General features: G+C 45.0%; 5 protein-coding genes across 6 annotated transcripts in view; 3 read left to right on the top strand and 2 right to left on the bottom strand.

Moving 5' to 3' along the window:
• LOC118793528 (GTPase IMAP family member 8-like) overlaps positions 1 to 8,082 on the bottom strand; it is an 11,131-nt gene extending 3,049 nt beyond the window's left edge. The window contains exons 1-4 of the mRNA XM_036551748.1: positions 8,037 to 8,082; positions 7,032 to 7,754; positions 5,127 to 5,303; positions 1 to 596 (exon numbers count right to left, since the gene is read on the bottom strand). The exon at positions 1 to 596 is cut by the window's left edge and continues 268 nt beyond it. Of these exons, the coding sequence (XP_036407641.1) occupies positions 1 to 596; positions 5,127 to 5,303; positions 7,032 to 7,754; positions 8,037 to 8,082 (1,542 nt within the window). The remainder of the gene's footprint in view (positions 597 to 5,126; positions 5,304 to 7,031; positions 7,755 to 8,036) is intronic.
• A 10,786-nt stretch (positions 8,083 to 18,868) lies between these two features.
• On the top strand, positions 18,869 to 38,522 carry LOC118793417 (large neutral amino acids transporter small subunit 2-like). Its single transcript, XM_036551589.1, has 11 exons — positions 18,869 to 20,316; positions 24,469 to 24,673; positions 27,196 to 27,347; positions 31,355 to 31,480; positions 33,725 to 33,878; positions 34,238 to 34,361; positions 34,847 to 34,950; positions 35,503 to 35,599; positions 36,296 to 36,445; positions 36,820 to 36,997; positions 37,280 to 38,522. Exons 1-11 carry the CDS (start codon positions 20,184 to 20,186, stop codon positions 37,438 to 37,440), a joined length of 1,584 nt encoding a protein of 527 aa, XP_036407482.1. The 5' UTR covers positions 18,869 to 20,183; the 3' UTR covers positions 37,441 to 38,522.
• Positions 38,523 to 41,510: 2,988 nt separating this feature from the next.
• LOC118793316 (NEDD8-like) lies at positions 41,511 to 43,120 on the bottom strand. Its single transcript, XM_036551444.1, has 4 exons — positions 42,946 to 43,120; positions 42,475 to 42,522; positions 42,101 to 42,183; positions 41,511 to 41,973 (listed from the first exon to the last, which is right to left on the bottom strand). Exons 1-4 carry the CDS (start codon positions 42,961 to 42,963, stop codon positions 41,856 to 41,858), a joined length of 267 nt encoding a protein of 88 aa, XP_036407337.1. The 5' UTR covers positions 42,964 to 43,120; the 3' UTR covers positions 41,511 to 41,855.
• Positions 43,121 to 43,613: 493 nt separating this feature from the next.
• gmpr2 (guanosine monophosphate reductase 2) lies at positions 43,614 to 48,288 on the top strand. Of its 2 annotated transcripts, none has more exons than XM_036551536.1 (10): positions 43,614 to 43,991; positions 44,268 to 44,384; positions 44,959 to 45,078; positions 45,409 to 45,492; positions 46,128 to 46,301; positions 46,451 to 46,532; positions 46,909 to 47,015; positions 47,444 to 47,486; positions 47,651 to 47,810; positions 47,981 to 48,288. In XM_036551536.1, exons 2-10 carry the CDS (start codon positions 44,298 to 44,300, stop codon positions 48,168 to 48,170), a joined length of 1,047 nt encoding a protein of 348 aa, XP_036407429.1. In that variant the 5' UTR covers positions 43,614 to 43,991; positions 44,268 to 44,297; the 3' UTR covers positions 48,171 to 48,288. The 2 variants fall into 2 exon arrangements, with proteins under 2 accessions (XP_036407429.1, XP_036407428.1); XM_036551535.1 differs by having other exon boundaries at positions 44,264 to 44,384.
• Positions 48,289 to 51,183: 2,895 nt separating this feature from the next.
• On the top strand, positions 51,184 to 65,773 carry LOC118793527 (butyrophilin subfamily 1 member A1-like). Its single transcript, XM_036551747.1, has 6 exons — positions 51,184 to 51,189; positions 51,425 to 51,776; positions 52,707 to 52,988; positions 53,454 to 53,579; positions 53,891 to 53,911; positions 65,161 to 65,773. The coding sequence occupies exons 1-6, from the start codon at positions 51,184 to 51,186 to the stop codon at positions 65,709 to 65,711; spliced, it is 1,338 nt and encodes a 445-aa protein (XP_036407640.1). The 3' UTR covers positions 65,712 to 65,773.
• Positions 65,774 to 70,718: the final 4,945 nt, after the last annotated feature.

The raw sequence follows: 70,718 nt of genomic DNA, 5'->3' as shown, positions 1-70,718 counted from the left end.
TTCCTCCACATCTCCTTCCAACCACTGGGAGAGGTCAATATTTTTGTATGTGATTCCATATCTTGCCCTCTCCTCTATCTTCTCCAGGAGTTCTGCAACCTGGGAGTGATTCTCCATGTCCTTGTTGTTCAGAACATGATATCTGTTCCCACATTTTTCAACAAGCCACTGGAGGGCTTGTCCTTCAGTTTTAAAGTGCTGCTCAATGGTTGTATTTCCCAGGAAGTCTCCAAAAGTGAAGAGCACTATAGTGTGTGTCCAGACTGTCTCACCAAAAATCATCATATATTCATTTATTGCTTTCCTGTTGATGGGAAAAGAGAGAGGGACAACCAGGAGGAATGCATGGGGTCCTGGTGGACAGAGCTTCACACTTTTCATCGTTTTGCATTTCAGCCACTGTGGAATTGTTTTGAAGTTGTAGTAGACCCATCCTGGCGTGTCGACCACAGTGACCAGCCCTCCATGTACCTCCCGCTGTCCTTTTACACATTCCCTGATCACTTTCTGCGTGTCAAACACCTCTCTGCCCAGGATGGTGTTTCCTGCTGAGCTCTTCCCGACATTTCTGCCCCCCAGCAGCACAACTCTCAGCTCTGAGAGAGTGTGAGTGCCACCTATCAGTGAAAAGAACAATACCTTCATCGCTCATTGTGACAGACAAATGCAAAATTATGGGATTAACAGAATCCTATGAGCAATATCGAGTTACTTATTTGAAGTTAATGAAATGAAATTTACTCCGTGCATCATAGTAATAATGATCACACTGTGTTAACGCTGTGGCCTTTTCTTACTCACCAGGACTGAAGCTTGTAGAGAGAGCAGCCATGTCAGTCACCCAGGTGACAGGTGGATGTGAGTGTTTCAAGGTTTCACACTACTGCGTTGGTGTTACGAAGGAGGGAAAAAGGAGTATTGGGAAGGAGAGCCTTCACCACCTCCCCCTAGAGGCTAAGTGTTAATTGTCAATCAAGTGTTAATTGTGTTCACCTGTGTTATTTTGTTTGAGGAACCAGCCTATTTGCTAACGAGTCACACCTGAGTAATGAAGACTGATTAAATACAGGTGTGGCTGGAGAGCAGGAGCGAAGGCTCACTTTGTCCCTGCTTTAGATTGGTGTAGGCTGGTTTCTTCATCTTTGTTGTTTGGTTTTAAAAATAAATTGTTTTAACCTTTGGTTTTTTTCTGATCATTTATGGGAGAAGCACCAGCCAGCTTCTCTACAAGTATCAAGGATGGAAACCATCCTTTTTGCTTAAAATGTCATGGTTTATCAGATATCACTGTGTCTATGCCAGTGAGACAGAGCAGAATGCAGCTGGAAATGCAAGCCATGTTGCCTATGATACCCTGGGGTCAGAGATCCTTCTCAGCAGAGTCTGAATGTATGGGGTAAAAGAAAAAGAGGGAGAAGAGAGTGTGGGCTTTAATAAGGAATGAAAGCATTTTTATAAACAGGTTTCTTGAGACACTGTTCCTATTTGCATTTGCATTCCATCCATGACAATATGCCCTGGTATGCCACAGGAAAAAGGATTTTTGGTATATCATTTTAGTAGCATTGCTCATTGAGTGCTGTAGCTATTATAACACACTGTGAATCATTGATGGTGGCACTTTATGTCTCTAGCTAAGTAGTTAACTTAAACACAAAATTTAGCAAGTTTCATTGATTATATGAAATAAAAAGTCTCGCCCTACAGCACCCTCTAGCCATGCCAGTGATTCTTGGTATAGGTTATGATGATAGTTGACTCATGATGGTATTCATGATATTTAGAAATCTGTAGGTTTTGTGTCTTTGTTTTCATCTAGAAGACATATTCCGCCAGAATACTTTTCCCTAACCAGTAAATTTTTAAATGATGATCAAGACATTTTTTTTTTTGCTTTATGGTGCTATAAATTACTATCCTTTCATCAGATGATGTATTTGTATACAATGTGTTTTATTTGTATATATGTGTTTTCCGTGACTCAAGAGCCCCCTCTAGTTTTTCTTTTTATAACATTCTTTTTGAGATAAAGCAATTAAATGAGCACTCCATTTTACAGTGGAAATCCCATAAAATCTAGTAAAACCCATGTAAAAATGGGAGCAGGGACAGTACAGAATCCATGAGCTGTCAGTTGGCAGGAATGTCTGAACAACAGATATTTTAATAACATATTTCACCGTGTTATTGATAATGACTTCTTCAGGTATGGGAAGTGCAGCAACAGCACAATAGCAATGTGAAGTGCATGTATTGTGGAATAAGTACTTTTCAGAATAACAATAACATGTATGTATGTTTCTTCAATTGTGTGCAATTTTGAAAATGAACCCCTAAAAATATCTAGATTTTATCTAGCTCGAAATATTTAATTCATGTAAACCTAAGGTAAAAAGGCACAATTACAAAAAGTATAAACAAATTAATTAAAGTTTGAGACACAAGCCCCTCTCTTTCTCGACACGCGACCGTCTAGTGCAGCGTTTCCCAAACCTCTCCTGCAGTACCTCCTGTCCTGCATGTTTTAGATCTCTCCCTGATCCAACACAGCTGATTCAAATGATCAACTCGTTATGACCCCCTGGAGCTGCTTAATAACAAACTGATCATTTAAATCTGCTCTGTTGGGACAGGAAGAGATCTAAAACATGTAGGACAAGGGGTCCTCCAGGAGAGGCTTGGGAAACGCTGCTCTAGTGGATCTTCTGCTATTGAACACTCCCTAATATTAACCCCAAATGGTGGTAAGGCACTTGACTTCGCTACATTAATAAAATACTAAATTTCTAATCAGGGGAAAACAGTAACCAAGAGCGCGCTGCCGATCGCCCCTGTGAAATAAACAAAAAGGACGCGCAACTTGAATCGAAACCAAAAGTTGAAAGGAATAATTTAAAAAAAAAAAAAAGAACGCAAAGAAGCGATAAGACACTCACCCCAAAGTACAAGCAAACCCACCCTACATGGCCAGCTTATGTCCATAAAGAATAAAAATGAAGGGACAGCTTACCCCATCTAAATCTTTTCAACCTGAAAATAGTCTCTTCATATGGAATCACCGTCTGTGCTGCGCATGAAACAGAGCAAAGACAACGATTTAAGGAGACCTACAGACAGACAATGCTTTAAAGCTGATATGCCATCTACAACCCTTTTAACTTACCGATCTGAAACATGAGAAGACCTACTTAAAATGTCCGAAGAATGACTTATTTCCAAAGAAATAAGGACAGGGAGACGATGTGGTTTTGTTTCGCGCTGCTTGGCATCCCCTCCGCACAAACGCCTTAAGAAAAAGTCTTAAGTAGTAATGACGTCTATCCCTGTGTTAAAATTAAACCAGGTGACTAAGAGGAAGGGCTCCCAAGTGTGATTATATATATTATATTAGATTATATATATATATATATATATATATAAAATCAATCACACATAGGCCTACATATGCCCCCCAAAAATTAAAATAAAATTATACTTTAAAAAATCAAGAAGTGAAATCCTGAAATGTCGACAATTAAGAAGTATTTCCCCCCCCCCCCCCCCCCCCCCCCCCCCCCGTACCAGGTTAGTTGAGGAGCATTGCACTGAGCTCCGAGGTATATTCAGTGCCTTTGAGACGTCCTTGAATCCTTCCCCAGATTTTTCAGATGCAGGTTTCAAATCTTGCCTTTGGAATAACAGAGTTCTGAACAACTTGCTTTAAACTGAACAAAACAGTGCTGTGCTGAATTCCAGGTTGAGGTTCTGAGATTTCAGCTTAACGCCTTTTCACAAATGTGTTGAAATTGATTTGAGTGAGTGTAACTAATTTCAATAACACTTAAACTATCACTAACACATTAGCCCAAATCTCACATTATAGAACATATAATGTATAGAAAATTACACAGAAAACTTACCGATGGTGAAGCACAAGACCACACAAGCTCCATCTTGTTTCTGTTTGGATCAGGATGCATATGTCACACACACCCACATATTTTTGACTTGTTTCATTTTGTTTTTCTGGCACGACTGCACACACTGCCACACGGCAGAGGCAGGTTCCTCCTGGGGGAAACTGTAAATATGATGCCCTCAGAGATTTGGGAGAAGAGCGATTGTCAGTGGAACCAGTTTTAAAACAGATGAGGGGAGGAATGGTTTGTTCCATTGAAATGCGAAAGATCATTGTTCGGTAATAAGCAGAAAACAATATGGCCTAACCAGGATGGGTTTTGAGGGCCTGGTTTTTGTAGTGTTGCTGTTTATTCTCTGGACCCTAGCACCATTTTCAGTCAACCATCCACTGCATCACATTCACCACCAACAAGGAGCTGGAGAATAAAGTTGTGGTAGATTGCTCATGTGTTACGCTTGTGTGAAGTGTTTAGTGAGACATTTGGAAGTTTCAAACTGTGAAAACTAGCCATACTGTATACTGCACAGCCCAGCCCGCTGTTTGTGCATGACTCCTCTTGTGCTTCATTGTGCGGAGAAGTAAAGTAAACCCTTTTGAAAGGTATGGTGGTTGACTTCCTTTGTTCCATCTTCCTTACTGTTAATATTGAAGGGAAACCATTCAGTATCTCTGCTTAAGATCCCTGGCCTAATGTTTGTTGCACATGTTAGCTGCAGTGCGGGTCAGCCTCACTGGTCGTCAACCATATAGCGTATCCTAATTGGACATATGTCATGTTTTTAGTAGAATGGTAACCCCATACATGTTTTTCAGATCTCTCCAGTCTGTCTCTCTCCTCATCTCTTAGTCTCAAAGCTGCTCTGTGCTCCTGTGTGGCTGCAGTAGACTGTGCTGTTAACTCGCTGAGCCGCTGGAGGGTCTCTCTGTGTCTCTCTGCCTCCTCTCTGGCCTCCTCCTCGTAGGTCGTTCTGAGCCTCTCCATGACAGTGCTGACCTGTCCCACCATCTCCCTCAGCTCCTGCAGTGCCTCTCTGTGTCTCGCTGGTTTGTGTGAGGCAGGGCTGGGACAGAGCTCCCTGTGTGTCTCATTCTCTGTGCAGTGTCTCTCCTCCTGCTCTCCCCTCTCCGCTGCTCCTCCCAGCTCCTCTCGGTCCTCCTGTGCTCTCTGCAGCCCATGCTCAGCCGCCCCCCTCTCTTCCAGCGATCTGAGCTGCTCCTCCTTCACCCCCACAGTTTTGATGGGACAGTGGGCCTCCGGCCTCCAGCCTCCCTCCCAGCCCCGGCCTCTCCTCTGTGGGCCCCTGCAGGTGGGTGTCTGTCTGTCCCAGCAGGGACGCGTTACTCTGAGCTCCGGTCTCCTCCACCTTTTCCTTCTCTGGGGAGAGTGGACTCTCTGGGGAGACTGGACAAAGAGAGAGATACAATCAGCTGAAAGGAGTCAGCTTTCCGCAGCACACATAAAGGAGGAGTCAGGACTGATATCAAGGGAGACAGATTTTACCAAAATATATAACCATGTGACCTGTGTTACCTACACTGCTTCATAAAGAACAATGGATACTGTTACTGATAATGGTGCAACTAAATAAGTTATTTCATTAATAAACATACTGCTCCTGATAAATGTTCATTAATAAAGATATTTAAAGACAGTAAGTGATGGCATTATGTAGGATGCATGTGATGTGTTAGCCCCCCCTATACCGTTGTCTGAAAAGGTTCCTGCTGATTTATTCTTTATTTGGTCATCCTCACTCTGCGCTTGCATCTATAGCAAAGCGCCTGATTGGCTGTTTTCCTCTAAATCGCACACACCTCTGCAGCGAGGTGGGGAAAGGCATGAGCGTGCCAAAAAGCTGTGTTACACAACCCTGTTACACAACCAATGATTCTCACTGAAATCCCTATATGCTGTGGATACGCAGGTTGTGTGTTGCAGTTTTTTCTCTTAAAACTTCATTGATTTTGCTATAATAATAAAAAAATGAGTGTGATACACTGGAAGGATTCAAAAATGAGAGTGTTTCAATATTTAAAGCAGTTATCCAGACTGTGTGCACCCCTAGTTTTTGGCATTATGGTCAGGAGAGGAGGTAAGCAGGTGAGAGGTGAGGAAGACCATGGAAAAGCATTGTTCCCAGATTTCTGCCCCTCTGAAAGTAAATCTCCTGCTTTGAGCAGCAAGTCTGGCTTCTCTGAGGTGCATCTGTGGGTACAAAATGCTCTTTCTGAGGCTTAAAGGAGCTTGAAAGAGTACTGTAGGAGGTGGTGTTTCAGTGAAAGCAAAAACATCTGTACCATAACATTGTGGGGAGAAACCAACTGCTCACACTGACACTGTAAAGTTCAGAGATCTTGTTGTTAACATAACTTGTGTTATTAATTTTATTTAAAGAGTGATAATGTAGTTCTGTTGTGGGTGAGGCATCCAGGTACAATACAACTATATATCTGATGTCATATATTTATGATTGAAGTTTCACGTGAAGATTTGGGATGGGAACTTTCAGCCAATCCCTGTGCAGCTACTAGAACTGGAGCAAACTGGTCCCACGTGTAAATTCCCACCTTGCACTTCTTTTCCATGCTGTTCACAGCCTTCCTCCACCCCGCCCCCTCTCTCCTCCCTCTTTATGAGATCCGCGCAGGGGCATCGGCAGCCTGAGCCCACGGCCAGGCACAACACGATTCCTTCACCCCTTCATCGGACCTCCAACAAAATGTGCATTCCACTACGCACCCTTAAATCACAGTCTGTGCACTCTCATTGTATGGAAATTCATATCTGCTCAATGCATATATAAGGTTTGAACATACAGCCCTGATGTTAATCTGTGTTAAAGTTTGACACAGCATTACTATATGCATTATTGTCATTTCGCAGATGCTCTTATCCCCAGATACTTACATTTATACATATTTATATATTCAAATTTTATCCATTTATACAGATGGATATTTACAGAGGCAATTATGGGTTAAGTACCTTCTCCAAGGGTACAGCAGCAGCGCCCCAGCAGGAACTCCAACCAGCAACCTTTTCATTAAGAGCCCTGCTCCTTACCACTACACCACATGCTGTCCACACAAAATAACACCTAATACACATAAATCAGGTGTTCTCACTCACCAGGTAGACTCTGTGCTCCTCCTGTGTGCAGGGCTTTGCTCTGCTGCTGGGTCTGTCCCAGCTCAGTGTGCAGCTGAGGGGAGCGGTAGCAGCCGGCCCGGCTTCCCATCATACTTTGCACCTTCTGCAGCAGCTGCGTCACCTGGGCCCGATCCCCCCTTCTGCTGTTGTTGAAGACGTGGTACCTGTTCTCACACCTGTCGAGCAGCTTCCGCAAGGCCCCGCCTGTGTGGGAGATGTGCTGCTCTATGCTGGAGAGGCCCAGCCGGTCCCCGCAGGTGAACAGCACCAGGGTGTGCCTCCAGACCGTCGGCCCCAGGAAGCCCATGTACTCCTCCACTCTGCTCCAAATGATGTCCCCGCCCACGGGGAAGACCAGCAGGAAAGCGTGAGGACCGGGGGGGCACAGGGACACGCTGCGCACCGTCTCTGATCTAATCCAGCCCGGGGGGGGCTTCCGTGTGAAGTAGTCACACCCCGGGGTGTCCACCACGGCGACTGACCAGCCCCCGCTGACCTCACCCTGCCCCCACACGCAGGTGCTGACCACCGCATCGGTCTGAAACTCTGTTCTGCCCAGGATGGTGTTTCCCGCCGAGCTCTTCCCTGAGTTTCTGCCCCCCAGCAGCACCAGCCTGAGCTCAGACACACGGACACCCTCACCTATCGAGCCTCCGCTCTCCTCTCCCTGACCTACTGATCCCTGTCTCTCCTCTCCCTGACCTGCTGATCCCTGTCTCTCCTCTTTCTGACCTGCTGATCCCTGTCTCTCCTCTTTCTGACCTGCTGATACCTGTCTCTCCTCTCCCTGACCTGCTGATCCCTGTCTCTCCTCTTTCTGACCTGCTGATCCCTGTCTCTCCTCTTTATGACCTGCTGATACCTGTCTCTCCTCTTTCTGACCTGCTGATCCCTGTCTCTCCTCTTTCTGACCTGCTGATCCCTGTCTCTCCTCTCCCTGACCTACTGATCTCTGTCTCTCCTCTTTTTCTGCTGTCATCACACTGTCCTTCTGCCAGAAAAGCAGACGGTTCCCCTTGCGAGCAGCCATTACTGACAGTCATACCTCCCTCGTCCTCAGCTCCAGGAAGTACAACCTGCTTTCGGTTTTTCACGGTGAGGAACGTGAAATATCTCACTCAACCAGTACATGCATGTTAATGAAGCTAAAGAGGAACAACAACAACATCAACCAAACAAAACAAGAACACAAGAAGAAACCTGTGGAACACCTGGTAATTGTGGAGAGCAGAAAGACTGAACCTTTTGCATTTGCATTTTGCATTTGAGCTGATGGGGTTGTGTCACAGTTCAGATATGTTGCAGTGCACATTCACAAATTCGGGCTTCCTTAATGTAAAATATTAGCAATAGCAGTTATTGTTGTTTGATGAGGCTGTTGGTGTATGCTGTATCACAGAGAGAGATCAGACTCCCTGCAATATGACTTCAATTATGACAAATATATTGGCATATTAATTTGGTATTAATTTGTACTATTAATTAAGGTTTAAAAAGCCTTTTTATTCAAGAATGAGCACTACTGAGCAGTGTTATTGATTGTAGGATAGTCCTCTATCTTGCAAGAAAACGTCTCTATTCACTAAGAGATAAATAGGTCATCTACACCTGTTGACAAACCCCACCTGTGGTACAGGCCTGACACTTGCAGGCTGCAATGACAGGCTTTGACCACCAGATGGGAGTGTAGATGAAGGAGTGCTAGAGAGGTGCAGCTGGGATAAATGCTGGTAACGCTGCTTATTCAAGTCTGTATTATTAGTAAGGTTTTCTATCTGTCTAGTGTAAAGCTCACAAAGGATTCCAAGGACAAAGAGAAAGAGAGAGAGAGAGAGAGAGAGAGACGCATTCACACCACACACACACACTTCTGTATTTGTTGTTTGTTTGTTTTAATGTATGTAGAAATGCTTTGGCAATACAAATGGAGTTTTTGTCATGCCAATAAAGCTCATTTGAATTTGAATTTGAGTGTGTGTCTGTGTGTGTGACAGAGAAAAAGACAGAAAGAGATAGCGTGTGTGTGTCTGTGTAAAGACATTCCGTGTATGTGTGTCTGTGTGTGAGAGAGAGAAGGAAGGAGACTGAAGGTGTTGAGTTCTCACTGTAAGCTTCAGCTCCTCGAGAAAAATCTAATGCTGTATGATCTCTGGGCGAGGAAAAGTCTGCTGGCTGCAGGGAGAGATGTGATATGTGGTCTGGGTGCATGTTTTCAGAATCTGTTTTCGTCTGTTTGTGTCCAGAAAATTATTTTTAGCACAGGTTGTAAGTGCAGCTGCATGAATACTTCGTAACTGTTTACTGAGGCACATACTGACAAACACGAACAAACTCACGCTCTCACACACCGATACACATACTAACCGTCACTACCTGCAAACTCACGCTCTCACACACCGATACACATACTAACCGTCACTACTTGCCGTCTCACACATATACCCACAGGCATTTAAATAGTCAACTACTAGCAATTGCACATGCAAGCTTTTTACAACTGCTTTGAGTGATCACTGACGTTTGAGTCATTATTATGCAAAACTCTTAACACAAAGAGTAGAACTGAGCTGCAAAATTCCAGCCTTAAGGCAGGGCGACACACTCACCCTCTGAAGACAGAACTCTTAATCACCACCTCTGGAAATACTACCATCTCATTTAAGGACAGTGGGCAAGTGCTAACTGCCAGTGTCGCAAACTGCTCAATCAGAGTAACACTTGTTTACAGCTGTGCCTCCTTTCTGCTAATGCCCCTGCCCATGCGACAGTGCAAGGCAACACAGCTGATAACCACAGCACAAATACAGCACCACAGCGCAACCACAGCAGCACAGCACAACCACAGCACCACAGCACAACTACAGCACCACAGCGCAACTACAGCACCACAGCACAACTACAGCACCACAGCGCAACCACAGCACCACAGCGCAACTACAGCACCACAGCACAACTACAGCACCACAGCACAACTACAGCACAACTACAGCACCACAGCACAACTACAGCACCACAGCGCAACTACAGCACCACAGCGCAACCACAGCAGCACAGCACAACTACAGCACCACAGCACAACTACAGCGCAAATACAGCACCACAGCACAAATACAGCACCACAGCACAAATACAGCACCACAGTACAAATACAGCACCACAGCACAAATACAGCGCAAATACAGCACCACAGCACAAATACAGCGCAAATACAGCACCACAGTACAAATACAGCACCACAGCGCAACTACAGCACCACAGCACAAATACAGCACCACAGCACAACTACAGTGCAACTACAGCACAACTACAGCACCACAGCGCAAATACAGCACCACAGCACAACTACAGCACCACAGCACAAATACAGCACAAATACAGCACCACAGCACAACTACAGCACCACAGCACAACTACAGCACAACTACAGCACCACAGCACAAATACAGCACAAATACAGCACCACAGCACAACTACAGCACCACAGCACAACTACAGCACAAATACAGCACCACAGTGCAAATACAGCGCAAATACAGCACCACAGCACAACTACAGCACCACAGCACAACTACAGCACAAATACAGCACCACAGTGCAAATACAGCACAACTACAGCACCACAGCACAAATACAGCACAACAGCACAACTACAGAGAAGGCAGAGAGCCTGGAGCAGTCTGTGGCAACAGGAAGCAGATGACTGAAGATGATGTTGGATTTACTTGGGGGTGTAACTATTACACAGTGATTATTCAGTGTCTAATCAGTGGATATTAATATGAAGCAGGTATTCTATTTTGATTGCATTATTAAAAGTGCATTGGAAGCCAGCGCTTGCGTTGTGCGCTGGTTTTTGGTTCTGCTCTGTCTCTGTGCCGCAGGTGATTACTGCTTTGCTGTAGCACAGCCTCCGGAATTATGTGCTCAAAGTTCAAAACAATTCATGCAAAACTCCGCTGCAAAAACACCAGGGCTGGAGACCTTTAAACGCATTTCAAACCACTGCATGTAAGACACAAAAATCACTAAACGGCATGTTCACTGTCAAATCTGTTTTCTTATGTTACAAGATGTTTTTTCTATCGCCTTTTGCCTACAGTGACCACTGTTTCTAAATGATTGAATTTACATTGTGAAAATCCACCAGGCTGTGAATATGCGTATTGTGTGCCACCAGTGCATGTAGCTGGATATGGGTGTGGTAGAGATGAAGAGCAGGACAGGGACACTGTCAAAGAATGGGATGGAGAAGGTCAAAGAGCAAGATGACAGGGCCGGAGTTAATGATGGGGACAAGATGAAGGGGGACAAAGGGGGTCGTGTTCACGTACACATGCAGAAGTCCAGCTCCTCACATGACTTTTCCTATGGGCTGGCTTCAACCTCGCCGAGCCAAAGAGGCGTGGCTGCAGCATCATTGGCCAGTGTATGTGTCATTGTCATTCTCTATATCTCCCCCCCTTTTCTCAGTTCTGAGGGGTTTTTTCTGCTTGGAGATGGAAGGTTACGTTCCTGAGTTAAATGATAAACATTGAATTAACTGTTTGCTCTAAAAACCAATAAGTCATGTTACTTTGTTTCAACCAATGTTTTCATGGCATATCAACAAGAAATATGGTTTTAGTTCAAATATGTTTTCTAACATTAATGTGCTACAAAGAAAATGAAATGTGTGGCTTTGAAGATCTGAAAAGCCTGCATTGCTTTTTGTGTTGAGTGGTTTGGAATTTGTGCCAGTGGTTTCTTTCGAATAAATTGTCAAAAACTGTTTTGTGCTTTAGCAAAGTGTTTTGAATATTTAGCAAAGTGTTTTGAATATTTTGTCAAAGCAACTGTAAACCACTGTGACCACAGCATGCATTTTAAAGGATTAAATAAACAGCAGTTTTTGAAAGGAATCAAATCATACACCATGCAACCAATGACAAAAATTCACGCACAAATGACAAATGGTCCCTTTTCTGCAAACAGTTACAAATCACCCTGGGGAAATAAGCGGAGCTGTAGGGAGAATATCCAAGAAGAGAGACTATATTTACCCACTGCAATGTCAGAGACACAGAATCCACACACACATTCCAGTGTTCACACACACACATACACACACACTCACATGCCTGCACATGCTCTCACACACACGTGCACACACATGCCTGAGCATACACTCATACACAGACACAAACACTGAAATACTGGCACACACACACACACACACACACATACACACACACACACACACACACACACATACACGCACACACACACACACACACACACACACATACACGCACACACACACACACATGCACATGCATGCTCACACACACACTAGCACGTATACTCAAAATACGGACAGAGACCCATTCGTATGTCAGTAAATCACACATTGAGAAGTCCCTACCCAAACCCTCCTCCCCTCCTGCTGCCTCTTCCTCAGGTACTGCAATTTGTCAGTTTGCTGACTAAAGAAATTCCCACAGAGGTGCAAAAGTCACATACTATAGGGAGAGAATGAGGGACATGGGGAGAAGAACTGTAAGAAAGACAGAAATCCACCTACAAATAATTTTCTCATTTATATTTTAATTTTTTGAGTGTTGAAACACAGCCATTCTAATATATGAAAGTAGGCCCTATTATTATTTAATTATTGAATATTTATATACTTTTTACACTTCCCGCGTATGATTTTACTTATAGTATTCTTTGAATATTTATCATATTTTTCATATTGCATGTTGTTAATGTATTGCTCTCTGATTATTATGCTTTTGAAATGATGTACTCTGTGACCTGCTTAACTGACCTCTGCTCATACTAATATAGGATGTTTGAAGTGGACTGAGCTGAGAGGCTGGGGGGTGTGAGGAGGGCAGCAAGAACTGGATTCAGCCAGACCTCCATAAAAACAGCCACGCAAAACATGCTGTCCTGGGAGGGGCTCTGCTGGCAGGAGGCTGACATGAGGAAAGAGATCAGCAGGGGAACACACGGGATTCAAGAGTGCGTTACACCGGAGCCGAGAGTGTGTCGCACTGAGACGCACTGGAGCCAAGAGTGTGTCGCACTGAGACGCACTGGAGCCGAGAGTGTGTCGCACTGAGACGCACTGGAGCCAAGAGTGTGTGACACTGAAACACGCCGAAACCAAGAGTGTGTCGCACTAAGACGCGCCGGTACCAAGAGTGTGTTGCACTGAGACGCACTGGAGCCGAGAGTGTGTGACACTGAAACTCACCGGTACCAAGAGTGTGTTGCACTGAGACGCACTGGAGCCGAGAGTGTTTCACACTACAACACACTAGAACCAAAAGTGCGTCACAATGAAACACATTAGAGCTAAAAGTGTGTTGAAATACATTGAAATGCATTCAGACTGAGAGTGTGTCACACTGAAACGCACTGAGGCCAAGACTGTGTCACAATGAAACACACTGAGGCCAAGACTGTGTCGCAATGAAACACACTAGAACCAAGAGTGTGTCGCAATGAAACACACTAGAACCAAGAGTGTGTCGCAGTGAAACGCACTGGAGGGTAACCCTGTGGTCTGACACACTGATGCCGGTGTTGTGTTCCTCTCTTCAGATGATCAGGACTGTGAAGAGAACCTACTGTACTTCAGTCTGTTTACCCTCACAGATGAGTACAGTTTGACGTAAATAATTTGTCCCTACTCCTAGTAGTCAGAGAGGGAGGACGTGATTCACTGGCAGACGTACAGATGGACAGGCAGATAAACAGACAGAAATGTGCGCTGGATAAATCTGCTTCTCCAGCTCGGCTGCGAGCCTGCACACATTGTTCTGCTCCAGGACCCAGGATGTCTTGCACAGTAAACACATGTCTCAGATTACACACACAACACTGCGTGTACACCCCCTCTCTGTACCTCTCTTTTCCTCTTTCTCTTGCTCTCACTTCTCCATCTCCCCACCTTTCTTTTAGCAGAATCATTCACACACACAAACACTTTCCTCTTCTGCTTCTGCCTGTATTCCTTCTTCCTCCGGTTACCCCTATCTCTCGCTTTCTCTGAACAAACACTCCCCCTCCTTCCCCAGGCTTATTTTGCTTTTCCTTCTTCCTGCCCACCCCCTCTCATAACCAGCCAGCCCCCCCCCCCCCCCGACCCCCACCCCGTTTCAGAGCCGTGATGGTGGTCGCACTCCCTTCTCCTGTTACAGAAAGTGAAGTTTAACTTTCAACAACAGTAATGAAGCTGCACATGTTGCAAAATCTCAGACACAGAGCTCATGTCAACAAGCATGCTTCAGCAAGGGAGGGGGAGAGAGATAGAGAGAGAGAGAGGGAGAGAGAGAGAGAGAGAGAGAGAGAGAGATAGAGAGAGAGAGAGAGAGAGAGATAGAGAGATAGAGAGAGAGAGGGAGAGAGAGAGGGAGAGAGAGAAAGTGAGAGAAAGAAAGAGAGAGAGAGAGAGAGAGAGAGAGAGGGATATATGCATGTGTAAAATTTATGCCAATAAAAGTATTCTGAATTTTTTTAAGAGAGAGAAAAAAAAAGGAGACGAGAGAGGGAGGGAGGTGAAAGAGATTAGAGAAGAGAGGGAGATTAGAGAAAGAGAGGGAAAGAGAGAGAGAGAAAACCAGAGACAAGGAACACTGAGAATGACATTTGCGCATGAAGGATACATTTAACCCTGAGTTTCCCTCTATAGAGAAATGGTGAAACGCATAAATTTATGCACAGAATACGGTTTTTACCTTTCTCAGGCTTTCACCCACCTATCGTTAGTGTCTTTCTGAAAGGGAGGACAGTGCAGTAGATGATACATGCATCAGTACAAAGATGGTTCGAAACCCCCCAGCATCAGTACAAAGAGGGTTCAAACCTCGGGACAGAAAGGCTGGATCTACTGCTGGGGTTCCAGCTCCGCACAATCCCGCTGGATCTGGTCATTCAGCAGCAGGATGGGACCAGACTCTGGGTTATAAGCCTGGGCATCCTCAATGCATCCTCATTGGTCACTATCAGGTATACCTGGCCCATTCTGCATCACAGCCTTTCTTGCAGACACCTGACTTTCAGAGAGCAGTTTCCGTGGGTGTACCTAACCCCAGGTCCCTTCCAGAAGAGCCAGAGGTGAAGTGTCCCTAACTCTGACCCTGCATGCCGGCCGTCCGTCAGTACAGTGTCAGTGTTTGTGAATCTGTCAGCATTTTTTAGAGCTGTGTGTAAGGTGGCAGCTAGCTCCGCTCCTGGCGCGGGTCGAGGAATGCCTGCAGTGTAATGTAAACACTTTAAAAACACGGCCACATGGAAGAGTGGGTGAAAACAGTCACACTGGACCAGGGCAGAAAGGTGATTGGTTCTCATCAGAAGAGGGAGTACACTGATTGGCTGTCACGCTTGCCTGGAGAAGGGTAACCCTACCCTGTCCTAACAGGGTATAACCTTTCACCCTCCCGCCAGGTTCGCAACCTTATCCTTATCCTGCTCTACAGGTTATAACCTTACACCTTTCCAACAGGTTATGACCCTTTACCCCTCTGAAGAGTGAGAACCCTACGCTTCACTGACAGGACAGAGCCCTGAGTTTTAATAGCAGTGAGCCCTGTGTGGATTTGATTTGATAGGATCATCCTTCTCCTGTGGTCCTCTTCCATTACCCCTGTGTTTATGTGTTATTGTCTCAATTTTCCAGTCAGCGAGCAGCTAACAGCCTGAGAACACAGTTACTGATTAACTCCATATCTCCGGGATCTGAGCTCCTACAATCACAGTCAAAAAGTGTGTGTTTGTGCATGAACGTGCGTATGCGTATGCATGTGTGTGCATATGCGTATGTGTGTCTACGTGTGTGTATGCATGAGTATGCGTGCTGTCCCTATAGGCATGTATGTATGCACATGCATGTTAGCGCTTGCATGTGCTTGCATATGTGTGTGTGTGTGTGTGTGTGTGTGTAGGCATTGCTGAGGGAGAGGATGAGTTGATATCCCCGTGAGTGACTCCTTTATCTCAGCGATAAACTCACAGAAGTGCTGAGTCAGAAGACTTGGCTGGAGTTTAAACCCATTCAACTCACTCCTCTGTACCTCCCCATCCATCCCTCTCTCTTTCTCTCAGTCCTTTCCTTCCTGTCCCCCCATTTCTGTCCTTCTCTGCCCTTTCTCTCTTCCTCCTCTCCTCCCCCTCTCTCCCTGTCTCAATTCAATCCAGTTCCCTTTATTGGCACGGCAAACATACATTTGCGTGCTCCACAAACAAAAGGAGCAATAAAAAGCACAGTTATGAAGTACCATTAAGACTAAGCTGTTACTGTGGGTAAACATGCAATAATACTTTAAGTACATATACATTAATAACAACCACTAAATGGCCGCCACTACTACAGCTCAACGCATAGCAAAAGTATTAAATAAGAGAAAAGGAGGCTGATGCCTGCCTGTGCCCCTCCCAGTGTCAGTACTAATGCCCCACAGTTCTCTGGTACACACAGTCTCTACCCGTCTCCTTCATCAAACAACACTGGCAGATCAAACAGAATAGGGAGAGAGAGAGAGAGAGAGAGAGAGAGAGAGACAGAGAGAGAGAGACAGAGCGGGAGAGTGAGAGGGAGAGGGAGAGAGAGAGAGAGAGGGAGATGGAGAGAAAGACGCGTTTTTCTTCAAATGATTATATTTGATTAACTGATGTATTGTTCATCTTGTCTTTCTCCACAATTAAGCACTTTTAAATTGAAAAATTTAAATTGGGGGGAGGGGGGAGAGGACGTTAGAGAGAGAGAGAGATCGACCTCCCTTGCAGAAGTAGTCTGTGAGACGGTCTGATCAGGACACCTCTCGTTTATAAACCTTCCTGTCACACAATGGAAGGAGCTGCCACACAAACAGACAGGAGAAAGCTTTTTACACTGTTTACCGCTGTGTTCCCAAAACCAAATCACTCATCCACCCCTCACCGGCTGCTTCATAGAGAAGAGATAAGAGCATGCACACACACACACACACACACACTCTCACACACACACACACACACACTCGCACACACACACACACACATGCACACACACACACACTCACACACGCACACGCAGACACACTCTCACACGCACACACTCACACACACACACACTCACACACGCACACACACTCACACACACACACACACACACAGAGGCCAAACGAACAAGCGCAAATCCCATCAGTTGCAGTTTGATCTGTAATCATGATGAGCTCCAATTTTCCTTTTGAATGAAATGATTTCCTGCTGAAATCCTCTGTTAGGGGCTGCATTATCTTTTGCCTCTTTGCTCCCAGACAATTAATCAATAATCACTCCAGCTGCATTTGGAAACAGTGTCTTGGACAATCGCAAGGTTGCTGGGAACAGCAAACATTTTTCAGATGGAGAAAATGAACTAATATAGATTCAAGTTAGGATACAGTGGGACAATCATAGCAGGCTTAGATATAGCAAATGTATGGGGACATTAACACCCTCAACACATGACCACATCAATCAGAATAAGCAAATTCACTCACTTTAAATGGATAACAAAGAGGTGGAAACAGGGTCTCTGCAATGCTCGTGAGAGAGGTCACTGCAATGCGTAGGACATAGCACTCTGAGGGCAGGATATTATTGTTATAAAAATGAATGTATGCCCCCTAACTGGGACACATTTGTATGGAGCAGAACAACATGGTCAACCCAACGGCTGCAGGATGGACAGGAACCCACCCTGGTGGGAACAGTTCAAAGTCTTATCCCATGTGTAGGACACCTCCTATTGGCTGTGCCACTGGTAATGTTGGCCCTTCTCTCCACCAATCAGACAGATCTAAGAATTACAGGACCCTAGAGAGGGGGCCAATGGTGAGTCAGGCTTCTCTTTGCATACGCTGCCAGCGCTAGGACGTCGCTCCGTATCAGAGGGAGGCGGATGGAGATGAGGTGCAGACGCACACGCATGTCTGGGAGGACCGTGCCTCTGTGCGGCCCCGCCCACCTCCTCATGACTGACAGCAGATGGACCCATTTAATTATCGCCTTTTCCCATGAAACCTCATTCATTTTAGGTAACGATATTCACCATGTTTTCTTTCCCATTATGAGAACGAAGTCACCACTCTGCGGGCCTGGCCAAGGCTCAAAAGATCCACAGCAGGTCAGACACTGTGCACCAGAGTGCGCATTAACCTTACCCCAACCTTCAGGAAAACATCCATGCGTACGCACGAACAGAATCCGAGCTGTGTGCGTTTCACTGGATACGCACGCTGCGAGGATGGGCAAAGTCAGGACTGTAATGAATCCCACCTGCTGTTACCAGGGCCGAGCCTGAGGTTTACCTCCCGCTGCCCTGACATTATGAGAAAGCAGAGCCGCTCACTGAGGGAACGCCCGAGATCCAGATTCCTGTCTGCATTCACACCACGCTGTGGGGAAGCAACAAGGTCAGAGCCTTATCGACAGCACTCTGATATTCCTGGGCTAGGAAGAGGGGCAGGCGAGGGGGGGGGGGGGGGGCACAGCAGTACAAACATGCCCCTCTGCCCCAAACATGTCCACCTGCAAGGGTGGTCTAACGTTGGGCAGGGCAAAGCAAGAAAAGGTGCTAAAAAGATTAGGGAGAGAAGAGGGGGCTGAAGGGAGGGGTGAGTCACTGGATGGGAAGGCAGATTGTTGGAAAGTGTATTGGGAGGGAGGGGGGGAGGAGGAGAGGGGCGGGCGGCAGAGTGAGTGCGAAAAACAAGCCATTCTTGAGAGGGGGAGGGAGGGGGGACTTCACGACAGAGAGGGGAGGCGCTACCGCACAAATATGACTGGAGAGAACAGTTGCTAAGGTTAAAATACATCATACTCGCGTCTCATTCGGACGGATGCATCTCACTGCATTTCTTTATTTTTTCCCACTGTAACAAGCAGACCGGATACTGTTAAGTAGTGGGGGTCGCTCGACGCCGTCCTGGGTTTGCACTGATAGGATGCTGGTGCCTTTCTATTTCATACCTGGAACGAGGAAGCGCTGAAGGTGTTTAAAACCGAAGACTGCAAAACAGCTGAGGAGAAAGACGCTCACAGTCGCTGGAACATTGGATCCGAAGCTCCGGGTGACTCGCGTGTGAGAAACGGCCATAGAGGTCATTTTGGTGTATTGGATGATTTCGGGCGAAGCAAATAGAAACAACAAACAAGCGAGAAAGAATACCTAAAAAGTCCTAGCAATTTCATGCTAAAATTCAGCTATAGGCGGAACCGCACTTGGAAGCGATTCAGGCAATATTTTGCACCTTGCTGTCGGACAGAGTAGACGATTTTCATTTAAAATAAAATATTGTGATTTAACTATTAAACTATATAACGCACATACACCTCCTTAAAATTACAATCTCAAACTAGAAAGCTGGTCACTTTCTGGTTTCTGTATTGTTATTTTGTATTATTGTTCATTTTTCGTACATTTGGGCAAACATACATGTATATCTTTTTTTTTTTTTTTTTGAAAAAAGGGTAATACTATCACTTTAGTGCAATATATTGCTGGCCATCCATTTTGCACTCAGGGAGGGTCTGCACGTGAGCGCCATACGTAACTGTAAAGCAGATTGCTTAAATATTACTGTATTATCGTTATTTCTGTTATAAAAATAATTTTAAAAAAATACACAGGGTCACTTTTTAAAAAAAAAAAAAGTTTACCTCTCTCCTTGTGTGAGTATTTTACGTGTTATTTGGTAATAATCAGTGAAACACCGAAACCAGCAAAATAAGGATAGCTGCATTTGTGCCTTTTAAAATCGTGACTCGTGATTTGCGCTTTATGTTGATTCATGTATAGCAGTACTAGTGTTTACTTTTTCCCCCAAAGAAAAAGCTGATGAAGTAGCATTCGTTGATTTCAGTTCGATTAATGAGGTGTCCTGGACAACAGAAAACTCAAGAAAATTCAAGCCGCTTTTCACCACAGACATCGTGAAATATTTAAGCTGTAAAGACTGGTGCTTGTTGTTATTGTGTAGGGAACTAAGGACCATAACAAGAAAAAATCGAATTGTGTGCGGGTGTGCAAACTGACCAAAGTTGTAATAAAGCCATAAGCACCGGCAAGTCCACACATACCAGCAGAAATTATCCACCGGACTGTACAACCGTGAAAGCAAAATGACTGACGGTCCGAGACAGAGGGGAAACAAGGCAGGCGAATCGGCCGGCGACGCGGCGAAGGACGCGGGCGCCTCCGGGGTGGCTCTGAAGAAGGAGATCGGCCTTGTGAGCGCCTGCGGGATTATTGTGGGTAAGTCTCCTCTTGTGGGGAGCTGGGTGGAAAGCAATTATTAACACAGATGCAATGAGATTTTTTTCCCCTGTAATTGGAAGTAACTGTCAGCGGTGCCCTATTTAGACATCATGTGTGTCACCCTGCAGGTGTGATCCAATCAGGGAAGTCTTTGCAATTGGGAGGCGGGGCATGAGCAAAGACCTTCACTTTAAAACGCAGGTCAAGGCAGTTCATTCAAAAACCGCCGGCGGTCATCATTTGACAAGTGCATGTGATTGGAAGAATTCAGTGGGATTTGGCAAGCCTAAATTAAAGGCTCTTAAAAGCCTGATATATGAATGCTTCTTATGTCCAGAAAAAAAAGCACTTTCTCTGGGGTTAACTTTCACATGAAACAATTAGGTGTCTTTAAGAGTACAGGAAGCCAGGCTGTGTAGATGTGTTGCTGAATATAAATCAAATGTGACATTGCAATTGTTTTATAGCAAGGAACTGTGAGTATGTATGACAGATGTCAAGCAGGCAAAGTACAAGGTGTATGGCTTCCAGCAAGAGGAGTTACGTTTGCTTTGTCAAAAGACCCAGACCTCCGTGGCTGATTGAAGTGGTGTATCCTTCCTGCAAGCCCCCCCCCCCCCCCCCCCCCCCCACGCGCACACACACACACACACACACACAAATTTCAGATGTATATTCACCACACAGTGTATCCGTCTGCTGGCTGTATTCAGCCACTGCTGATACCCAGTCTGCGCCTGTGTCCAGTTTGGGCACACAACCTCTCTTTCCCAATTTCCCTGCAGCACCCGTCCTCTACCTCCATGTACACTACAAGACCTGCTGTCCTGGGTCAAGGTCCCTGTCACTCACAGTCGGACCCCTTCAGCTTTATCAGTCATCTGGTTTTTATTGGCACTCTTTGTACCCTGCGCGCCCTATTGAACTGCGCTGTCGGGAACAAGCACCTCCAGATATCAGTTCCACCCTTTCTGAGGCATGGCCCTGCGCACAAGACAAGAATCAGTCTGCTCTTTTGACGAATTGGACCTGATCTGATGCTCAGATTATGCGCTTTATTCCCCCATCCCCCACCCGCCCAATCACATCCACCGTTTTACTGGCTGCAGAGGCGGAGGGGCGGGGCTATCCGAAAGGCTTTAGCGGGTCTGGGAATATCAGAGGATTTGGCATTATTAGCGGAGGTGCTGGCAGGTTTTGGAGGGGAATGCAAAGGAGTGGCGAGGGACTCTTAATCTCAGGAATCAAAGCGGTTGTGCCCCCGGGCGGATGGGATTTCGGCTTACGCGCATTCCTTCTCTTACCCACCGCTTATTAAAGTTGGGGGGGGGGGTCTGCGCTGTAATGAAGGGCCGCTGTCAGACCCCCCGCACCCCGCGCCGCGCTGACGTCTGTGCGCAGCTCTCCTGCCCGACGTAGCAGGATTTATGATTTCAGTGAAATGTTAATCTCCCTAATGCTGCCCAACCTGCGCAGTGGACAGAGGATGCGCAGTTTGCCTTTGGGAAGTGCAGCATGGCAGAGGTTATGCAGTCATACATATGCGCAGTGGGTTACATGTATGCGCAGTGGGTTACATGTATGCGCAGTGGGTTACATGTATGCGCAGTGGGTTACATGTATGTGTAGTGGGTTATATTTATGCGCAGTATGTCATACGAATGCGTAGTGGGTTATATGTATGCGCAGTGGGTTAAATGTATGCGCAGTGGGTTAAATGTATGTACAGTATGTCATATGTATGTGCAGTGGGTTGTATTTATGCGCAGTGGGTTGTATTTATGCACAGTGGGTTATACGTATGTGCAGTGGGTTATATTTATGCACAGTGGGTTATACGTATGTGCAGTGTGTCATGCATGCGCAATATGTCATAGGGATAGCCTCCTCTGATTTTTTTTTTTTTATTGCTGACCTGAGGTGTGTTCTGCACGTTTACATTCTGTTGTTTCAGAATTGTCACAATGAGCCACAAACTGTCCCAAACGGCGAGCCAACACAACTGCAGAATGAGATGTTCTGTCTGTGGGCATGTTCGCGTATGCGGTTCCAAGTTACGCTCAGCGGCGTTTTTGAACACAGTCCGATTCACATTCTGAGTATGGAAGTGAAAGGCGCGTCCCTGCTGTAAGACCGCGCTTATTTGCCTGGGTTCTCGGTTGCGCTGGTGGCTGCGCTGGTGGTTTGGGGCCTGCAGACCTGTGGCTGCTTGTGACTCGGCTCCTCTGCTTTGGCAAATCTGTGCCAAAGCCGGAGAAACCAGAGCGACCCGATCGCTGCGGTCATCGCTGGATTCCCTCCACACCAGCATCCAGCCACAGAGACAGAGCCTTCAAAACGATTCACTTCCAGAGAAATGAGCCGGAGAGAGAGGGAAGGGAGACCGAGAGAAAGAAAGAGAGAGGGGGGGGAGAGAGAGAGAGAAGGAAAGAGAGAGAGAGGGAGAGAGAGAGGGGGGGTGGGGGAGAGAGAGAGAGAAGGGAGAGGCACAGAGAAGGAGAAAGAGAAAGGGAGAGAGAGAGAGAGAGAGAGAGGGACAGGTTATGAGTGGTAGAGGTTAGGAGAGAGAAAAAGCTGAAGAGAAAAAGAGTAAGAGAGATGTGTAGGGTGAGGGGGATTGAATGAGATATGGGAGTGAGAGAGAGAAAGATTGAGGTAGAATATGAGGGAGAGCGTGGGCGTGAAGGGGAACAGGATATAGACAGAGCAGGAGAGAGATTAGTGTTGAGAGATTAATATTACTTTTAAGTGATGATGTTGTCTGACCTCCATAGAGTGATATCCCAGAATGCACTGAGCATTTGGTGTTTTTTGCCTTCCGTTCATCCCCTGGGGTTTAACTGATTTCAGTAATTGCCACTGCTGTTGTACCTGATTTCCTCCTGTTTCTGGAGGTTATGAGAGAGGAGGGTAAAGGCTGTGGGAGTTCCCCGAGTGTCAGCCCTGCAGCTGGAGGTATTCGAGACTCCGCACGTCAGAGAGGGCTGCATTTCTGTGGGGACAGCGTCAGCGTTGTTTTGCTCCCTAAACGGGAAGTGTGGGACACTGAGGCAGGAAACATGTGCACTTCTTCACTCTGCTTGTGTCAGCAGCTCAGAGAGTGGTGACCAGACTGCAAACAGCGTTTAAACTTTCTCAGTACAAGAGTCAGACTGACAGTCAGGTCTCTGTCTCTCTCTCTCTCTTCCTGTCTCTATCTCTGCCTCTTTCTCTCTCTCTCCCGATCTCTGTCTCTGTCTGTAATAGCCACACTAACGGTCAGGTCTTTCTCTCAGTGATAGTCACGCTAGCTTGAAGCACTCTCTTGCGCTTGTGCTGGTTTATAGTAATGGCTCAGAGGATCTTGCAAGAGCAATTATGTCCATATCAGATTGAACTTGTTGTAGCAAGCTCAGAGCAGCTAGTGAAAGAGTATTGAAATTGTAATGTGTGTAATAAGCTTTACTGTGGAAAAGAATTGTATTGTAATTGTGTGTGTGTGAGCGTAACTGAGTCTGACACAGAACCCCCCTATTTCACACATGTGATCCAGCAGGTAAGCACCATGACCTCCAACCTTTCAGGTGATATATCTCTAATGAAGCCTTTTTGGACATGCTTAGCTGAGGTGTCACCTTTGACCTAGGGGTTTGTTGGATCTCTGCCAGCGCTTGTGAAGCTGTGAGCACACTGACTCCTCTCATGTGGAACTGATGTTCTGATTCGCTGAGTCGCTCAGATGACCCCCCCCCCCCCCACTTTGCATGACTCTTGTCTAAACTGCCTGTCTGTCTGATGGTCAGAGAGAGCGTGAATGCATTGTTCAAATCTGTACCTTCCCTTTATCTCCACTCACACTCCCCCCCTTCCCCCAGAGCAAGCTCCGCTGATTAGGGTCCCTCTGTCTGCGTGTCTGTGTGTGAACTGCATTCATGCAGACTGTGTGATCACAGAGATCAATGTATTGTGTGATGGCAATGGAGCGCTACGCAGAGGCGTAAATGACCTCTTAGTTTAGTTTTTTTTTTCTTTTTTTGTCTGCCTTTATTATCTTTGAATAGTGACAAAGCAAAGGTGACTTAAGTCATAATCTCTGTCCATCTCTGTGCTATTGTTGGTCTCGCAATATGCCCCCCTCCCCTAATGACCCCCCCTCTGTCCGTCTCCCAGGTAACATCATCGGGTCGGGGATCTTTGTGAGCCCGAAGGGGGTTCTGGAGAATGCGAGCTCGGTGGGTCTGGCGCTGATTGTCTGGATCATCACCGGCATCATCACCGCCATCGGGGCGCTGTGCTACGCCGAGCTCGGCGTCACCATCCCCAAATCCGGCGGGGACTACTCCTATGTCAAGGACATCTTCGGAGGACTAGCGGGGTGAGTGAGGGACCTTGTGCCGAGATTTACACCGTTACAATGCAGGTTTGTAGCACAGTGGTTAAGGAGCAGGACTCCTAACTGCAAGGTTGCCGGTTCAATTCCCCATGAGGGCACTGCTGCTGTACCCCTGGGCACAGTAGTTAACCTGCAACTGCCTGTGTAAGTTATGTAAGTTAGTAAATATCTGCCTGTGAAAATAGCTAACGTTGTAAAAAACCTGTAATTGCTGTAAGTCACTCCAGATAACAGTGTCTGCTACATGTTAAAAAAAAAGATATGCCTGTAAACATTAATGCTGTTAGTGGGACACGCTAAACTATGATGGAGTCCTGCACTGCTGTACTTTAACCTGGCTTCCAGACCAGAGTGTTCCTGCAGGCAGGGCATTGTGTTTCTCCATACCCACCATCACATTATGCAAGCAGCTGTGGGGCGATTGGTGTTGGCTCTGATGGATGTGTATCCGAGCGGTACACCGCAGAGGCTGAGCCAGGCCGGGCAGTCCCTCGCCAGTGGGACCAGAGTGGGAAGCCCCGCCAGCTGAAGAGGAGCCCGAGTCTTTCTTTAAACCCGGAGATAATCAGCCTCTGGCGAGGAATGTTTGCCACATGTGCAGTGTGTGACCCTCTGTGGGAGCAACAGGGACTGGTTTCACCTCTGGCCCTCCCGAAATGTGGGCAGGATTATAATGGCACATCTGTCCTCCATGAACGACCTTTCCCAGAATTCACCATAAATTTTACCCTCCAAGCAGATGTCTGGTATGGCCATATTCATGCCAGACCGCTTTTTCTTGGGAAGGTACTTACTGGCTTTGTCCCTCACTATGGTAACCACACTCCTTTCTGAATTCACCAGGGCAGTTTCCTGAAATTACACTCTCCTTTTATAGGCCAGTTTACCTGCTGTTTTTCAGCGTGTCTCTGGAAAACCTTCTTGGGGTTTTTGCTCGGTTTCTTACCGTGTGTGTGACCATTCTCTGTCTTGTGTACATTCTGAAGATGTTTTGCTAAAAACAGAGCTTCAGAATTATGCTTAGAAAAGAGCAGAAGCAGACGCTCCACCTGATGAAAATGTTGCAGACGCAAGTTTCCCCGCATTCAGCAGGGCAGCGGTTGTCAGGTCAGGGCAGCGGTTGTCAGGTTGAAAGCGCTGTGATCAGAGTGGAATTTCAGCAGCTGTATTGCGTGTTTTGCAGTTTTCCCGGTCGTCTGCCTGTGCGTGTGGCTAAACGCCACACTCAGCACTCGCCACGCAGAATTTGCAAGCTTGTGAATCCTGCGGGCCACAGTCCGGATGACTCAGTGCTGCAGTGTCACGTGACCAAAGTCACACGCTGGAAGCTGCTGCTCCTCCGCCGTACGAACGGCCGGAGCTGCAACCTGAAGAAGCCTGCCCCCCTGTGAGGGGGTAAAGGCCGCGTTGGAGGGGGGGAATGCGTGTGTGAAGAGACACCGATAAACCCATTGTGCTTATTGATAAGGGCTGCCACTTCCATGGAAGCTGTTGAATGTTTCTCACACTCCCCTGGCTCCCCAGCCTCACAGCCGCTGCTCAGGGAGATAAATAATTGCTCGGGGTGTAAACAAACAGGACCACTTTGATCTTGTGGTCTTGTCTTTGTCCCGGTACCGAATTGCACAAGCCGCGGAACACACTGTACTGTGGCTGCCATGGTTACCCTGTAAACGGTGGAATATTGGCGGAGTAGAATGGCGCAGCCATTGTGACCTCATTCTCAGCCCACACTGCATCAGCCGCCGCTGTTTCCACGCATATCACTGACTCATTATACCGGCTGTGTGTCACCAACCCCCTTATTTAAACTGGCCCCCCAGTATTCCATCAGCCCCCCCACTGGGTGACATTAACCCCCTTATCACTGCCATGCCCCCCTCCCCCCTTGATGTAAGAAACATTAACCCCCACCCCCCACCCCATGCGTCACTGATCTCTACTTTAAAACCAGATCAATATCATTACGCGCCTGTTGGCTGAGAGCACTTGTTAGGTGTGAACTCCACACTTTCACACTTTCTTTCAGTTTGTGTGAAGGTGCTAATTGCTGGAATATATTAACAGGGATATACAGACACGCACAGCTGTACCAATAATCTAGAATAAAAAACATGTGTGGCCAAGGCTCTCTTCGCACACTTTTGTTTTTTGGAACAATGCTGCACAGATCCTGTAACTGTAACCTATGTAAGTCGCTTTGGATAAAAGCGTCTGCTAAATGAATAAATGTAAATGTAAATGTAAATGTGCAGGTTCACAGATCTTAAAATCATCTCAATAGTCATCCTATTCACCGACCCCCACTGTGTCAGCTAATCCACATGCTGTAATGATCAGTGAATCCGAGCAGCATTGATAGATACATAAAAAAGCAACCCTGCTCTGTGACTATGGTCACTGGTCACTAACCCCTCCCACTAGCTTCGCCGTGCCCTGGGTCACTAGGTCCTCCTACCCCGTGCGTTTCCATGGTTACTAACCCCTCCCTTCTCCTCTCGCAGGTTCCTGCGCCTCTGGATCGCGGTGCTGGTGATCTACCCGACCAATCAGGCGGTGATCGCCCTCACCTTCTCCAATTACGTCCTGCAGCCACTGTTCCCCACCTGTCTACCCCCGGAGAACGGCCTCCGCCTCCTGGCTGCGGTCTGCCTGTGTGAGTGTTCTGGGGGGGCACTACAGTTCGAGAGACTACAGTATCTTCATGTGTTTGAAGATAGATGTACAGAGGGAGGAGGGGGGACAGAGGGAGGCCTCTACAAACTTCACACGTGCAGCAGAAATATCACAGCCAGGAGATAGACGGAGCGAGAGAGAGAGACCGAGACAGAGAGGGAGGGAGAGATGGAGAGAGGGAGGGAGGGGGAAAGAGATGGAGGAGGATGTGTGAAATCTGTGCGGTGAAGGCAGACCTATCCTTTCAATGCTCCTGGCACTCTGCCCAGCCCCGCCCAGCTCCGCCCATGTGAGTCGCTTCCCTCTTCTGTCGATGTGGAGCTGAGCCCTTACACAGTGGCAGGGCCACAGTCACACGCCCAAGCTGATCACGTGATCTCCAGGCGACAGCTGTGGGGGTGTTTACTCCGCCTGCCTAAAGAGGGTCCGTGAGGAGCGGGAGCACAGCGTCGAATCACCTGCCCAAACTGTCAGCCACCTCGCTGCAGTCAACACCAGAGCACACTGATATTCATCTGGCTCCTTCGGTCCTGTCAGTAAAGATTCGCGCTATAGCTGACACAGCGTCAACCAGCATCATGTCACACCCTTCTCTGTCTGGTGAAGACAGAATCTTAAGATGTTTTTCAAGTTGTTTTTGAGACCAGCAGCCAGTTCAAAATCCAATTTACTGAGTTTTCTGCAGTCTAAATCATGACATTGTAGACATGGATTGTAGCGAATGATAAGAACCATCCGGATGATTTTAAGATCAGTGAATCCATGTAGAAGCCGTACAACATGACACCCTAAACGTGACCCCAGTGTTTTTCTATCCGGGAAGGATTATTAAAATGGAACAACCTGTTCCAATTGGCTCAGGCTGCAGGATTTTTTCCCCTTGTTTTTTTTTAATTGGCCAGATGTTGTCGGGCGGCTTTGGAGAAAATCCTGAGTCTTAGTTTTCTGATCTTGCTGTGTTTTTGTCTCTTGTTCGTTCTGAGAGATGTGGGTGAAGGGGCACTGGAGGACAGCCTCTCGGCGTGGGCGTTTCGTTTTCCTCCTTCATCTCTTTTTCCGCCTTTCTAGTGTCCCAAAACATTTTGCAGAAACGAGTTTCAGAGTCAGGGAAGTGCATTTTTGGAAGTTATGTAACAGTGTTCTGCAGTAAATTCTGAGAACTCCTCAAAAAGAGGATCATCCTGCAAACTCCTTGATCTGTTTCTCCTGCTGCCGCAAACGGCTCGATCCTGGGAACTCACACCTCACAGCCACACACCTTCCAACGGGTGAGAAAATGTGGGCCGATAGACAAAGAAGTCAGTGTGTATGTGTGTGTGTGTGTGTGTGTGTATGCATGTGTGAGAGTGTGTATGTGAGAGTGTGAGAGAGAGAGGGAGAGGGGATATTTCTGTGTGTGTGACAGAAAAACAGGGAGTGGGAGAGAGGGACGAAGATTGTTTCTGTGTGTGAGAGAGAAAAAGAGTGTTTGAGAGAGTGAGAGAGAAGAGAGGAGGATTATGTCTATGGGTGCCACAGGCTGTAGGCAGGTCTGGTTACTGAACCAACAAAAATTCTTGCATTTGACAGATGACCTAACGTCTTCTCTTCAGCTCGGATTTTCACATGTCTTTGAGTGTTTTGTTTCAAAACAAGAAGAGACTCTCTTTGAGTGAGTTTCCATCTCACCTGTGAGGCTGTTTTCCTGTTTTCATGTAGAGGAGCAGTACCTACATCAAGCAGTACCTATCACATTCCCATTTAGAGTATATGACTGTAGAGATTCATACAGTGTCAAATAGATCTATTGGTGTGATTTCTGTTCACATACAGAATGTGGCATATTTTGTCTACGTATAGTGTGGTATATACAATCTGTTTACACCTCAAGTGGTATATCTAACCTTGTTATATTTAGAAAGGTATGTATAACCTGTTTATATATAGATTGGTGTATAAAATCAGAAGCAGTATATGTAATCTAGCATGGTACACATCCTCTTTAGATATAAAGCTGTCTATACAGCACACACCGATTTGTGTATATGGCTTTCACCTGTAGAGTGGAGTACAGTCTGTTTACATGTTGACAAGTATGGTCTGTTTGGTGTAATGCTATCCTTTATATATCTGTTGACTGCAGCTGTTGTTTGGTGCGGCCAGTTGAGAACACTACGTTGCCCCCTTGTGGCCAGAGAGGGACACTGCAATATGCCCCCCTCCCCCGCAGTCCTCCTGACTTGGAGGTGTTTTTAGAACATTTGGTCTTTCATAACAGCCATAAATAAGACTCCTTGTAAAGTTTATACTCTTGGCCTTCAAGGATTGGTTTGTTCCCTCTCCGATAGACAGCAACCACTGCCCACCAAATGCGTCTGTTACCTGAAAAGCCACCCTGATGACTCAGCCCTTTTTATTTAACCCTGTACTGTTTCTCTACCTCTGGCTGATGGCTTTTCAGGCAGAGCGGTTTGCCAAACAGACCAGACACACAAACCGGCGAATAAACAGGCGCTCTGAAGCTCCGACACCTCCCAGCCTGTGGCATACTAAACGGCCGCTGCTAAAAAAAGCAACAGACATGCGGGCAGCCCATAGGTCACTGGGTCAGCAGAGCCGGCGTGTGTTTGTTGGGGGGGGGGGTGGGGTTGAGTTAATCAGTGACAGGGTCTGCGGGTCAGCGTGATGGTGACAGAGGCGCTGAGTGGCACTGGCCTGCCGGCCGGGCGCCCCCTCACACCGGGTCACCCATCTGGGCCCTGTTTTTTGGGCAGTGTGGCAGTCACCGTCATTTGGGGCGGCCGGGGCAGGAACACGGCATGCTGGGACGCCTGGTTGAGTGGCGGTCAGATGCATAGGCAGGGACACACCTCTCCCTCCTGTCAGTCAAGCAGGGGGGACAATTTCTCACCCCCACCTTCACCATGGGCACCACCGTGACCCCCGAGGAGGGTAACGGAACAAAAGAACGAATGAATGAATGAGTGAGTGAGTGAGTGAGTGAGTGAGTGGATTAGCAGGTGAGGTAATTAACGAATAAAAGGGGGTGGTGAGCGGCTGTTTGCTGAGCGGCAGCTGAGAGGGACTGTAAGTGGAGCATGAGGACGCTTCCGTACAGTGAGGGGATTAATGGGCCCAGGCAGGAATGCCATTAGCCCTGAGAGAGGTAACGTGAGGACACTCCCGGCACTCCGCTGCCGCCGCAGACCGGCCCGGAGTCAGCCGGTCTGCGCGCAGGGCCGAGGATGGACGTGATGGCGCAGCAAAGTCCAAAGTATTGAATTGCTTTATGGCAGAAACTGGTCCTCACGTGTGATGGCAGAGAATGAGCCCGTTTGATAACCGCCTCACGCTGCTCCTTTCTCTCAGTGCAGTGTTGATGTGCCAGGGTGCCACGTCAGGCAGTGTGCGGACTCTAGTAATGCCCTCTCTCTCAGTGCTGCTGATCTGAGTACAGTGCTCCAGTCAGTGTGCGGACTCTAGTAATGCCCTCTCTCTCAGTACTGCTGATCTGAGTACAGTGCTCCAGTCAGTGTGCGGACTCTAGTAATGCCCTCTCTCTCAGTACTGCTGATCTCGGTACAGTGCTCCAGGCAGTGTGCGGACTCTAGTAATGCCCTCTCTCTCAGTACTGCTGATCTGAGTACAGTGCTCCAGTCAGTGTGTAACCTGTATATTCCCTCTCTCTGACAGTGCTGCTGATCTGAGTACAGTGCCCAGTCAGTGTGTAACCTGTATATTCCCTCTCTCTGACAGTGCTGCTGATCTGAGTACAGTGCCCAGTCAGTGTGTAACCTGTATATTCCCTCTCTCTGACAGTGCTGCTGATCTGAGTACAGTGCCCAGTCAGTGTGTAACCTGTATATTCCCTCTCTCTGGCAGTGCTGCTGATCTGAGTACAGTGCCCAGTCAGTGTGTAACCTGTATATTCCCTCTCTCTGGCAGTGCTGCTGATCTGAGTACAGTGCTCCAGTCAGTGTGTAACCTGTATTTTCCCGCTCTCTGCAGTGCTGCTGACCTGGGTTAACTGCTCCAGTGTGCGATGGGCAACCCGGGTTCAGGACATCTTCACGGCGGGGAAGCTTCTGGCCCTGGCCCTCATCATTATCATGGGTGTGGTGCAGATCTGCAAAGGTAGGTCAAGGGTCTGTCTGTGTGTGTGTCTGTCTGTCCGTCTGACTATAACAGTGTCTGTCTGTCTGTCTGTCTCACTAACTCTGTCTGTCACTCTTTCCATATCATTCTTTGTGTCTGTGCGTGTGTGTGTGTGTGCATGAGAATTTCTGTGACTCATGTTGCGAATGATATCATTCACGGAATAACCTTCTGCAGCAATAAATTCTGACCCCTGCTGGACAGAGGTGGTAATGCCTGTTCTGTGCTCTCTGCTGAAACTGCATGACTGAGATCTATTAAAACTCTTCGAGTGACAGGAGGAGAGACCAATCCTCTTTTGCTCATTGACAGCTTGACACACTCTCGGGGCCTTTCAGATAAGAACATTTCTGTCCACTGCAGTGAAAACCTGAAAATCATTCGTCTACCTTACGTTGATGGTGTAATGGTGCAAGTGTACAACCCAGGTAAAGTGATTTCCTCAAAGGTGCAGCAGCTGTGTGGTGCACGACAGATTCGAACCCGCTACCCTTTGGTCCAGGTCACGCACCGTTACATCAGAACACCCGCGGCCCTGTGCGCTGGAGTCACTGTGCTGACATCACTTCCTGCGCAGAGCTAGCTGCAGTGAATTGAAAGCAAAAGACAGCAGCCTATCAGGGAACACTCTGACCTGAAACAGCAGGTCACTGTTCAATAGGTCAAGGCAGTAATAAAGTGCTTATCTCAGCAGCCAGAGTGGCCTAGAAGTAAGTGGTAGTAATAATAACGCTAATGTAATAATGACAATAATCACGGTTGTTATAATATCCACGGCTGTAGAGACATCAGGGCTGTCCCAGAAAGCACAGAGGGATCTGTTGCTATTGTTGTAGGCTCATAAGTGTTCGACTGGTTTAATCAGCCGTGTGTGGGAATCGCACACAAAAGGGGGAGGGGCGGGGGGCGGGGTGTGGGGGGGCGCATGGAGAGAGAGCAGTGGGAACGAAAAGGAGATAAAGGGTAGAGAGCTCACTAAATCCTTACTATCCATGAATGGGATATTCAGTTTGTAAGCTTGTTGTAAACACCAGCATGAAGAACGCTAAAAACGCACTACATGTGATTCTCTCAAGGATTCCTTAAAATCCATTAAGCTTACTCAGATTAAAATGGCAATGACCCCTGAATTTTCATAATGCAAAAAAGTCCCAATTCTATAACAGCCTCCATTGTTCAAACTGTAATATAGGGTTCATGTATAGTCTGCCCAAAACCGTCACAGGCGCTTTAAAGTGGTTCACTGCTCTAAGGCAGGAATGAGTTACTGAACCACATGAGGGCATGAGCTGCCCCTTGTAGGTTTCTGGGAGATTTGTACACTGTTCAAAAAAAAAAAAACAATGAAACATTCCATAGCGCAGATTTTCATTAGAGCGTATTATGAAAGTCATCGGGGGAGATGGGACCCTGCAACTGTACAGCTCCAGTGAGTGAAATCTTCTTGGGAATGTTCAACTGTCAGTCCATGAGACTAAAGTGTTTTGACTTTAAGAAGGAGAGATGAAACAGAGATATTCTGAGGGGGAGAGAGGGAGGGAGGAGAGAGGGAGAGGGAGAGAGAGGGAGAGGGAAAGGGAGAGAGACGTAGAGAGGGAGAAGGAGGGATTGTTAGGGATTCCTGAGAGAGATGGAGAGGGAGAGGGAGAGGGGAGAGCTGAGGTCAGAGAAAGAGAGGGAGAGAGATGTAGAGACAGTGGGAGACTGACTTTCAAGCCTCCTTTAATTAAAACAATAAACCACAAATCTCAACAAACAGTATTATTTATCAATTTAAAAATAAAAAAGGCAGAGGGAGAATGAGAAAGAAAGAGCAAGTGAGAGTGGGGGAGGAAGAGAGAGGGGGAGAGGGGGCACAGACAGAACAAAAGAAAGAGAGAGAAGGGGGGGAGAGAGAGAGAGAGAGAAATAGAGGGAGAGAGAAAGAAAGGGGGGCACAGACAGAGCATGGACCTCATGATTCCCTCGGGGTTGGCATTAGCTGCGAGTGACTGAGCATGGGATTAAAGAGCACATACCTTCCTCCCCACTCTGCTCTCTCCAGTCTGCCTCATCACGCCGAACCAGCCTGTCTCAGGCTCGGTTAACCCCTCACACACACGCAAACACATGCATCTGCACACCCTCTCTCTCAGTGCGGTGTTAGTGTACTGTAGTGTCAGTGTATATACTGTACTAACCCTCTCTCTCAGTGCAGTGCTAATGTCTCTGTCTCTCTCTCAGGGGAGTACTACTGGCTGGAGCCAGCCAACGCCTTTGAGAGTTTTCAGGAGTATGACGTGGGGCTGATCGCCCTGGCCTTCCTGCAGGGCTCCTTCGCCTACGGCGGCTGGAACTTCCTCAATTACGTGACAGAGGAGCTGGTTGACCCCTACACGTAAGAATCCAAAACGAGCCAATCACTCGCTCTGCTGAGAGTCACACCAGGTTGGCCGTAGCACTTAGTTTTAGTGTCTAACCCCCAGGTCATAAATTACTAAAGCCTAGTTTCATTTTCTCACCAGCCGGTGTGTAATAGATTACAATGATGTACTGTTACACGTAGCAGGCAATTGATAGAATAATACACAATACGTTCAGTGTCTAGTCATTCTGTATGTAACAGGGCTTACATGCTTAATTTTCGGCAGCTATAGGTCAGTATGTGATAGACTGCTGTCTGCTGCAGTGCATCACCAGGTTCAGTTTGTAACAGACTGTGTTACTGTAAAGTAATGCTCTCTCTCTCTCCATCAGGAACCTGCCCCGCGCCATCTTCATCTCCATCCCGCTGGTGACCTTCGTCTACGTCTTCGCCAACATCGCCTACGTCACCGCCATGAGCCCCCAGGAGCTGCTGGCCTCCAACGCCGTCGCCGTGGTGAGCTCACACTGAGGACCACGCGGGTGTTTGGCATTAGATTTTAGTTTTAATTTTAATTTTAGAAAAATCTCAATGCAGCACAGTCCAAATGCACATTCAGGGGCACGGAGAACATTTCCATGCTTCAGAGTCACTTTAAATTTCAGTTCCATTTAACTCGGTTCATGTTCAGTCCAGCCTCACTGGCAATGTGGAATTAACATCATCTTCACATGTTAATTCAGCGTCTTCAAAACAGTGACACAGCACAAGCACAGAACTTTAACCAGCGCGGACATGTTAAAGTCCGTCTGCCTCGCCTGTTTTGAGTACGCACCATGTCTGCGTGTCACATTGCATGCCTGTGCGTGGTTGCTTGTTCTGATGTTGTGTGTAAGACAGGGAAAGAGTGCGTGTGTGTGTGTGTGTGTGTGTGTGTATGTGTGTGCGTGTGCATGTGTGTTCATGCTTACCTGTCAGTAACCACCCTCTCTCCCTCTCAGACGTTTGGGGAAAAGTTACTGGGGGTGATGGCATGGATCATGCCCATCTCTGTGGCCCTCTCGACCTTCGGAGGGGTCAATGGCTCCCTCTTTACCTCGTCCCGGTCAGTCTGCCCATCCCACCTCGCCCCCTTTTCCCCAAAACCCTCCACCTGGCCCCAACCCCTTCCTTCTCCCCTCTCTTCACCTCAGTCCTCCCTCCTGGTCTTTTTCCGAGGTCATCCATGTCTCAACCTCGTGCTCCTCTCTGAGTCATGTGATCATACAATTGGCTCCCCATAATGTTCTGTGTTATGCCATCGCCTATCTACCCATCATCTATATTTCATTGTGTCGTATTGTATAAATACGCAGCTGGTTCCACTTCAATCCCATTAACTAAACACACTCTGCTCACGCGCATACTCTGGTTAAATGTCACCACAGTGCTGAGCGTTCATCACTTATCAGGAGCTGACAGCGTGTGCCATGGTGTTCAGGCGATTCCTGCCTCCCAGCCTGTGTGATGTGTGCAGCTTTGTTTGCAGTTCCCCGCGTGTTGTTAATCCACTCTCTTTGTGCGGTGTAGATAGCCAGAGTGTGCTGTTGAGATTGCTGTTTGACAGTGTGCATATACGGCGGTGTATTGATTGTTTCTCCCTCTGTCCCCCTCTCAGGCTGTTCTTTGCGGGGGCCAGAGAGGGTCACCTCCCCAGCCTGCTGGCCATGATCCACGTCAAGCGCTGCACTCCCATCCCAGCCCTGCTCTTCACCGTGAGTCTCCTACTCTCTCCTGCTCCATCTCTCTCTCTCCCTCTCTCTCTCTCTCTCTACATCTCTCTCTCTCTCTCTCTCTCTCTCTCTCCATCTCTCCCTCCCTCTCTCTCTCTCTACATCCCAGCCCTCCTCCTCACTGTAAGTCTCATCCCTCTCTCTTACCCTCCCTCCATCTCTCCCCCTCTCCCCATCTCTCCATCCTCTCCCACTCCATCTCTCCATCCTGTCTCTCTCCATCTCTCCCTCTGCACCTCTCAAATCTTCCTTTCAGCCTGTCTCTCCAATTCAAATTAAAAACAAACGTGCTTTATTGGTATGAGAAGTCAGCTTGTGTTGCCAGATTAGTTAAGGACACATAGAGATATACGCTTAGTAATATCACAGTGCAACAATGAGCAGCACACTGACAGGTATCCACACTCCCCATAACCAGCTGGTACCATGATCTCTATCTTCCTCATTCAGTCTAGAGCAGTAACAGATGGACTGATGTCCACACTCACAGCATCTTACCTTCTGTCTCTCTCACACAAAATTAAAGTGACTGAAGTAAATTAAAATTACATCGTGAAATTAAATACTCTGTCTCTGTTTTTCCAGTCAAATGAGCTTTATCACTGACTTAATTTCAGATGAAAATAAGGACGGTGAGTGTCTCCCTTGTCTAACACCGGCCCCCTCTCTCCCACCCAGTGTCTCTCCACCCTGTTGATGCTCTGTACCAGTGACATGTACACGCTCATCAACTACGTGGGCTTCATCAACTACCTCTTCTACGGAGTGACTGTCGCCGGGCAGATCGTGCTGCGCATCAAACAGCCCGACATGCACCGGCCAATCAAGGTGAGAACCCGGGAAACATCAGTCCTCCCATTGGACCCCGTGCTGAATAAAGTCACAGGTCTAAGGCTGGGTATGAGAAGGGAGGTGGGTTGGATATTTTTCTCTACTTGTACTGTAAGCTGTTAGAACAGAGATTTGTAAATGTTCACACAATCTGTGACATAGAGCCTAGAGCCCAGCGTACAATACAATTGTGTACTGGTGAACAGTGGTGGTCAGGTATGCCATTATCCAGGTGTGTCTCTGTGTAAGTGCTGCTTGGTTGTGTGTGGAGCGGTACTCAGGTGTGCTGTTCTTTATGAGGTGTCTCCAGGTGTGTAGGTATTTTCATGTGTATATTTTCCAGGTGTTTAGCTGTGTTTCTCTCTCCTCAGGTTAGCCTTGTGTGGCCGGTGATCTACCTGCTATTCTGGGCTTTCCTCCTCATCTTCTCCCTGTACTCGGAGCCCGTGGTGTGTGGCATCGGCCTGGCCATCATGCTCACCGGCGTCCCCGTCTACTTCCTGGGCGTGTACTGGGACAACAAGCCCCAGTGCTTCAACACCTTCATCGGTACGGCAGCCGTCTCTCAGAAGCAGGCTCACCGTGATGATGTCATAAGTGATAATATGATGTCATAATAAGTGATCATGTGCATTTTTTACAAGCTCCCATCAAGCATTGTGCCTTTGTTTACAAATATGTGTGTGTGTGTGTTTCTCAATGCCCTTTTGTAAAGCTGTGCATTAACTTCATTTTCTTTTAAGTATAGAACTGTACTGAAGCTTTCTCCCCATCTCTCTCACCTTCCCTTTCCTCTCTCACTTTCGCTGTCACTCTCTTTCTCTCTCACAGATAAGATGACATACGCGGGCCAGAAGTTTTGTGTGGTGGTGTACCCAGCAGAGGAAGGGGGTGGAGACACAGAGAGCGAGGCAGAGAGGGACGGAGGGAAGGAGGAGAGGTGTCCTCTCTCAGAGGAGGAGGGTGGGGCGGTGAAATCGGCAGAGTGCTGAAAAACACGCGCACACACGCACGCACACACACACGCGCGCACACACACACACACGCACCAGCATTATAACAACCACGAGCGCATTATCAAACTAAGATGAAGGAAACTGAAGAAAAGACGGGTGGAGAAAAGAACTAGTCTGTCATGTCTTACACTGCCGCTCTGCCAATGTTTAAATGGTACAAAACCAAAACCCGCATGCAATAAAGGCTGCCTGCATCCCCTCATTCCTCTCACCGGACTCATCACTAGACCACACCCCCGATACCTGGCTCCACCCTCCTTTGCCCTTTGTTATGCCACACCCCTTCCTCATCTGGCTCCACCCCCCATCCAAGCAAGCACTCCCACCTTCACGCTGCACTGTAAAGCACCAGCAAACCGATGTTTCTCTTTACACGGATTTCATAACATATAGAATTTGCTTTTTTTCAGTTTTGTTTTAAATATATTTCATTTTAAGTTTTATTTTTGTCAAAATACAAAAGCTAGTTTTCTGAATGCTCTGTGTTCAAACAGCAAATCATGGTTTTTATTTAAAAATACACCTAAAACATCTGTTTTTGTTTAAATGTTTAATTTTGATTCCAAAGTGGGTTTCATAATTGTAATAATTGTTTCTAGTTCTCGTTTTTACTATTACGTTGTTTCAGTTTTCGTTGAGCAACATGAAAACAAGGGTCTACTTTGTATCCCCGGGATGATGGAGGCATACATTTTAGACTCAGGTGTGTGATTTGGTTCAGTGCCTGCCAGAATCTTGTCATGTTCAATAGTAGTCCCAGATTTTTACAAATGCCTTAATTATGATATAATCTGTACTTAGATATCTGCGATTATAATTTTGTTATTCCTACTGGATGATAATTCATTCTGATACTTTTTAAAGAAACAGTTTTTTCTGTTTCTTTAAATTATGCTGACACAAAACAAAGAAGCAATACCGTAATTAAATCTAATCTTGGTGGCTTTGTTTGACATAAGCAAATAGTGATGGACGTCCTTAAAAAGATGTACAGACACAAAGAACAGACTCAGACAGACAGACTGACCCATGCTCTCTTAAAATTAGAGGCAGGCAGACAGACATTTGGACAGATAGAAAGGCATGCAGGAGCTGTATACCCATAGAAAGATGTTTTAGTAAAAACCTGAGCCAAAAGCTATCAGAAACAAAACAATGACATTTGGTCAACCAAAAGACTACTACATTAACATAAAATTTCACACTCAGACATACACACAAAGTGAGAGAAAAGACACATATAGATATGTATTTAATCATATTTGTAGTGTAGAGAATGAGTATTAGAGAGGCCTCTATGTCTTAAGGTGTTTTTGTATCTGTGCTGTACTGAAGTTGTGCTTTCATGGAAGACCTCCTCTTCTGCAGATTCACGGAGGCACTTTACTTTTGGGTGTAAAAATACCATTCCTAGATCTATTCTTGTTAACTTACATGTAATATGATAGAGTAGCTGTGGCCCAGGGCCTGCTGTCTTCTTCTGATCACAGAGCTGCTGTTGATAGTGTGTGCACCCTCCTAAATAAACGGTAATAACAGGAGCTGACTGTGCTGTCAGGTGACTACAGGAGAGCTCTCTGTGTAGATTTAGATGATGTGGCACATTCCCCAAACCATCTCCACTCACAGACACACACACACACACACACACACACTCTGCCAGTGTTGGGCTCCACATTCTGAAGATGTTCTTCTGCCAGCGTTAAGTTACACTCACTGATTCTGTGGGTGTTACACAGCATTACGCAGCGAGGTGGCTGATGGTGACGTGCTCACACCCACAGGCTGCATCTCACGCTGTGTCACGTATTTCATCCACAGCAGTGTTCTCTGCAGGACACAGAATACACACATACTGGTGAGACATGGCCAGTCTTTCCTGAAAGCTGTCAGTGACACACCCAGACACCATCATCTGTTGGAACACTTGTAGATGTATGTATATATGATAAGGAGATAGATCCATGTTGGGATTATGGAGTGTAGTGAAGTAGTTACTAATGTCACTTATACCTATGATTTAGTGTAGACTCATAACATGAAAAGTGCCAATAGATGTATCCCTCTAAGACCTGTGATGTAACACTTTCCAAATCCCCCATTTTATTGCATTTCAAACCACAAACATCTCAGTTCCATGACCCCAGTAATGAAGTGATGCTGATAACACTCACATCCCATAAAAACATCTCACATCTACATGGGCATTTTGCAGACTCCATAACATAATGCTGAAAACCTCTCAAATCAGGAACTCTCTCTCTAAGAAGCTAATCAAAACATCACGAATACTATAACTGCACTGTAGCCACAAACCTGCCTGCAGCCTGTGCTTAGCCCACCACTTTAAACCACACTGGCCTGTTTTATATTCTAATGTTTAATGTCCAAATTCTTTGCCTTGACACAAACATGGAAATGCTGCCTGTGTGCTTCTGATGACTGGAGTTTAACAGTCATGTCGCACACAAACACTGAACTCAGCTGAATCTCTCCACAAGTGTCTGCAATGTATCTGTCAGGTCAGAAAGAAAAAAGCTGAGAGCCATGCAATATTAGGACGATATTAATAACCATCTATTTACACAATGTAATTGTGATCCAGAGAGATTTTATATGAATCTTTATTGTTATGAATGTTTGTCTCCATAGTGAATGTTTTCCTTTTTCTAAGAGTCTAGTTTGTATAAGAGGGGTGACTGGGAAACCAGTAGACCCCAAATTATACACACAAACATACACAAAAATGCTTCACACGGAAGTGTGCTGTCGCTACTGGAGATGTTTCTTTTAGATTTTGTATGAGTTTCCACGTGAATGTATATAAAGAAAGAAATAAACTCTACATACTGAACTGAATCAGATGTTCTGTGTTTATTTGGAGAGAGGACGAACATGACTGTTCCAATTCACTGAGTATGCAAGTCTGTAGCGTGCATTACACGTTTCCAAGAATACCATCACACATCTACTGCCATGTAGGTGTAAACTTCTCACAAAAAAAAGGTTTAATTTGGAGTCATCAACACTATGCTATGACCTTTAACATATGCATATTAAGTACACCTAGCACCACCCAATACACTTCCATACTTGCGAACTAAAGTAGTAAATGGCACAGAATGTTCAATGTCTCAGACACAACTCAGGTGTTAATATGTCAGGACGGACTTTACACCGGGGGTAAGGCTGGTGTCAGTGCTGATGGTGTAAGCTGGTGCAGAGGTGTACATGACGTCTGCTTGGTGTATCCGCCCCACCGTCTCACTTAGTTCAGCCTGCAGCTGAAAGTGGCCAAATTTTGATTTTTTCCCTCAGAGAAAAAAAATCATCCCTCTGATGTTTTTAGAACAGTGTGTTCAGCAAAAAACACACATGCAGTCTGAAAATAGCAACAGAAACCCTGGAAAGCAAGAAGTTATATGTATGTATGTATGAATGTATTTAATTTATCTTATGTTCCCTTGGCAGAATAAACCCCTGACATGCACTCATTTCAGATGCAACACGGATTCTGTGCCACTGTATTACCTCTTACACCTCAAACTCCCTTCAAGCTCCTTCCATCTATGGAAACTGTCTGCAGCGTTGCAGCGCCCCCCACAGTTTTACAGGCACAGCAAGGGAACTGCAGCTCATGGTGTGGAATAAATTCATGTTGAGCTGCAACGTCAAAAGCCTCCATTTTCCATGGCATCAAACACTCAAAGACCAAAAAGGTCAACCGCTGCATGACTGCAGATGGCAGAAGAGGATATGCCAGAGGTGCATAGTTCATAAACTACACCTGCAGACAATGGTTTGCCACTATAAAAGCATGCTCAGGAATCACTTTCAGCCCAGCTACACCAGACTAACCAGGGCTCTGCATGGAGCAGAGACAAGAAAGGGATCCTTTGTGTTCTGGAGCTGGCAATTACATTACTAATTATTACTAATTACATCACATAATTGGCTTAGCAGGCACCTTGCTCAAGGCAACAACAGCTCGTGGCAATCAGAGAAGCAGGAATACTAATTCCCCAAAGGATCAAGAAAAGCCACACATGTCGCACTCTGATTGGTCAGATTTATTTCACAAAAAAAAAAAAGCAGTGTCACCATCTCAGTCAGCACTCACCAAACTGCGCCATGGTGCTTTCTCATCTTAACACGCTGAACTCAAAGACAGGAGACGGAGCTGACTACAACATATTCTACACAGGAACTCAAAGACAGGAGGCGGAGCTGACTACAACATATTCTACACAGGAACTCAAAGAGGGACGCTCCATCAGCAGCGTGAAATTAGCGCAGACGATTTTCAGAACCTCAGAGTAGACGGTGTGCCCGGTAATGTGCGTTTGGTGCTGCCAACAGAAACTCCGAGGTGGTCACAGCGAGACGAGCGATTACAAGGGGGACAGCTGAATGTTGGGACTGTGGAGGACCCCTCCTCTTAGCGCCAAAACCAGATGCAACACCGAGCCCCCCTGGATTTTGTAGTCTGCCGCTGTCTTTTCATCATTCCTGAAGAGGGCAGGGTGATGACAGAGAGAGGGTGTTAACACAGCATACACAAAGCTGTGTAATGGCTGAACAGAGCATCTTTCAGGCAATGAGGGCACAACCAGAGCTGGCTGTCTTTCAGACTCACATCTGTTTCCCGCTATAGATGAGTCTCTGCTGCTGAGGGGGAATCCCCTCCTTCTCCTCCACCCTTTCTTTAATCCTCTCCACCTGAGAGAGATAGAATCATACAGTATGCACACACTTACTGACTGGACATCACAGATCATTCCACTGAAAAAGAAGATTACCGAGTAAAATACACAACGACTGACTGGACGCTGCAGTGCGTCAACACTGCACTGCGAGAGTGGGGGTTACTACAGTATGTACACTCTGACTGATTGGAGAATACAGCGCATTATGTATTTATTACAATGAGGAGTGGCGGTAAATAACATGCAGTACACAGTGACTACTTCGACGCTACAGCACAGAACATGACATTGACAGGGAGCTTACCTTGTCTGTGGGCTCTATGTCTATCTCGATTTCTTTGCCAGTTAGAGTCTGTGAAAGAGGCAGGGGAAGTTACGGGGTGCAATGACAGGGAGAAAACTTACGACCGGAGCGAACGATAATGCACGGCACTAACACGGCGCGATCACAGTCAATTTATAATACTTTTCTTCATTAGAAATGCAATTTGGTTGTACCATTAGCTAAGTACAAACAGTTTAATCGGCAGCTCAGAAAATAGTTCGCTAGCTCCCGGCTTCTCTCCGGTTTAGGTTACGGTCGACACTCCCTGCTCTCACGGCTAAGGTTAGAATACCTAAACAGTTTGCTAGCTAGCCTACATATAGGTCTTGTCAAACTAACTAGATACCTACCTAATCTTGAGTTATCTCGCTAGGCAACATTTCTCTTTGAATTCCATAAAATCATTTTATGTTTACATCTGTTAGCTTAGCGTAGCCAACGTTTTCTTACCTTAACTTTAATCAACATTTTAAAATCTTGTGGTCTCTAAAACCGCAAAAACGTTATTTTTGAAGGAGGCAGGTTATTTGATAGAAACAAAAACTAGTATGATATGACGAAGCTCTAGACAACCCAACTCCAGACACTACCCCTCTTTCCCTCGGAATCTCTCTCCGTCGCTCAATTCCGCCGTATTTCCTGTGCGACCTCAAAATAACTCCGTCTTTATCTCACCTCCGAAGTGAGATAAAGGGGTCCGGGTAATTACATTTCCGTAAAATGTAGTCAGAGAGCATACATATCGAGCATACCTTTCTAAGGCATAGGAATATAAAATTTGTTACCATGCCATTGCTTGTTCCGATTTTAAGTGCTGCTATAGTTACGACACCAGCTATGATGCCAGTAATGTCACAAGTCACCGCTGTTGTTGCAGTTATTATAGTTTCCTTTAGTGTGAAATACAGCCCCCAGAAAACACCGCGCTAAACGGAAGTCTAAGCATGCTTATCAGGAGATTAACTCCGTTGTAGTTCCTTTACTGTCACTGCCCAATGGGAGTGAACTGAAATTACTGTAAGAGTGACACTACATTTCCTATGTGGCCACGAAGCGATTTTACAGTTCAGAACAGCGCGTACATTTGCAACCAGGAAGCGAGAGAGAGGGAGATTTATAAACGGCCCATTAGCGAGCAAGCGCTTGTGTTCATAGATATTTCTAGCCTACTTATTTCGAAAGCTAATGCTTTATGTTAATGCTGTCGATATAGCTTTATTAGATTCAGTGGCATGCTAACTAGCTAGCTCTTAAATACTTTTTGCGATATAACGTATTTATACATACAGAAGATATCTGCTAACCTTGTAAACTGACTTTTCTTGCAGGGTAAAAAGCTAGCTGCACTTTTGATTGTTAGATTGCAGAGCAAACTTTAAGCGAACCGCTGTCAATACCCGGCTGACCCAACAAGCACGAAATCTAAGACATATTTATTGAAATAACGCTACCTCTGACACGTGCATTAAACCAAACGAAGGCTAAAGGAAGAACAGGTGGGTGTAGGCAACCTTTGAATTAATCCGTTTTAGCTGGGAAGCTACTTGCTTGTGTTTATGTAAGTGCACTGATATGTAACTAACTAGCAGTTTTTTTCTTGTTATTCTGAATGCAATGTGTCTAATTTAGACAAAAGACTCGCAAATTATGCCATCACGTGTGTAAGTTATCCCGTGTTCCCCCCACCATATTTTCATATTTCCGTTGGGGCGGATGCGTGCGAAGAAGAACCGACATGCGTGCAGTAAACGAGTGCTCTCCCTCACAGACAGATCGGAGGACTCGCCCCACACGCCAGAGACATGCCTCGCATCGAGAACGACATCAAGCTGGACTTCAAGGACGTCCTGCTGCGTCCCAAACGCAGCACGCTGAAGTCCCGCAGCGAGGTACGGCTTGATGCGACGCTTCCGGGTGCGTGCGACGTCACGCTCTGTTCTCCGTAAATTCAGATCCCGAACCTTCTTTTGACTACAGGACAAATCTCCAAGACTTTTCGGTCGCGTCTCTTCTGAAAAATACCTCATTGGCCACCGGTCGTCGTATATTGACACATTGGTCCTTAGAATTACCATATTTGCATTTCTCGTTAAAAACCCCAATACTGGCAACCCTAGCAGTAGATATTCTGCCGAAATAAAGATCGTTAAAAGGCTTTGGGTAAGCCCGTTGCCTGTGCTCCTACCTTCAGCATTGAGCATGACTGCTTTGACATAACTCCACTCCCCTTAAACTGACTATGCCAACCAATATCAGTCTTTGTGGCAACGCACCAATGTTTTGCCTGTATGTAAATACTGCTTTTAGCTCATAATATAACTTTTCATGCAGCACACACAGCCACCATCCCCAGTTTTCACTGTTTTATTATTCTGAACTTTCTCTCTCCCCCTCTCTCCCTCTCCATTCCCCCTTCTCTGTATCTCTGTCTCCCTCCTCCTTCCCCCTCCCTCTCTGTCTCAGGTGGACCTGATGCGCAGTTTCTCCTTCAGGAACTCAAAGGGCAGTTACAGGGGGATTCCCATCATCGCTGCTAACATGGACACCGTGGGGACCTTCGAGATGGCCGTGGCCCTGCACAAGGTTGTACAGACACATCTGTGTCAGCTAACTGTCAGCCGTAACCGCAGGTCCCCCGGGTCCCACTGTCCCCTGACCTCCCTGCTGTGCTGCGGCACTGTCCCCTGACCTCCTCTTCCTCACCATGCCAGCTTGAATAAGTTCAAAACAGATCTGTATATTGTCTGCATGGCCTGATGGATAAGAGCAGACGATTTGAGGTACTCATCTATTTTAGATTAGGATTAGTGGATGTACTCTAAACTGATTTTCACTGTCAACTCCTACACCTACTGTACCTACACACACTCTGAATGACAGGCTTTGAAACTCTGCCTCTCTCTCTCTCCCCAGTTCACTCTCTTCACAGCTATCCATAAGCACTATGCTGTAGAGGATTGGAAGGAATTCGCTGCTAAGCACCCCGAGTGCCTGGAGGTACAGTGTTCATAAACAGTAATGCCGTCTTTCTCAGTTTGTTTTTATAATCATCAAAATGACTATCATTACTGCTTATATTTCTCTGTTTCATTTTATCAATGATAACCTTCATCAAGCGAGTGGGTTGAGGGGTCCTATAGGGGTTGTGGGTGTATTGGTTATAGAGGGAACATGAGTTCTTCTTCTTCTAGATTTGAAATCCTCCATAATGTTTTCATGAGTAGTTAATTTTCAGCTTTATCAATGGAAAGCTCTAAAAAAGTGAGGCATACAAATTGTGTAAAGTATAAAGACCCTGGCGTTAGTTTTTGTGTTATTCATTTGTTACCTCGAACACGTAGGAGCGAGCTGTTAGTTTGTAATGAATCATTTTGACCAGAACTTGGAGGGGGTGCTGTTTCTCACTAAATTATTCTCCTTCTACAGTCTCTGTAGAACTTCTGTCATTCTGAAAGATCATGTGCTGACATGGCCGTCAGCTAATGTGAAACACAGTCTCTCTGTAATGTTACAGCACTGTGCTAAGGGTACTTTATTCTTGTAACACTGTGAAAAGCATCGCTGGGTGTGTAACACGTGTGCACCTGGATGTGGGTCCTTCCTTGTGTGCATTGCGCCGTGTGTCTCTGCAGAGCGTGGCCATCAGTACGGGGACCAGCGAGGGGGACTTTGAGAGGCTGAGCGCCGTGCTGGCCGCTGTGCCTCAGCTGCAGTACGTCTGTGTGGACGTGGCTAACGGCTACTCCGAGCACTTCGTCCACTTCGTCAAGGACGTGCGTCAGAAGTTCCCCTCCCACACCATCATGGTCAGTCGCTCACAGCCGCGCCCAGTGGAAGTGCCAGCCAGAGTGGCGATGCTTGCAGTGACAGTAATGATGATGTTGATGATGATGATGATTTCAGAGGCAGGTGAGGATGATGGTGGTGGTGATGACTGTGATGTCTTTTTTCACAGGCAGGGAATGTGGTCACTGGGGAGATGGTGGAGGAGCTGATTCTGGCTGGCGCTGACATCATCAAAGTAGGCATCGGACCAGGTGATGTCATAATCAGTTGACCTCAGTCTCTTCTGTGCTGTTTGCTCATTGTCATTTTATTAAAACATTCTTCAGTTTCCTCTGATCATGGCACTTCCTCAGTTTATATAGGACCTGTTTGACCCTGAAAGGCCATTTGTGACTCGCCTTCAGTTATTACATCAGGGTCTTAGCTGTCATTAAGGATTTGTGCAATATCTCACCGCTGCTGCGGTGCGCTGGAGTTACTTAGTTACAGCATTGTGGAAAGCTTTGCGTGGTGTGTAACACCTGCATTGCGGTGTCTTGTATGAAGCTCCTTCCTCGGCTCTCTCACTGTTGTAGAGGGGTACAGTGATGTTTGCAGTGCAGTGACCCCCCCGGTATGTCTCTGTAGGATCTGTGTGCACCACCCGCAAGAAGACGGGTGTGGGGTACCCCCAGCTGAGCGCTGTGATCGAGTGTGCCGATGCCGCCCACGGCCTTGGGGGACACATCATTTCTGTGAGCCTCAGTCGCGGCAGAAACTACACGTTTACATCATCTCTGTGAGCCGCGGTCACTACCAAAACTACACGTTTACATTATCTCTGTGAGCCGCGGTCACTACCAAAACTATACGTTTACATCATCTCTGTGAGCCGCGGTCACTGAAGAAACTACACGTTTACATCGTCTCTGTGAGCTGCGGTCACTGTAGAAACTACATGTTTACATCATCTCTGTGAGACATGGTTATCCCAGAATTGAATTTTTACATAATGTTTTTGAGCCATGGTGTCTATAGTTACACTGTTACATCATCTGAGCAAGTGTTACTGCAGTGATACACACTTACATCATCTCCTTAAGCCATGATTACAAGGAGCTGCATTTCTTTATTCCTTACAGTTACACTACATTCTTACTTCATGTCTCTCTCTCTCCCTCAGGATGGGGGGTGCACCTGCCCAGGGGATGTCTCTAAGGCTTTCGGTGAGTTTCAGTGCAGCTGTTGAGCTCCAGCTGGTGGTCACAGTGATTTACAGTTGTTTGACACAGAGGTGACGGTGTCTCAGGGCTGTCTGCGGTGGTTGGCTGTGCTGCCGGTCTGAGTGATTTGTGGCACGATACCATTGGTTGCACCGTTTGACTGACAGGTGCAGGAGCGGATTTCGTGATGCTGGGCGGGATGCTGGCGGGTCACACGGAGAGCGGGGGCGAGGTCATCGAGAAAAACGGGAAGAAGTACAAGCTGTTCTACGGTATGAGCTCCGACACCGCCATGAAGAAGCATGCCGGCGGAGTGGCGGAGTACAGGTGAGTCAGAGCGCAGGTGAGAATCAGAGCGCAGGTGAGAGTCAGCACTGGTGAGAGTCAGCACTGGTGAGAGTTAGAGCATAGGGTAAGTTGGAAGATGGTAGAGGTGCTGTGTTACGGCTGAATTAAGGCTTTGTATGTTTCTTTGTGTGCGTGCGTGTGTGTGACAGGGCGTCGGAGGGGAAGACGGTGGAGGTGCTGTATAAGGGCCCTGTGGAGGACACGGTGCGAGATGTTCTGGGAGGGGTGCGCTCCACCTGCACCTACGTGGGCGCAGCCAAACTGAAGGAGCTCAGCCGCAGGACCACCTTCATCCGGGTCACGCAGCAGCTCAACACCGTGTTCGGCAATGACAGCTAGGCCAAACGAGGACCCACAGCACTGCCCAGGGAGTCCCAGCGAGAGCCCGGCCGGCCCACATCTCTCTCCTCTCTCTCTCACTCTGTCTCCATCTCTTCTCCTTCTCTCACCCTCATTCTCCCCCTCTCTCTCTCTCTCTCTCTAGCTCTAACTCTTTTTTCCCTCTCCCTCTCCGTCTCTCTCTCATTCTCACTCTCAGCTCTCTCTCTCTCTCACACACACACACACACACACACACACACACAGTCTCTGTCTTACAGAGGAGTATACCCTCTCCTGATTCAGCCTTGGATTTTCCCGATTCAGCCTTGGAAGTCTTGCATTCCTGGCCTTTCTCAGGCTCCTGTCTGCGTCTCCCCGTCTCTCTCTCTCCTCCGGCTCCTGTCTGCATCTCCCCGTCTCTCTCCCTCCTCAGGCTCCTGTGCTGTGCTCTGCTGCACCGGACTCACGGGTCTCACGCGTATTGCCTCCAAGCTGCTCCAAGATCTTATCCCGATCACCGTTTTCATTTCAGAATGCTTCCTGTATGCAGTAGACATTCCATTAGGTCATCAGAGACACTGTTGCACACTGTCAAACCAAATAATCATTTTAATGTTTAGATTTTAATAACCTCTTCAATTTGGATAAAACAGTCATATATTTTTAAGTAAATGAATTCTGAAAGATGGATAATTTTTATCCTGTTGTCTGTTATCCCATGAGTTCTGGTGGATGCACTGACATGCGTGTTCTTGTTGGTATTCTTTGTGTTATCCAACCGTTGGAAACATCATTAGCATGAGACTGCTTGCATTGATGACTTTGCACATGTGCACTGGTTTGCTCCCTTAAATCAAGATGGTTACTGACATCCTGCTAAAATGGTGGAGGCTGTTTGCAAGTACCATTTTACATTATGATATATAAATGTCAGTTATGATGCTGCATATGCACTGAACAGAGCAAGAATCAGATAATTATTAGCCTGTGATTTCTGTGGGCCTGCAAACACGTACAGACACACACACACACATATATATAAAGACACACAGAGAAGCACATACAGAGGGTAAAAGATATGGGGGGAAGGGAACTTAAGTCTGAAAGGGGAGACTGCCCTCTCGTGTCTTAATTCGCTCCTAGGAGTGACAGACAGCCCCTGGCTGAGCTGGGGCGACTCCACCAACAGGGGAGTTGGTGCAGGGCCTGACTGAAATGTTGTTGCTAGTTCAGTGTTGGTGGAAAGAAAAAAAATATACCTGCTGTCATATATTTGGATGCAATGAATCAGTGTTTTAAATATTTTTTGTGTAAGTAATGCGATTGTTCACAGGTGTAAGACTCGTAAGGGTGTTAGCAAGTGACTTTTGTGTTGTCCGTTAGTCTTTTTTTTTTTAAAACACTTCCATCTTCCGTTTGTATCACCTGCTTTTATACAAATGTGTTTTACTTTTTCAAAGCCAAAATTCACTGTCATTTGCCTTGTAATCTCTGACCAATAAATACATCCATGGACTCGGTGCTTGTCTGTGTTCTGTGGTTACCTGAGAGCCGTGGATGGATAGATGTGTTTAAAAAGTCATGTGATTAAATGCACTGAGCAATCTGGACATGCATTAGATTTGTTAGACATCCCTTTCTACCTCTCTTCCCTCTCTCTCATTGTCTCTCTCTCTCTTTTTCCAGAAACCCCTTATTTCCTACTGTGACCAAACAGCCCCACCCCTTTTGTGGCATACTCGGTGCTCAGAATTTGAAGTGTGTGTGTGTATGTGTTGGGGGGGTGGGAAGCAGTATTTTTGGCAGGGGCTCTTGAGAACATGTGAGGGATGATTCATAAACCTTGTGAATACTTCACCGTAATGGGTCTTGGGCATATGGGGTACACCTGAAAGAAAAGCACAGCAAGATGCAACAAATTTGTGGCAGTAAGAACACTATAGTCTGTCCCTCCATGGAGTGCATCACAATGCTTTTACTACAGTAATAACCCAGTCTCAAGGACAGTGTGGGAAACGAGAGAAGAGATTCCACTCATTAACACAATCACAGTCTCTCAACTGCAGCAGGAAGTTAGCTTTATTTTTTGTTATCTGTTCCCTGTTTCTGACATGTTTGACTGATTAGAATGTGGTGTAACAGGTCTGCTTTTCACTGAAAAACCGAAAGTACAAACCATACCTGTTCCAGCATTCCACCTTCATCTCCCATAGCAGAGAGCAGTCAGTCAGATGGAGGCTCTGTGTGTGTGTTCTTTCCCTCAGTGTTGAAGAGGCTCCATTCTGTGTCAGGAGTCTCCACTGGGCTCTGACAGACACCCAGCAGTGCAGAGTCCAGCGTGTGAGAGAGAACATCTGGAGCCCCCAGCATAGCTGCTGAGTGACAGACTGAGATCAGGTAAGAACACCTGGCACCTGATCAGAACAGCAGGCAGGAAGAACACTCGGTTTGGAAAACAGTGTTTTAACAACTCTACATATAACAGTAGATCTGCTGAATCTCATGCAGAGTCACCTGTTTACTTATTTATCACAGACAGTTATTTCTCTTTTTTTGACTCTTAAGGACAACAAAGCAAATCATCTTCAATTGCAGTTGTTTTAAGAAAAATCTCTGAGTTTTTTTCTGTCCTCAAAAAATAAGTATTCACAGTACCTTGAAAATCATATGAATCATAAGATTACTGCAGTAACAGTGATGAACTGAAAAATCCATTGTGTTAACAAGATATATTAACTTATTTAGTGTATTGGAGCTTTTCTCTTGTGTTGCTACAAGGTCTTTTTCACTCACAAATAAAGTGCTAATCACAGAAGGAATGTGCAAAATGTGAAAGACCTATGTTTGTTTGTGAATGTAAGTCTATTTACATAATTTACACATTTATGAGTAACTGTCTCCTCCAGAGATGAAGGGCGATGGGTCAGAGTATCTGTGTTTAATCCTCCTGCTCCTCCACCAGTCCTCTGTCTCCAGACCAGGTACAGCACATCTTCACCTGCACTCTCACTGACTGCAGCACTGTCATAAAATGTGTGTCTCACACAGCTGATACTGTGTCACACACTGTGTGTCTCCAGGAGAATCACAAGTTTCAGTCTGTGCTGTTGGTCCAGCTGCAGTCTCAGTCTGTGCTGTTGTTCCAGCTGCAGTCTCAGTCTGTGCTGTTGTTTCAGCTGCAGTCTCAGTCTGTGCTGTTGTTCCAGCTGCAGTCTCAGTCTGTGCTGTTGGTCCAGCTGCAGTCTCAGTCTGTGCTGTTGTTCTCTCCAGAGAGGTTCCAGGTTCTTGGTCCAGCTGATCCTGTTTTTGCTGTAGCTGGTGAAGACGTTGTTCTGCCCTGTTACCTCAAACCCAACATCAGCGCTGAGGACTTGGAGGTCAGGTGGTTCAGGGAGGACTTCTTGGCTCCAGTTCATCTGTATGTTGACAGAAAGAACAACTTTGAAAAACAGAGTAAACCTTACTGGGGTAGGACAGCAGTGTTCAAAGAGGAGCTGAAGACAGGCAACATTTCACTGAAACTGTTAAAGGTTCGAGGCTCAGATGATGGACCCTACAAATGCTATGTTCAAATGAAGGATCCCCAGTATGATGATGATCATTCCATTCAGCTCTCTGTAGAAGGTCAGTATTCATTTCTAATTGGTGCCTGTATGCATATTCACTGGTCTACTGCACTTTCCCATACAGTGTCTGGTGTCTCTAGTATAAACATTCAGTGAAATTTAGATAAAGAGTATGTAATTGAGAGTAAGACAGAATTTGTGTTAAGTCTAGGTTTACTATTATTATCAAGAGTGAGAAATTGGTGCATGGAATTTGCATCTGCAACATTAGCCACTGTTTGGAGTTAAGTCAGTCTTTTAATTCTGGAAAATCATCATTCATGCTTGCAGCAATGCTATTTGTAAATCATGAGATGATCATGTGACCACAGTGCATTCATATATATCTCAGACAATCAGTGCAAATCTAACAGCTGACACTAACAGCTGCTGAGACTGTCGTCACACATGGAATCTGAGATGCCTGCCAATCTCATGCATACTGTATACACAAAACCATGCTTTTATAAAACACAGACACAATATTTGACAGGTTTGATATCCTGCAAGCAAGGCTATTTCCTCTTGAAGACATTTTATTATTTATTATTTATTATTCAGACATTAATGAAGTGATGATTACAACAACAGATTGACAGCTAACACCTGTATTTACATTTCACTATGTACTTAAACATGCAGACCTCAGTTCTGTTAATCTAAATTGTCTGAATATTTTAGAAAGATGGTCTAAAAGGTGAATAAATTATAGAAACATGCATCAGTAGAATCCATAGTTATTTTCTTTTAGTCAGTGTGCACCATACTGTGTAAAATAAATAGGGGCTTCAAGATTATGTAAATGTTAGTTTCACTTCGTAGGTATGGGGTGTTGAAATTGTTCTCTGACAGGTTACATTACCGTCACTATCTGGACAGTGCAAAAAGCTTTAAAACAAAGATCAAAGTGTTTTAGTTTGTAAACCTCTAACCTCAGTGATCTGTGCAGCTGTAGGAACTGAGCCAGTGATCTCCATGGAGGGATACAGAGAAGGGGGCATCGGCCTGCTGTGTGAATCTAAAGGCTGGCATCCTGAGCCTGAACTCATCTGGCTGGACAGTGAGGGACACAGTCTCCCTGCTGGATCTACAGAGACACTCAGAGACAGTATGGACCTCTTCACTGTGAGACGAAGTGTCGTCGTACAGGAGGGAGACACTAACAGGTTCACCTGTCGAGTTCTACAGCAGCAGATCAATCAGGAGAAGGAGACAGAGTTTCACATCCCAGGTGAGTAGTACATCAGATCCTCAACCATAATTAAGGTGATCATTTGAATCAGCTGTGTTGGAGCAGGGAGAGATCTAAAACATGCAGGACAAGGGGTCCTCCAGGAGAGGTTTGGGAAACACTGATCTACACAGTGTAAATATCACAGACTTGCTACTTGAAGCCCATTGGAAAGACATGTAATGTAGCCTACCAGCACGCAGAGCTACCAATGCAAATGACTTCTGATGCAGCCCTGAGATCTTGCAGCATCCACATTAATGTACTTTTACACTGTAGGATTTGTTTACAAGGTGAATGATTCTCTCTCGTGTCAGTGTTCATTCATGAATTGCCTCTTTCCACTTTGTGCAGCTTTTGTTTCCTTTCTGTCCTGCCCCCCCTGGGTGGCTGTAACACGCTGGACCTCCACAGTAATAAATGAGTAGAAACTATGACTCAGTCCTATGATTGATTCTGTTTCAGCGGAAATGTTCCACCGCGCTCACGCCTGGAGAGTAGCTTTCTCTGTGCTCCTCCCTCTGACTGCTCTTACTCTCATTGGATTGGCTGTTTTAATCCACCGCCAAGTGAAACTGCTCAGAAAGAGAGGTATTTCACAGATAGTTTCCTCATTACGTGTCTTGTGTGGTTTTGGTACACTAGGGACCCATATTATGACATTACTTTTGTCAGTTTCAGAAGAAAAAAGAGCTGTGGTCCCTACGGCTTTTCATGTTTATTTGTCCTTCATTAGGTATGAATTTCCAGACAATGAAAGTGTCAGGGTTACTGGTGATGTGTGTACAGGGGTGGAAGTGGATTCAGCAGGCATGATGGGGAATGATAAAGCACATTATAAAGCTAAAGTGTGCATATCATTGTCTCCTTAATGATTTAAACCTGCTGTCTTTCCTCTGCAGGTCTGCTTTCTCGACAGCTGAGTAAGTATGTGTGTGTGTGTGTGTGTGTGTGTGTGTAAGAGGGTGAGTGAGTGAGTGGGTGAGTGAGTGAGCGAGTGAGTTAGAGAGAGAGAGAGAGAGAGATTGCCTTAAATTCCATTCCAATTTAAGGCAATGACGATAGTCAATAATTGTGTAAAGTACAGTATACAGATCTTAATTAAAATATTATGTCTTTTCCCAGAGCAGTAGACCACTGCTGATTCAGTGATTTTTTTTTAAGATTTGAAGCAGGAGTGGGACTGAGTGAAATATCCTCCTAATGAGTGTGTGTGAGTGTCAGGATCGGAGCAGCAGTGGACGATGGATTCTGAATGAGTCAGTCACAAATTCGCTGAAGAATGTGTTATATCATTCTATTTTTTCTAATCAGTGTCAGCTCTGTGAGTTCAGTCTGCTGTGTTTCATCTGCAGGTGATGTTTCCCAACAGCTGGGTAAGGGTGTGTGTGTGTGTGTGTGTGTGTGTGTGTGTGTGTGTGTGTGTGTGTGTGCACGCCCGTGTGTGCGTGTGTGTGTGTGTGTGTGTGCGGGCGCGCGTGTGTGTGTGTGAGTGTGTGTATGCGTGTGTGAGTGTGTGTGTGTGTGTTTATCTACATACTCGTGTCTGTAGGTGCAGATATTCATTGGTGAGGTGTGTGTTTCTGCACTTGCTGATGTGTATTATGTTAACAACATTACCCTGCCACTGCATTGGCCTTGATCTTCAAAGGTCTTCAACAAGAGATGTAAAGTTTACTGGCTAAAATGTTGTTGGTGTTTTTTATTTTACTTTTTATAATATTTCTCTTTTCTAAATCAACAGATGGTGTTTCTGCACAGAAACGTAAGCATGAGTTCTTTTAAATGACTGTAAAAGTTTTTTTTCTTCTACAGGTATATAAATAAACTAAATCACAAAACTTTGGTTCAAGCATGAAGCAATTCATTCAGATTTATTAGGTAGTGAATCTCCCTGCATTAACACAACGAACAAAAAAATTAGCATTATTGCTTAATAAAATGGAAAGAATAGAATGAGTGTTAAGGCAGAAACACTTACATGACTCTGAGCACGAAGGCCACTCCAGTAATGATTACTCCTGTCTTACACCTTATTAAAGTGATTAAGGGCTGTCCTTCCCTAACATGGAATGCCAAAAAGTAACACTGAAGTATGACAGAGTTTTCTTTTTTTTTAAACTTGGCAGATCTTCTTTCTCAAGAACTGCGTAAGTAATATGTGTTTATGTGTGTGTGTGTGTGTGTGTTTTATTAACATTTGTATTTATGACTGAGCATAGATATTTTATGTTGATCTTAATAGATAATAATGAGTGATTTTAATATTTCAATATATAAAATTTTGTTTTTATAACACTTTCATTTTTATGTTTTTTTTAAAACAGACAGAGCATCTGAAGAAAGGGGTAAGCATGAGTCTGAGATAAGGTGATGGGTGTAAGGAGTTGCTAGGTGCCACCTAAAGAGTATATTTAGCTACAAAATAATAAAAAAGTAAACTTTTGGCGTAATCTGCGTGACAATTCAAGGGAAAATGTGTCCTTTTCTCAGTGTTCACAGTTTATGAGAAAAATATGAATAATGTATTTATTGATGAAACTTTTTATTTGGAGGCTGAGAATTAGATGTAATAATTTTCATACACCAGAATCTTTATTCTCCACCATCTCAAAATTCTTCAGATCAGCAGTAAGAAATGAACTAGAGATTTTTTAGAAAATGGACATTTCATATAATAATCATCAAACAATAATTGAAAGGTGACTTTTTTGGCTATTTAACTCATTTTTAATATAATATCAATTACAATAACACATTCATGTTGTTTGACAGAGGAGACTTCTGCAGAGATGGGTAAGTTTGAGCTGTTTGTATAGTAGGCCCATTTTTGAAAAGTGGAAAAAAAAATGCTATCTGACCTCAACTGCATGAATGTGGAATTCAAGGCAGCATGCTAGCATGACTGTATGCAGCCAAGTGGCTGTATTTCACTCAGAAAGTCTACTTAGCTTAATGCAATAGAATACTTTAGAGGACTGTGTCCAACCACACCATTGGTGGGACACAAATGCTCTCAAAAAGGTATACAAGACTGGTGCCAGATATCAGACTAATTGATAATGTTTATTAAGATTATTAAATTAAGATTAAGACTCTTCATTGCTTCAATAGAAGTAAAAAAAGGGAGCTTGGGGAATTTAACTGAAGTTTTTACATTTTGAAAAGCGATTAATAAAGGTGAATATGAAAGCTATTTCAAGATGAGCTTTGTTGGCAGAACAAGAAGGAATAGATGTAAATCAATTAAAAGGTAGATTTCCTTCTGATATCCTGAAGTATTTTTCACTCAGAGTTATAATTGCATGGGGGAACCTGCCAGTATTCATAGTGGAAGTATGCAAGACCAGGCTTGACACAGCGTTATATAGACAGTAGACCACGGGCAAATTGACCATCTTAGCTGAACTGAATTGCCTTTTCTTGTCATGAAACAACTTTGATTCTTCCTTGGTCTTTTAAATCCACTTTGACGTGCTTGTAGGCTGGCTTTCACAACGTCTGGGTGAGTACCATTTACCCCACTCTTTAATGAATGATGTCATACCAGGAAGTCAATTTTTTTACTGAAATAATTTGTAAAACATGTCAGTGAATCATCAGTAATTTTAAATGCATGAGCTGTTGTCTGTAAAATGGGTGACATGAACACGGAATACAGTATTTATGAAACATGCTGTGTGTGTTTCATCGTCAGAGATTGAGAACATGTGCAGGAGTGAAGGTAAGTAGAGACTGAGCAGAATTCATTCTGCAGACGGGTTGCAATATTGTCATGCGCTGAATTGAACATCCAGTTGCAAAACAGTCCCGGTTTGGCATAGTGCAGACCTGTCTTTGGGTACTATGCCTTTAAGTATTAAATGAGTTTCCCAACCCTAAATAATATGAGAGCTACAGTCCTATTTGAAATATAATACACATATGAATGTAGGCTATTTGGAGAAATATGAATAGAATTTCCATAGTGTTGAATGGCCTTCATTATAAAAACACAAGTAGTCTAGCAGCCTCATTCTTAAGTTTTGATGAGCCATCCTGGTTCTTAATTAGCCTTCTGTGCCACAGCCGATATCATCAGCCCTGCAGCACAATAATATCCATGATCCACCCATCAAACTAACAAGGAAAAAAGAAAGCTGCCTGGTGATACAGCCAAGGGAATGATTCGGGCATACACACTTTCACACCATTTAACCTCCCGTTTGTCTGTTTGCAGAGATTGAAAGGGCATGCCAATATGCAGGTGAGTGTGTGTTTCCTTCCCACTTAGAGGACTCTGTGTGAGGCTTTTCTCCTGGAGGGGAGGTGGTTCTGGAGAGCTGGTCCAAAATTCACAATCTCAAATACTGTAGGAGCCGGACTCAGGGTCAGAGACTGCCTTAACTCTGCACCATTCTCCCACATGGGATTCTGTGAGCTCATCTCACTGTGTTACTCACAGGCGCTCACAGATTACAGCATCACAGCAGCTGTAGAATATGTGCTGCTCACACTGCAGACTCAAACACAGGGTCCTGATGCTGGAACAGTAGCCATGTGTGTGAGAACAGCGTTATCCAGGTACAGACTCTACCTCAATTTTGTCAATGTGTTGACACTGCAACAAGGCACAAGAGGATGACTGATTGTGGTGAATGACCATGCTATGGAAACATCAAAACTGCTGGATCTTGTCCTGCTCTGTGAGGGTTGAATTAGACCTGAACGTGCTGTACTGAGGTCCTGCCTGGAATCCAATGAAATCTGTAAAGTTATATTTCATAGGATTTTTCATAGGAATTTGGAAATGTCTCCTTTCTGTCTCTACAGTGGATGTGACTCTGGACCCTGAAACAGCACATCCTGATCTTATCCTTTCTGAGGATGGGAAACAAGTGAGACTGGGAGACACAGGGTCTGAGGTACCCCAGGACACCCCAGCTTCCCACAAGCGGTTTGATTCTATTATCTGTGTCCTGGGAAAGGAGGGTTTCTCCTCAGGAAGATTGTACTATGAGGTGCAGGTTGGGGAGAAGACTGAGTGGACGTTGGGAGTGGCCAAAGAGTCCATCGACAGGAAGGAGAAGATTACCCGCAGCCCGTGGAACGGTTACTGGACTGTGGCACTGAGGAACAGCACTGAGTACAGGGCTCTGACTTACCCCCCTGTCCCCCTCCCCCTGAGAGAGAAGCCCAGGACAGTAGGGGTGTATGTGGATTATGAGGGGGGTCAGGTCTCCTTTTACAATGTGGAGGCCAGGTCTCATATCTACTCCTTCACTGCTTACACCTTCACTGAGAGACTCTATCCATTATTCAGCCCTGGTAGAAACAGAGATGGTAAGAACCTAGCTCCACTGATCATCTCTCCTGTTAATCGCACTAAGTGAATATTTTGAGTGCCATCCAATGATATTCTGGTGTTAAATAACTTATTTAAAATATGAGGTATATTTGAATTAGAATGTTCAATACCTGGTGCAAAATGGAAGAATTATTTTGTGATTCGTATTATTAATGTGCTCACGACACTGATCTGTGTCCAATTGTGAATAAAATTTCAAATACAAGCGTTTTTGTTTTACAGATTCTAATTCAACACTGTGTATGATTAATATGAAAGTTGTTGCTTTATAGTGTAGCCCTGGGACCAAGGTGTGGATGTTAATCATAATTACTTGGTGTTCCCAGCCCGCTTCTTGTTTCTCTATAAACACCTGCATTGGGGCAAGTCTGAGGTAGAACGATTACCTGGTTGGGTCTCTGTGAGTTTCTTCCTGTGGTTCGGTATAGGAACTAGTTCTTTTAATCAGAAGTTAGTCTTTTTGAATTGTAATTTTTTTTAAAGCTGGAATTCGTCTTTTTAAATTGGTAAACTGGTAAACTGCAGGAGACTGAGTACATATCCACTCCTATAATAGGGTTTTTTGGGGTTTCTTCATTGTGTGCTGTGATCACATACTTTGCATACTATTTTTCTGCCTTTTTGTCCCCTGTCTCTGTCCTGACCTGTCTGAAGATGACATTTGCTTACCCCAGTGGCCTCCTATATTAGTGTAAAAGCTGCTGTAGAAGGTGCTCACCAACCAGCACCATCATCCCATTGTTTGAAATTAATATTTCATCTCCAACCTGCCGTTTTTTAACAGATATAGAAAATACAGAGTCTCAAATTGAATTGGTGTTGATTTTGGTGTCTGCTATCCCTTTGCTCCAGAATGAAGAGAGGGGTGCAGTCAATTTCCTCCCCTCGGTGGTGCTACAGTAGTTCTGCTGTTTAGGTAAAAATTTGGGCCTACTAGGTTGTCTAGTGGTTGAAAACTCAAGAAGGCAACTGGTGAATGCATTTCAAATATGAAATTATTAAATACTATTTTTGTTCTTTTATCCTTTTCCACAGACAGCTGTAGCACGGGCACATCGGTAACATAACAATTTAGATGTGTTTTAATTTTTACAATTTACCTGGCTTTAGTACATGCTGGAGTCATTAAGAGTTTTAAAAGAGATTCAATTAAATACTCTCATGCTTTAAGAGTAAACAAGTGGTGAAATGGTTTTATTACAGCACAGAACTTGTATCTGAGTGTTCCGCACCACAAAGACCACAATCCACTGGAGCTGTACTGTCCTCCACAGAACAGGCGAAAGAGGAGAGATGTTTCACATTTTCACACTGCCTGTCATACAAACGCACCTCAGAGCAGTGTGAGCCAAGCTGCAGGTTTGAGAGGATGGATCCCATACCAATTTACTCAAACATCTCTGACTCTTCGGAGAGCACAAGCAAAGCAGCAGTTCACAGCCAACGGGGTAAGAACAGAACCTGGGGGCTTAGGAAAGGGTGGCTGATTTGCCTTTTTAATGCTTTTAAAATGTTATAACATAGTACTACAGCATAGTGGAAGTGGACAGTGAATGCTGTTTGCAGAGAGCCCTCATTTGTAAGTTTCGGCATAGATTGTAACAGTTAGCATAGATTGTAACCATTACCATAGATTTGTAACTGTTAGCGTACATTATAACCATTACCATAGATTTGTAACTCTTAGCACAGATTGAAACTGTTAGTATAGTTTCTAACATTTAGAGTAGATTTGTAACTCCCAGCACAGATTGTAACTGCTTATATGGATTGTAACTATTGGCACAGATTGTAACTGTCAGAATGGATTGTAACTGGTGGAGCAGATTGTAACTGGTGGAGCAGATTGTAACTGGTGCAGCAGATTGTAACTGGTGGAGCAGATTGTAACTGCTGGAGCAGATTGTGCATTGGTATCGTCTGTACATTGCTGGTCACAGCGCTGTCTTTGCTGTGTGGGGTTTATTTTATGCAAATTATGCACCAAACCAATGCTCCTCAGTCCGTGTTCCTCAGGGCACACAGCCTTCTACTGCAGGCAGTTCTCATGAGTTTATATGTATTATTGTATTAATATTGTATTTATATGTATTATTGTATTATACATATACAGAATGAAACCGGTGGGTTGTTGGGAGAAGCAGGTTTGACCACAGATTTTTTGCCAGCTCTGACACTTTCTCTTCCTAATTGTGCGCAGGCAGAAGCAGAAGTCCCTCTGATGCTGGCATTAATTCCGTTTTTATTTTCCCTGATGCTTGTATTTAGAGACTGAAAATCTTTACGAAAGCCTGGAGTTGAAACCAGCCACAGTTCAAACTGCCAAGCATGGAGTTTCCCCTGGAAGCCAGTCAGCAGGTAGTGTAGTCTGGGGTCATGTGACTGCTTTTCTCAGTTAACATCTTAAAACAAATAGGATCAAATAGGAAAGGCATATCCCAGCTCCATTCAGAGCTACAGAGATGTGTCCTCTTTCCTGCATCAGTGGGTCAGAGCCGTGCTGGGAGAGACTCTCTGTACAAGAGGACATCACTGCTCTTCATCACTCTGTGGATCATCACTCTGATCTCCCTCATCACTGCACTGGGCCTCTGCTGTAAGTGTTACTGAGGAGTTTACTATCAGAACAGAACCACGCTGAACGGGGTCTCTACTGTAGGTGTTACTGAGGAGTTTACTGTCAGAACAGAACCACACTGGACTGGGTCTCTACTGAGGAAACATGAGGCACCAACTGACAAAATATCAGAATATTACACACTTTTATCAGATGCCCCTGCCGTCCAACTCTTAAAGGTCCATGCACATGGGGAAAGAAACCCCATAATTTCTGAGTGTTGAGTTGTTAAAAGGAAGGGAAGGTCTCAGAATGCTGGAGCGTGGAGAACTGCTGCTGAGAGTTCTTGTTGGTCCCCATGTCGGACTAAGAGTCCTGGAACCACACTGAACTTTGCAACAGCTAGAAAAATATTTAGAGATATGTAGAGATTTATAGAGATTTCTCTATGCTAAATATTTATTGATAACACTGACACCTGAACTGTCAGTGGACTGACAGTGGATCTGTTGTGCTCATGTAATTACAGTGCACCTGAACCCCTGTTCCACACTGCCACCCTGTGGTGCACCTTAACCCCTGTTCCACACTGCCACCCTGTGGTGCACCTTAACCCCTGTTCCACACTGCCACCCTGTGGTGCACCTGAACCCCTGTTCCACACTGCCACCCTGTGGTGCACCTTAATCCCTGTTCCACACTGCCACCCTGTGGTGCACCTGAACCCCTGTTCCACACTGCCACCCTGTGGTGCACCTTAACCCCTGTTCCACACTGCCACCCTGTGGTGCACCTTAACCCCTGTTCCACACTGCCACCCTGTGGTGCACCTGAACCCCTGTTCCACACTGCCACCCTGTGGTGCACCTTAACCCCTGTTCCACACTGCCACCCTGTGGTGCACCTGAACCCCTGTTCCACACTGCCACCCTGTGGTGCACCTTAACCCCTGTTCCACACTGCCACCCTGTGGTGCACCTGAACCACTGCACTGCACTGCCACCCTGTGGTGCTGATTAAGTCAAAACCACTTCCTTCACTTTAAATGACTTTGTTTCTCTCTGTTACCCAGAGCTGCAGAGAGAGCTGGAGGAGAAGGAGGAGGAGTTCTCCCAACTGCAGAAACAGAAGGAGGAGAAGGAGGAGGCGTTCTCCCGACTGCAGGCCACATACAGCAGTGAGATTTGCTTCTCCAATTACACCAATAAGACAGGTATGTGTCTACATACATAGATATGTGTATAAATGGTCGTAGTCATGGTAGTTTCATAATCAATATTCCTTTTTAGCCTGTAAAAATTGTACAGAAAATATCTGTCAGCAGCCTCATGTGCCAATCACCTTAGCACATTTGTGAGGACAATGTACCGAACCCATTTTTCCTTTAAAGATCATTTTGATTTTTTGTTCCTTTTTTCCAGTCAAAGGTGTTTTTTCAGAATGGACACGTAAGTTTAATCTTTTTTACAATTTTTTATCTCTCATTAATATTTTGGCATTTAAGGAAGGAACCGTTTCCTTCAGTATAATCAGCCAGAAGGTTCCCTCCTATGTGATACTGTGTTTGAAAGTATGTGTGAATGGGCGCTTTGATTGTATATGATCATGTACAGGTAGCAGTGTGTTTGGGGGTTGTGCTGTAGTCCTGCTTCTGAATTCTGCTGATCACAAAGTACTTACTGTGAGGAACATTAACACTGGCTGCTGTCAGACTCACATTACAGCTAAACTAGGGATCATTGCCTGAGAAATGCCCTGTTTCCATCCAACTCAATATCACTAAAGTCTCAATGACAAAGGTAAAGCACTGAAAAGAGCTATGGAAACCCCATTCAGCTTGACATTGAGCTTGCTTACTTGCTAAGATTTTTAAATTATTAAAATTTTGCAAGTTAATTAATGATAGTTGTTGAATTAATTATGTGTTAACACAGTAGAAGGTGTTGAGTGTTCCAAAAATGCATGAAAACACATTAGATGTGATAACCTCTTGCAGTTGTCAGGGAGTGTCAATTGCATGATAATTTATTAATGAGAACGAAAAAAAACACCCATGTTACATCTGAGAAACCACAGCAAATGTACATTTCATTGGTTAAAAAGGGTTCGGACAGGAAATGTCACACAAAATTTGTCCGTAGTTCTACAGACTTTGGTCCAAAATATGCTCAACAGGTGGATGGAAACAGGGCAGGTGAAGCTACATTCTAATGAATAAAATGTAAATTGATCAGTGTCTGTTCCTCTGCAGGAAAGAAAGGAGTTGTCTTTAAGCCAGGTAAAACAATGACTGTTCAACTTACTTTGTTTAAATATGTGCTTTATTTAAGTTCCTGTAAAAGAAATGAATCCCGTTTTTCAATCATTATTTCAAACCCATGAAAAAGCAAGTTATTCAAAAATGATGAATCATAAGTAACGGATAAAACAACAAATATGCAATTAACATTCAGCAAATCCAACACAGCCTTTGTACACATATATAAATATATATATGTATATAAATATATATAATATATATAAATATATAAATCCATCATTACATTAATGTTGATTCTGTCCTCTTTCAGTGTGGGAGTGGATTCGTGAAGCAGCAGGTAGGATTATGCTCGTCTGTGAGTCTGGGACTCAGTCATACCCTTTAAACCCCACTGTCTGAGGAGCTGGGTCACATCTGTGAAGGAGTTGCTGGATGAAACTGTACTAAAATTAGTTCTGTGAAGTTTCTGAGTGAAGCTGTACTGATATCAAATCAGTCATAATGATTTCTTTGGTTACTAATTTGTGGCATATTTGTGGTTTGGTATACTTTAATAACTGTTCATTAATATGCCGCTTCACCATTTTTTATGAAGATGAATCCTTTAGCCTTAAGATTTAAAAATGATTTTAGCCTAACAACTGAGAGGATCTTTTAGAATGTGAAAAAGAAAATGCCAAAAGAAAATGCTTGATAGTATCCAGCTTAAGTTGGGTTTTAACATCTTTGTGAGTTTTTTATACATCATGAACACTACTGTAATGGTTGCAGTAAAACAGGAGTGTTTGGATTTTGGATTTGTAAAATACATTAAATGTATTATTATTATTATTATTATTATTATTTTAACACATTGATAGACATACAGTGCTTCCAAGATACTGAATAAAACATTTAATAAGACCTGGCAGAGACTGAATGCAGGGGTGCGCTCCATCTCCTGCTGCAGCAGTTTCTGCTGCATTATGGTGGCAGATCTCCTCTCTGCTGCTGTGAGGGTGAGAGATGCCCTTTCATTCTGCACCAGCTCAGGGTCGCTTAAGGGCCCGTCCCTAACGACTGCCTGTTCTGTCTTATATCATGTCACCCCAGGCACCCTTTCCAAAGCAGTTTCTGAATGTTCTTATTTTTTGTCACTTGGTTTACATTTTAACAGGAGCAGCTTTTCACTTCATGGCAGATTCAGCCAAATTGGGGGAAATCATGAGTAATGTCTCTCGCTGAGGGAGGTGCCATGTTTGGTTCAGTCAGTGTGTATTCTATAGAACTCTGCTCATATACAGAGAACACCACTCTGCCCTGAGATTACAGGTTCACATGAACTGTGAGATTGTTACACTATTGATTCAGCTGTATACATTGTGTGAATAATGTTTGCAGGGCTACATTGACTAAACTCTGATCAATGGGCAAATAATTAAACAATGACACAAGAAAAGATTAATTCCTCCATTTTTATAGTCTTTGGTTTCTAATTTAAATTTATACATTGCATGTGTGAACAAATTCAAACGTAATGGTCAGGCCCCCTTGCACACCCCAAAGCTAATGGTCACACCCCCCCCTCGCACACCCCAAGGCTATAATGGTGTCGGTTTGGGGGGTTGTTGGTTTGGGTTTTGTTTTTCACACAATCAGGTTCGGCCAGCTATTGTACAGCCATATTTATTGTTTTTGTTCAGCCAAGGAAGCTAGTCGTAACTGTATCAAAATATAAACCTTTTCATATGTTTCACATATTAACTATTCCAATTACATTTAAAATTGTTTCTAAAATTGATGTTTTATGACATGTCATGGAAAAGTAGTTTAGCATTGTGGCTTCTAGCAGTTTGAAGTGTGAATATCTGCAAAGCGTCTCTCTTTTTTCAGAATTTTATGTGCTCCTCTGCACAGAAACTGCAGTAGTTGTGCAAGTGTTTTCTTATCACCATATGGAAAGTGAAAATATCAGAAATGTATTCAGTTCAACAAATTACTCATAATTTCTATCTGGTCTTCTCCACAGTGGATGTGACTCTGGACCCTGATACAGCTCATCCCAATCTCATCCTGTCTGAGGATGGGAAAGAAGTGAGACACGGAGACATACGACAGAAACTCCCTGACACCCCAAAGAGGTTTGATCCTGTTGTAAGTGTCCTGGGAAAGGAGGGTTTCTCCTCAGGGAGATTTTACTATGAGGTGCAGGTTGGGGAGAAGACTGAGTGGACTGTAGGAGTGGCCAAAGAGTCCATCAACAGGAAGGGGAAGATTACACTGAGCCCTGGGAATGGATACTGGACCATATGGCTGAGGAATGGGACTGAGTACAGGGCTTTAGCTGGTCCCGATCTCCCCCTCCCCCTGAGAGAGAAGCCCAGGACAGTGGGGGTGTATGTAGATTATGAGGGGGGTCAGGTCTCCTTTTACAATGTGGAGGCCAGGTCTCATATCTACTCATACTACACTGGTTACACCTTCACTGAGGATCTCTATCCATACTTCAGCCCGAGTCTCAGTAAAAATGGCACAAATTCAGCCCCACTGATCATCTCTCCTGTAAAACACATTGGCTGAATTAGATTACTGAGTTACATATTTCTCTGTTATCTGCCTAATTGGTTCTGTTTTCACTTTGAATTGACCCATAATATTACATATTTCTCTGTTATCTGCCTAATTGGTTCTGTTTTCACTTTGAATTGATCAATAATATTTGACACAATCCTAATGCATTTCAATGTTCACCATAACATACTTTTAGAGTATATAAATGGTTTAACAGACCTTGTTAACACAGATACATTCTGATAAATGAATGGGTCAAAGGCTGCATTTTATTATAGCTCAGGTGTTTGGCATCCACTCCAGAGACAGCATCACGCTTTGCCTCAGACAACATGCAGAGCCTATTTTCCTCTAAGGGCCTGCACACTGCATATCAGATATACCCATAATTATTCAGCATGACACTTTGATAAACAATACTAATTGTAAATATTATAAATGTGTTAAAGCAGATTGTCAAATGAAAAACAAATATTTCATCATTTAACCCTGAGCCTTGCATTGTAATTATGGGCCTGATGAATTTTTGCTCCATGGTGTGAATCCTAGCATCTTTATGTACTGGATTATCTGCTCTGTCAGGCCATGTGTGACTGTGTAACAAATGTGAAACTAATAAAATGGTAACTAAACCCAGTAACTAAGCCACTGCATCATTAATAAAGGGTGGGGTGGGGGGGTTGGTGAAGCCCCTCAGTGGTTCGGGGAGGGGTTCAGTCTTGGTTGTGTCATTAGCTGTCTATGAATGGAGTCAGCAAAGGGGCACAACTGGCAACTCTTCACAAGGTTAGATTGGCTTTACATCAGTTAGGTTTCTTTGTCACATTGCTCATCTGCACCCTCTAGTGACTCCAACACTGAGATGTACTATGCTGTGCTCTCCTGAGTATACTCCAGGGTGCACCCTCTCCACCCACTATTACACTCATTTAGGAGACGCTTCTATCCAGAGCGACTTTTAATCTTTTCTATTTATACAGCTGGATATTTACTGAGGCAATGGTGGGTTAAGTATCTTGCCTAAGGGTACAGCAGCAGTGCCCCAGCAGAGAACTGAAGCAGCTCTGCTCCTCACTGCTACACCTCACTGCTTCCTCACAACAAACATGTTCCAGTGTAGACAGACGGTACAGCAGCAGTGTCCTGCAGCAACCGACGAGGCGGCGTGAGGGCGATAACTTTGCACACTTAAGCCCATCAGCTCTTACTCTGGGCACCTGCCAGGTACCAGTGCTGCTCCACTCCTTTCCACAGAAGAGTGAATGCAGACAGAGCATGATAGAACTGAAACAGACAATCTGGATAGATATTCTGTCAAAATTAGTGAAGTTCAATATTATAAAAAAAGAAAACAGCTTTTCTTTACAATGTTGACTAATGTGACTTCAGGAAACATAAGCATTTCCTGATCTGAGCGCTGTGTGATGTCAGCCTGTCAGGCTTTCTGGTGGATGGACCCAGGCGCAGACTGGAATGCCAAACCAGGTGTTTATTTAATGACAATCCATAAATCAATTGTAATAAAACAGTCCGAGTCAAAACCAGAAAAACCACAGGCAGAGATAGATTACAAAAGTAGCCCTCACAGGCAACGTTACTGTCAAAAATGTCCTTTTATTGACTGGGAAGGAATTCTTTTTGCACTGGAGCTTGATATAGGAAATCTATCTATATTACCTATTCTTACTGAGGCTGAAAGCCAGCAGCAGTGGATAGGGGATGCTGAACTGTTAGTCCTGTGCAAAGAGAAAGTGCAGTGTGTCTTTGAGAAGGCAGGCTCTGTGTCAGGAGCAGCCACAATTCAAAATGAACGGAGGAGGTGAGATGGGGAGAGGAGAGGGAGACTGAGACACAGTGCTGGTGAATCTGTAGTGTGTCACTAGTTGGGCTGCTTTAACCCAGTGCAGACCTTAGTGGAAAAAGAGAGAGCAAGCAATACAATGTGCCCAACCCTGATGGCTCTCTCTGGAAAAACAATATGGTTTGGCAGGAATCTTCATAAATTATATTTAGCTCTTCTTCTATTATTAAAAATGTGGGAGTAACTTCAATACCATGAAACAGCATCACTGAGCATGAATCAGAGGAATAAAGTGCAGACTCTGGCAATGCTGTGGGAATGGGGCAATGACCCCTTCTCTCCCCCTGTGACACAGAGGGAAGGTCTTCATTTCACTGGGACAGACTTTCATTTGGGTGAGGAGATGCTTGTGGAGACCTGGAGGAAAATATGAGTGGGAGGAAGAAATACTGTTTGATCATCTGGAAAGAGTCTGGGTTAGAAACCGACCCTGTTGAAGAGTTACCCTTAGAACATCACCCTTCGAACAAGATCCCGACTGGAGTTTAACATTGACCTGACTTGTTTTAAAAAGCCCCTATCCTTTTTCCTCTGCTTGTAAATAAAAGAATAAATACCTTAAAGACCCAGCATATTTCACTTGCTTGGCCTGTCATTTACTCATCTGTGGTTGGGCCACAGGACCTTAGATCAAACACAAGCAAATACATGGAGGAGCGATTTCTATATTTCTGGACATTTTAGGCATTTTCACACAGTGGTAATTTCATGAATGACATTGATCACAAAAATAATTCATATACTTTTATGTAGTCAACAATGATAATGTGACAAAAGATCAAATTATTTGGTTTAATCAATGTATTGATAAAAATATGACAAAACAAAATTTAGCTGTTGAGACAAGAATATCCATCAACCATTTGATCCCAGTTCTGCTTGTTTGAGACAGTAACTGCCACTGATTGGGTAAACAGCAAATCAGCCATGAAGGGGTTGTGGTGGACCACACAAAGATATAACAGGTAAGAGTGTCTCATGAGAATAACATCACTGCATGCCACAAGCACTCGGCTGCAGTCATAAGAGGAAGGGGGGGATTTTACTGAATGATTTTACATTAAACTCGTAACCTAATTCAGACAATGTGATTAACAGTTGAGATGATCAGTGGGGTAGCGTCTGTACCATAATTACTGAGATAGGGACTGAAGTATGGATAGTTTAAGTGCTCTCTATGTTTAAGGTGCATCTGACGGTTTGCAAGGCAACACTGATAATAAAAACTAAAACACGTATAGCTACCTGCCACAATATCCAAGCATATACAACTTAAATTTCAAGTAATCCTCTATACACACAATTTGGCATATTTGTCAGATGGATTGACATTGTGTCTATTTTACTGAGGGTTAGGAACACTGAACCAGAGAACGTGCAAACTGTCTGTAAACTGTTACAGTTTCAGCATTTTTTCCCCTCTATTTTTGTACACTTGAAACTACACCTCTTAATGTCTTCCCTTTCTGACTTCCCTTTTTTCTGCCTCTTAAAGTCATCAAAGCTCTTCTGTGCCCTTTCTCTCTGCAGGACAGGAAGCTCACTAAAAAAAAAAATCATAGAATTGAGTTGGGCCCATCTGTACATTTCTACAGTACTATTGGATTACCATTATTATGTTTTTTTTTTTTAAAAAAAACTTTTTTCTGTAAATTTGGTAAGCCAAACGCTTTTTGCTCATTGTCTCCAAACTTGGAATGCCCAATTATGCCCTTAGCCGCTGCCCCTATTGCTGCAACCCCTACTGTTAACGCGGGAGGGTGCAGAAAAACACACTCTCTCCTCGGAAACAGGTGAGACGCCTCGCTGTGTCCCTCACAGACAGCGGCCTATTGCTGTGTGGAATCTGTGATTCCTTTTTAACTGATATTCCTCAGCCACAGAAAGGCAGTGACCTTTATGGACTATCCAGTCATTCTCCCATGACTTCATGCGTTAATTACTAAAAGCTCTTGGATTGCTTTTATATGTCAAGAGATACAAAATGGCTAAACAGCAATATAGAGGCAGACATGGACATTACAGACATCAACTGGCTGTCAGACCTCACCCATCTGCAAAGAGTCACCCAGGACAAGTCACACAGGTCAAACTGCAAACAGTGATAATTACATTACATTACATTACATTATTGGCATTTAACAGATGGTCTTACCCAGAGCGGCTTATACAGGTTACATTTTTCACATGGTATCCATTTATACAGCTGGATATTTACTGAGGCAATTTGAGGTTAAGTACTTTTCCCAAGAATGCAGCAGCAGTGCCCCAGCAGGGAATCAAACAAGCAATGTTGTGCTATGAGTCCTTCTCCTTTCCACTGTGCTACACTGCTGTATAATCTGATGTGATAATCTGCTCACTATGTGCCACAGTCCCCCTGAATGGACACGTTCGTACAGCCAGAAGTGGTGTGTGTCTACAGCAGAATTTAGACAATATTGCAGCCAATATTCATGCCATTTTATTGGGATACATACGTAACAAAATAAATGAGAGTGACACAGTGATGTGGTCCTGTAGAGATGCAGTGGTGAAGCAACTCTGTGAAGTTCGGCTGTATCAGATCATGAACGTTAATGCATGAAATACATTGAAGAAGGAACAAATATGGTGAATGAAATGTTTCAGTTCAACATTGTTCTATCGATCATGATGTTTCCACATCGGAAAGCCCACAATGCACTGGGGCCAGAGCCTGTCCCTCACAGAACAGCCTAAAGAACAGAGAAGTTCCTTACAGGGTCACACTCTCGGGGCTTCAGAGCAGCCTAAAGAACAGAGAAGTTCCTTACAGGGTCACACTCTCGGGGCTTCAGAGCAGCGTGAACCAAAGTGCACCTTTGAGAAGATGGATCCTCAAGCAATTTACGAAAACATGTGCGACTCTTCAGAGATCAGGACCAAAGCAGCACATCACAGCCATGAGGGTAAGGTCTGAGAAAACAAAAAGGATGAGCAGATACCAGGCAGAATAAGAGAAATAAGCGTATGACTGAGTTTCTGCTGCTCCCCCATGAGATCACGGACATAATTACTGCTGCATGTCTTCTGATAATAGATTTTCACTGGAAATGAATTTATAAACTATTACAGATTAGCACAGACTGTATGTGGAACTACTGTGTATTTACTATCTACAAACTGAAGCATTT

This window comes from Megalops cyprinoides, chromosome 18 (assembly GCF_013368585.1).
Source record: "Megalops cyprinoides isolate fMegCyp1 chromosome 18, fMegCyp1.pri, whole genome shotgun sequence".
In the NCBI taxonomy this organism is placed as follows: domain Eukaryota; kingdom Metazoa; phylum Chordata; class Actinopteri; order Elopiformes; family Megalopidae; genus Megalops; species Megalops cyprinoides.
The sequence above is the reverse complement of the archived record's forward strand: the minus strand, read 5'-3'. Positions and strand labels throughout refer to the sequence as shown.

Bases quoted from the DNA above. Each gene is read 5' to 3' on its own strand.
- LOC118793417 (XM_036551589.1), top strand. From the start codon at position 20,184: ATGACTGACGGTCCGAGACAGAGGGGAAACAAGGCAGGCGAATCGGCC. The intron at 31,481-33,724 runs GTAGGTCAAGGG...TCTCTCTCTCAG, and splicing joins TGTGGTGCAGATCTGCAAAG to GGGAGTACTACTGGCTGGAG. The intron at 36,446-36,819 runs GTGAGAACCCGG...CTCTCTCCTCAG, and splicing joins ACATGCACCGGCCAATCAAG to GTTAGCCTTGTGTGGCCGGT.
- LOC118793316 (XM_036551444.1), bottom strand. The intron at 42,184-42,474 runs GTAAGCTCCCTG...TATCTCTCTCAG, and splicing joins ACATAGAGCCCACAGACAAG to GTGGAGAGGATTAAAGAAAG. The intron at 41,974-42,100 runs GTGAGTCTGAAA...TGCCCTCTTCAG, and splicing joins ATCTATAGCGGGAAACAGAT to GAATGATGAAAAGACAGCGG.
- gmpr2 (XM_036551536.1), top strand. From the start codon at position 44,298: ATGCCTCGCATCGAGAACGACATCAAGCTGGACTTCAAGGACGTCCTG. The intron at 46,302-46,450 runs GTCAGTCGCTCA...CTTTTTTCACAG, and splicing joins TCCCCTCCCACACCATCATG to GCAGGGAATGTGGTCACTGG. The intron at 47,487-47,650 runs GTGAGTTTCAGT...TTTGACTGACAG, and splicing joins GGATGTCTCTAAGGCTTTCG to GTGCAGGAGCGGATTTCGTG.
- LOC118793527 (XM_036551747.1), top strand. The intron at 52,989-53,453 runs GTGAGTAGTACA...ATTCTGTTTCAG, and splicing joins GACAGAGTTTCACATCCCAG to CGGAAATGTTCCACCGCGCT. The intron at 53,580-53,890 runs GTATTTCACAGA...TTTCCTCTGCAG, and splicing joins GAAACTGCTCAGAAAGAGAG to GTCTGCTTTCTCGACAGCTG.